General features: G+C 37.6%; 1 pseudogene; it reads right to left on the bottom strand.

Annotated features, from left to right (window-relative positions):
• Positions 1-35,913: 35,913 nt before the first annotated feature.
• LOC103304632 (PRELI domain-containing protein 1, mitochondrial-like) lies at positions 35,914-40,248 on the bottom strand (annotated as a pseudogene).
• Positions 40,249-72,089: the final 31,841 nt, after the last annotated feature.

Genomic DNA, 72,089 nt, shown 5'->3' with positions numbered 1-72,089 from the left:
TCTCCTCTCTCTCTCCCTCCCTCCCTCCCTCCCTCAAGTCAATTTAAAAAAACATATTAAAGCATAAATACAAATAAGAAGGTTAACTAATAATTTTGCTTCCCTTTCATTGAGAGTCTCTTTAAAAGGTTTAGCTAATAATTTCGCTTCCCTGTTTAAAACCCTCAAAATCCTTCCCATTGCTTTAAAGACATAATTGTAAATATTTCACAAAGTGTAAGAGGGAGGCCCTGCCATAGTCTGTACCTACATGACCCCTTATTCCTCATTTTCACCAGTTTCTTCCCTCACTCCCTAAATTCCATCCATATTAACCTTCATCTCATTTTTATTCAAATGAGTGAAGTTCTTCCACAATAAAAGCCCTTATACATGATGCTTATGAGAACTTATGGAGAATTTATATTTATATTAACTGGTCTTATGATCAGGGAACCTAGAAGTAAATAAATCTAGAGAGACCCTTTTCAAAAGGTTCTTAAAGGAGATACTTAACTGAGAATAGTAACACAGGAACACAAAAGAATCACTGCACTCATGAAAGTTTTGGCCCCAGTCTAATCTGAACTCTGGTTAGCTGAACTAGAATATGTGGACTGGACTAGTGGACTAACTGGCCTCCCTATTCTCTAAGGTTAAACCCACATCTTGATTTATCATACATCAACCAGTGGTGTGGAAGACAGAAAGCAATCAGCAAGAGCAAATCAGCCTGCTATTTCCTGTAGGCAGACATCTCAGACAAATTTGTACCCATCTCAGTGGGTAGAAAAGGAAGAGAACACACCAGCCAGGAGACCCTGAGCAGTAGCAGTCTGGCACAGTGTGTGTCACAGTCTGTTCTCTGTGAGTTTGTCTCTGTTTTGCTTGGCGGTTCAGTTTGTTCATTAAATTCCACATATGAGTGAAATCAATGATAGCTGTCTTTGTCTGACTAGCATGATGTTCTCCAGTTCCATTCATGCTGTTGCAACGGGTGAATTTTTCTTTCTTTTTACAGCAGAGTAGTATCCCATTGTGTAAATGTGCCACAGCTTTCCCCCCCCCCCCCATTCTTCATTTTTGTTCTCTTAGCAAGAAAGAGGGCAAAAGAGAGGAAATATTAGTTCCTCCCCTTTAAATGAACCTGGAGGTCTCACAGGTCTGCTTATAACTGGTTGGCCAGAATTTGGTCACATGGCCACATGTAGCTGTTAGGTAGGATCTCAGACATAGTCTCTGATTCTGTGCCCAGCTAAAATTTGGGGTTATATTATCAAGAATCAAAGGGAAAATGGATATTAGGGTAGTCAATTCGTATTCCTTACCTCACAAGGTGATCTTAAAATCTTTGAGAACATTTGCCTCTATATGAGCACAGTCCTTTTGAGATCAATTCAGAAGGGTGGGTTCAGCAGACATTTTATATATAAATCAAGTATACTTGTGAATTTTTACTGTTTTTTTTTTTTCAGTCTTTGCAAGGTTAGGAATTTGTGCTACCTTTTCTTTTTAGACGTATACTATTCTGCCCCAAATGCCAGACTTAGCTCGAAGCCCTTGAGTTGTAAGGGGTTTCAGGATCTATGACCAAACTCTTTGTAACTGGCATCAAGTCAAGTTAGTTTGACTGTGACTTTGTGCCAGTTCTAATAACTGGGCTTCTGTCTATTCCTAGACATGGTTCCCACTCTATATCCAGTTTAGCCAATTAATGCATGTGTGTGTGTATATGTTCATGTGTGTTTCTGTGCATATGTTTCTTTCTGTTTTTATGTTTCTCCCTTACTCATATCTTAGATTCTATGTTAGATGGGGAAGAAGGGTGTATAACCTTAGGGTTTGGTGTGCTTCTGATGAGATTGCTGAAGAGAATCAAAAAAATTTTTGTGCCAGTTTTGACTTCTAAAAATTATTTGAAGGCCTGCATAACACAATATTGCATTCTCCATTTCTCATAAGTGACCTCTGGGTAAAATTTCTCTCTTTAAATGTTGACATAAAATTATTACTCTTGTGTTCAATAAAGGAAGTTTAAATGTGTAAATCTAAGAAATGTGCTATGTACCGCGTGACAGTATTTTGAAGAGGATCATAATTTCATTCAATTATCAAACCTGCAAGCGGGGCTAGAGAACAATATACACTTATATTTGTATGAAGAAATGCCTCATTTGTTCATTACTGATTTCTTTGATTAATATTGAAATGCCTAGACTGTGCAATAATGAGGTTGACTACCTTCTACTTATTGCAGTAATTTGTAATAATTTACAAGGCTGCTGAGTAATAATTTTATTATTCTTGTGAGGAGATGAATCTATTAGGAAACAGCTATTGCCTGTTTATCCCTTACTGCACCATGTAAAGAGAATTATAATACCAATCACTGTTTTTCATGAAACAATGGTCTTTAATTGGTGATACTAGAGTATAATAAAAGCTAGCAGAGAACTGCTTAAAGGTATATTTCTCCCAGATACTCATAAAGGGACCATTGTCTTCCTACAGTCTAAATAGCACATAGCCCTGCATTTTGTATTCTCTACAGTTTTAACATTTCTATCCCTTCCCTTTGTTTTGGCCGACTGCTTTTTAATATCATCTTTTGAAAAACATCTATCAAACTGTCACATATTTTATATTGCTTATCATATGTAAGAAATTCATAAATTTGGCCACCATTTGAGTTTTACATTAAGGTATTATTTCTTTTATTCAAAAAGCAGATGAGTACTTTTAGCTCAGAAATGAAAAGAGCTGAAGACAGAACAACACGCCTACCCTTTGTCCAGCAAGATAAAAGCTGGACAAACTGCAAATTAATGATTTATCTTACATCCATCAGAGAACTGAGTAACAAGGCCAGACCTCAAATGACTCATGTGATTCCATTTATATGACATTCTGGGAAAAGCAAAGCTATAGAGATGGAAAAAGCGTTGGATAGTTCTCAGGGGTTGAGGGTTGGAGAAGGGGTTAACTACAAAGGGTTTGCAGAGGGGAACATTTAGGATGATAGAAGTAGGGTGACCAACTACTCATCTTAGTTTGCCCAAGACTGTTTCAATGTTTAAACTAAAAGGCCTGTGTGCTAGGGACCCCTCTTCCTTCCAGACACACCAGGATTTTTGGTGACTCTAGTGGGAAGTACTCTGTATGCTACTGGCTTGGTAGATACCTACTCTACTCTGTCTTTGTCACAACAGAACTAGATATTGCAACAGGTGAATTTTACTGTATAAAAAAATTTTTTTAAACTCAACTAACATGCCATGGATCTCAAAATATAATGCAGGCTCTGACAAACAAATCTAACTGTATTAGAAATGAAGAGAACTTGATAAGAAAATGTATCTGTCCATATAGTAAAAATAAAGGCAGATACATAGAGTTTTAAGGAGCACATGAAAGGAAACTGAAAACATTTGCAAGGGTAGAATGGGAAATTGGATTGCATTATTTTAATCATAGCAGTGTCATGTATAATGCACAACCTGAACAACTGTGCTCTGAGGCCTTGCATCATTCGGCTTGACATTAAACAACTTTAGAACTTAGCTTCCTCATTCACAAAATGAAGAAATCACAACAATTACCCCTTTTGCTACTATTTATTGAAGCTATGAGCTCTAAAATTGGTCACATCTACCATTGTGACTTTGATGAGCTTACTCAACCTATTTGTGCTTTGGTTTCCTCTTAGAATAAACATTTGAAGGGCACCTATCTCCAGTGCTGGGATAAAGGTCATGTCTATAAAGACGAGCACAATGTCTAGCATACAGAAAAATAGCATCATGTCTGAAACATTCTAGGTGGATTGCTAGCGATTTCATTTGGCATTTCTAGTTTTGGGACTTGTGTAATACAGAAGAATATAAATTCTAAAATGCCATCAAAACCGGTTTGGCTCAGTGGATAGAACGTCAGCCTGCGGACTGAAAGGTCCCGGGTTCGATTCCGGTCAAGGGCATGTACCTTGGTTGCGGGCACATTCCCAGTGGGGGGTGTGCAGGAGGCAGCTGATTGATGTTTCTCTCTCATTGATGTTTCTGTCTCTCTATCTCTCTCCCTTCCTCTCTGTAAAAACTCAATAAAATATATTTTAAAAAATTCTAAAATGCCAAAATAGACTATTTTTCTGTTTTTTTAAAAAACGAGAGTCATAATTATTATAAATTTAGCTTTATCACCTACATACAACAATGGAGGTGTCAAGAACACAGAAGAGTGTTACAAGCAAGAAATAGTTACATAACAGAAAAACAGGTATCAAAAAACTGCACAATTTTTCTGTCTGACCTTGGGTTAGTTGCTTTTTACCATGGAGTTTAGACACTCTTGCTGTATTACACACTCTGCAGAATTAAGAGCCAGAATACTTCTTTCTAATGTATTGCTACAAATCTATAGAAAGATACCACAGATAGTTGACCAATTCCCGACCTGTTAAGACCATAAGTGGGGACTTCTGGTTTCCTATTCCAAAGTAAGGAGCTTGGAAGTTTCCACTCCATTCTAACAACAAGTAAAAAGTTGAACAGACTGAAAAATCAACAACTTTTGTTAGATTCATAAGAGAGGGGAGGACACAGGGTAAGTCACTACCCCCCAAATTGGAGAGACAGTCCAGCAAAAAATGATCATTGCAGGTTAGCAGAGCAGAGACTCATAGGCAGAAACGTTTGGGAGAGCCAGTGTTAGGGTAGGAAAACCTGAGCCATAATTGATGACTTGCTGGAGGCTCCATGTGTACAACTCTCAGAGTTCAGAACACCAGGGACACTCAGTCATAATGAGCTATATACAATATTGTCAGATTCACCTCCAGGAATTCCATCAGGTTCCTACAGTAAATGTCAGAAAGAAATCCCCACATGTTCCAGGCAGGGGGAGAGAAAAAGGAATTGTTTTGAAATATACCAGACCACTCCATTGTTTTTAATAAAACTCGCTTTCAGGAGAAACTAGTGAATCAGAGCCTTGCTGATCTGGGAAAGGAAATACTCAACTCCAACCCACTCCAGTTATCTTGTCCCTTTTAAGGGGAGAGGGGAAAAAAAAACTGAGAAAGTCCAGATGTGCAGTCTCTCTAAAAGACTGAGACCTGCTCATAGGACTGTAGGATGCTTCCCCTCTCCCCACCTTACCACCACATTACACAGGACTATTTAGAGGAGCTCCTATTATTTGGTGCATCTTGTCTGATATCAAGAAAAAATATCAAAACACAATTTGAAGAGATGGAGCAAGCATCAGAGCCAGACATGGCATGGGTGTTGGAATTAGCAGACCAATGATGTAAAGCAACTATGATGAATATGTTAAGGGCTCTATTGGATAAAGTAGACAATATGCAAGAACAGATGGCCAATGTAAACAAAAAAATGGAAATCTTCATAGAGAACCAAAAATTAATGCTAGAGATAGAAAAAGCACAGTAACAGAAATAAAGAATGCCTTAATGGCCTTAATAGTAAGCTGGACATAGCTGAGGAAAGAATATCCATGTGGATATATTAATAGAATCCTTGAAAACCAAAAAGCACAGCGAACAAACACTGAGATAAACATAATATCCAAGGACTATGGGACAACTACAAAAGGTATAATATATGCAAGTGGAATACCAGAAGGAGAAAAAGAAAAGGAAGGAAAAAATTAAATATTTGAAACAACAATTACTAATTTTTTTCCAAATTAATGTTAAACATCAAATTACATCGAAGAAGCTCAAAGAACATCAAGTGGGGTAAATGCCAAAAACAAAATCCCCCCTGTATCTTGGCATATTATTTTCAAACTATGAAAAAATCAAAGATAAAGAGGAACAACAATAATTACATCTGACTTCTTTTCAGAAAGCATGCAAGGTACAAGAGAGTGGAGTGAAATATTTGAAGTATTGAGAGAAATGACCCTCCAACCTAGAATTCTATACTCTGCAAAATTATCCTTCAAAAGTGATGAATAAATAAAGACTTTTTCAAACAAAAAGGAAGAAAGTTGTTGCCAAGAGATTTGCCCATTTAAGTGGAGAAATTAAAATTAGTTTTTGTTTTCAAAATGTTAGCGCCCAGAAACCTTCGCCACACTGTAAGAGCAGGGTCTACATTAGGCCGCCTGGAACAACTCCCAGAACCCTGTCTCAGAGCTATTCTGGCAGCTGCTAAGCCCATTCACACCCCATAATCAGTGCCTTTCCCTGGGGCAGCTCCATTCTGACCTGACTTATGTGGGTTCATGTTATGGGTGAAATATAAATCATATGTCTGCACCTTCTAAGGGAAGCTAGGAAATGTGGCTTTTGCTAGATTTTACTTGGAGAAGGCAAGAAAATAATAGAAGAAAATATCAAAATGTATACAGAGTGATTAAATTAATACGAGCTTTCAGAAATGACCATTAACCACTATAATTTCCTAATTTAGTTTTTTGATCCAGAGTTCCTCTTCCCAAATTATTTTTAAGGATTTCTGTCCTGTGGGGTGTGTGTGTGTGTGTGTGTGTGTGTGTGTGTGTGTGTAACTTTACATCATATTTGTTTAACTTAAATTTGCTACCTTGAACTCTTAGCTTTAAGTTTTATGGGATCATGTTAAAATCAGTTTTGTCACTCATCATAAGAGCATGTCAAACTAGTTTTATTTATTGATATCTTGAATATGTGTCCTCTTTAATTCTATAGCAGAATCGCTCTTGGTTTGTGATAAGGTTTGAAAATGTTACCAAGAATATTTTGATATATTCTTTACTTTAATAATCACTACTTTGTACACCATAAATATATTTTACTATATTTTGACAATTATACCTAAGTAAAGTTGAAAAAAAAAAGGATATCACCATTAGGAGAAGCTAGGTAAAGGGTATATAGAAACCCTCTATATTTATCTTTGCAACTTTTCTGTAAATCTAAATTTATTCCAAAATCAAAATTTATTAAACATATTAAAGGAAAAAAAGAATCACTACTTTGTTGAACAGTTATCCAAACTTCCATGGCTTCCTCGTATCTGTCGCATACTTAAGCATGTCATGAAATGTCAAATGAACTTTGTTAGAGTCCCCAGCTTTACTAGCTCGCTGTTCATGTCTTCATACCCACCTGCAACATTCTGGCAATATGCACTGCTCCTAAATGTTTTTATTCCTACCCACACTTTATTTTCTAGTTGTTAAGAGTGTTTTAATGAATGCAGAAAAAGTGATAAAGGGGAAGAGTATAGATTTTACCATTTCAAAAAATGTCCAATATTCTAGAAATGACTTCCATTGACTGATAGATTCATTCATTCATCTATTCAAAAACATTTAACTGGGTACCGTGGGAAATATTATTTCTTAGGGAAAACAAGCCCCTCCTCCATGGGGTGAAGCTTTCAGTCTGTACCTTCTCTGAATCTTGGAACAGAGGAGTACAGGAAACTGAGGAGTATATGAGACTCAGGTTGTGACTATCAGAATCATTTTAGAGATTAATATGTGGACAGCTACTGTATGCTTAGAACTGCCTGCAGAATGAAGCTGCTGTGTGACAAGCAGAGCCAAGAGTTCCAGGGGAAAAGAGAGCCTTGAAGGTATCCTCTCATCCCCTGGATCCTGCTATACATAAACCAGCGCCAGCCTTGGGCTTCTCAGTTTAATGATCTGATAAATTCCAGTTTTGTTTAATCTAGTTTGTGTTCCACTTTCGTTGCTCACAGCAGAAAGGACACTGAGAGGACACTAAAAATATTTTATCATTGGTCTGACTTTTAGGTGTATTTGTGTGTTTTTCTCTTTTATCTTCAAAATTATACAAAGGAAACAAAAAGAGGCTATGCCAGGGGCTATTTTAATCTCTGTTATATGGGGAGGAATTCATATTAAGGAATGACGTGATGGGTGAGATTGACAAGAGTATGTTCAAAGTAGTAGAGTAAGATTAAGAAAAAAATGACGAAATGCAAAAACGCCAAACCACGTCCTCTGCCTACCGCAGCACCACCTTCCTCGCACTCAGTGCCTTTGGCCTGAGCCCTGCTTCGGTGTCAGGGCCTCAGTCAGTGCCTGCTCCTGCTCATGGATCTGCTCCCAAATAAGTTTCAATTTCCCTCTGTGCAGTGCGAGGGGGTCACTGACAGATTTATTTCTGGTCTTTTTTTTTCTAGAATTTTTTAAATGTCGAGTTTTTATGTTGCTTGTTAGGCAGTATCTAGTCCTCAAGGTTAAACGATGAGGTTATGCTAATTTCAGTAAAAGTTGGCTATATACTTTGTCATCTTCACTTGACCTCCACTTTCATTTACTTTCCCTCTTCCATTGACTTTAGATCTGTAGACATTGCTAGCTAGTAATTTACCTTGTTATACTCAGGGGAAGGAAGGGGGAGGGGGATTTAATCTTTGACGTAATAACTAAAAAATAGCTACTTGGTCCAGAACATGTCTTGATAGCATTGCTCTCTTCGTTAATTGGCTCTAAGTCATACATTTTTGACCTTTTAGTAAATGGCACTGTTTCATTCTGATTCATCAGCCCGACTGCTCTTTAGCTTTAAAAAAACACACACAGAAGTTCCTGATTTTACTAAACTTAGCTGTATTATTTATGCAGAATTTAACACCCTTTTCTCTATCTACAGTTCTTGCCCATGTCTAAAATATCCTAATGTTCAGTAGAAGTTTCATTAAAAGACTAACTCACAGGGTAATGGTATTGATGAGTTGACCTATCCTACCTATATAATAAAAGCCTAATAAGCAAATAGACCAAACCGTGGAATGACCGGTCGCTATGACGTGCACTAACCACCAGGGGGCAGATGCTCAACACCGGAGCTGCCCCCTGGTGGTCAGTGTGCTCCCACAGGGGGAGCACCGCTCAGCCATGAGCTGGGCTCACTGCTGGTGAGTGTAGCTGCGGTGGTGGGAGCCTCTCCCACCTCTGGCAGCGCTAAGGAGCTGCAAGCTGAGCAGTAAGGAGTAGCAAGCAGGTGGGCAGTAAGGAGCGAGGGGTCCCCGACAGTGAGAGGGATGTCCGCCAAGGGGTCCTGGACTGCGAGAGGCTGCAGGCTGGGCTGAGGGACGCCCCCCCCCCCCAATGTACAAATTTCATGCTCAGGACCTCTAGTTTGAAGATAAAGATTAATTCACTGCCTTCAATTTCTAAAACTCAATGGGATCATCACTATATTTTATTCCTCAAATAACTAGCACAGACTCTGGCACATAACAAGAGCCAAATAAAAATTTATAAATAGATTTGTATACTAGTACATGAATAAATAAATGAATGGACAACATTTATACATTTGAAAAACAGTATATGGGTAATTTTCTGTAAACTATGCAATTTTGTTCTCTTAGGCTTAAAGAAATTGTTTATGTTGGTAGACAAGGATGAAAAAAAACAAGTATTTTCTACAACCAATAGAATTTTTCTATTTTGGGTTTATTTCTCCTTTACAAGGGGTGTGTTCAAAGCTTTTTCTCCAATACTTTACATAATAAGCCTCACATGACTTATTGTCATACCTACCAATTTGCTGTGTTTCTATTGATTCCACTTACAGTGGTTGAAATACTACTTAGAAATCATTTCCTACAACCGTAAGAGAAAAAAAGGTCAAAGGTTCTCCAACTTAATTATTAAAATAACAATAAGGCATTATGTGAAGATGCACTATTATTTCACAGAATAGAAAGATAAAGACATTCAAAAGAAAAATGTGAGAATAAACTAATAAGGGATCTTCATAGAATTTATCTTCCTAATGTTCTTAAATTAATCTGGTTCATTCTCATTTCATATTTTAATCTACATTGATTAAGAATGAGAACTAAATCATAATAGGACATATTAAGTGGTAAACCACTAAAAGATTCTCACAAATATGAGGAACAAAAATGTTTTTGCATTTAAATACTTTGAAAAAATAGCATCAGTTCAAGAAAAATAAGATTAAATAGTTCAGAAAGTGATTACATTTATTATTATATTTAAGCCTGCTTTTTCATTTGATTTCATTTCTTCAGAATGAGACTGCCCACTTCCATCAGGAAGTTCACAGCTTACTCACAGCTAAATAAAGAGCTGTTTATTTTATTATCATGCAGCTCTTCTCCTTCAGGTCCACATCACACTTTTAGGTATAAACCTTCAGGTGCAAACATTTCCTAGGGAGGCTGCAAAAGTAGAACTTGTATACTGGACACAGAGTGATGTATTAAATCTTAATCTGGCCACTTGGGCGTGTTAACTTAATATCACTACACTCCAGTTTTTCCTATCTGATTTATTTTTAGTGTTTTCTCTTTGTTGCCATTCCAAATTTTTACTACAATATATCTAGTTATGAGATTATTTTGATTTATCCTTCTATTTGAATATTGCTTTTTTTCCCCATTCTCTCAATTCTTTCTTTTGAAGCATTTTTGCTTTGTGTGGGATTGTTTATCATCTCTTTCATTCATCTTCTATATTATCTCTCTCATTCCCTCTCTGTACAACATTATCTCCCTACTTATCTCTTTATCTATAGCTAATTGACTCTATTTTCTTCATCTGTTTTTAATTTAGATTTTTTTCAAATATCTTTCTTTTTCTCAGTATCTTGTTTTCTTAATATTTTGCCTTTTTTTCCATAAAATTTCAAATATTTCTTTTATGACTACAAATATGTTTAAAATATTTCCTTTATACTCGTTTTCTTTAGATTATTATATCCTTTCCTTAATTTCTTGGGATGTTTTTTTCTAATCAAAGCAGATAATTTCCATAAGCATTATGCAATTTTGTAATTGTGAGTTCATCTTGAGACGGGCTGTTTTCCTGTGGGAATCCACCTGGTTAGGTTGTGGCGTATCTCTTCAGAGCAGTTTGCTTTTGCTTTGTCCACAATCCCAGGTGTATCACCATCTCGGGACTAATCTTTATTAATTTCTGGGCTTCAATTTTATTGAACCAGATTTTGTACTTAAATGAAAATTAAAACGAAAATAGTGCCTTTCTTGTCTTCTCCCTCTGAGATGGAGGATGCTTTCCTGCCACTCTTATTGAAAGGACCACTACTTGAGGGCCCTATCTTAATGTGGGCTTTTCAATCCTCACTCCTTGCCTCAGGCAGCCCAAGGTCTACGCTCTCTCCCCACATTGGTACTCAAGCTTACATCCCTAGATTATGAAGGTTGACCTATCTGCATCCCCACCCCACTGTGCTTCAACATTGACTTACTGCTGCAATTTTGAGGTCCATCTTCATGTCAGCATTTAGGGGTATTGCTTTCTTTCCCACAAGTGTAACTTTGTATATAACAGAATGCTTGTTATTTGTTTTTTGTTTTGTTTTTTTTGTTTTTTTTTTACAGAATTTCTAGGTGTTTTAGAAAGAGCACTTTCTTTTTTTTTATTGTTTAAAGTATTACATATGAGAAAGAGCACTTTCAAGGTATCACCTCAGACATATTGTTGCATCTGAAGGTCTTACCCCATACTTTACAATTAATTTTTACTTCCTCCTTAAAATGCACATTAACATTATTTGTAGTGGCATAATTATGCCATTTAACCTTGTTCAGGACTAATAAATGTAAATGGAATTCTACTGAGTGAAGCTTCTTTCACTTCCTAATAAAAAAGAAGATGAACTTTCCATTTCTTCCTGCCTGGAATTTTGGGCAATGCCTGGAGGTGGAGCAGCCACCTGGTAGCCAGAACAATAAATGCCACATTCTAACCACGGTAAAGCAGGAAGACAGGGAGGCCTGGTTCCTACGCCACGTGCCCCAGATCTGACCTCCGACACTGGTATTCCTTGTTGCATGGCAAAAGGAAACCATTGTTCATTCTCTGGAAAATGCAATTTGCAAAATGCAATTCAGATCAGAACTGTACATGGTAGCTTCAAATAAATGTATAATTTTTTAAAAAATATGCAGCTTCAAAACTTTTGTAGCTAAATTGCAAAGCAGAAACGTGAGACTGGTGACTGCACTTAGCAGCATTAAACAATTTGTACATTAGGACTTGGAACCCCCTATGCCTCTAGCACATGAAAAAATACTCTTCCCTCTGAAAAATCTGTGCTCTTTTTTATGTCCTCATGCTTTTTTCACCTGTTGTCATCCCAGCTAACCTGTTCACTGCGCCCTCTCCCAATCATATCATTTTACAATGATTGCTTATTGATGTGCCTTCCATACAAGGCAACTAGTTCCTTCAAAATAGAAGATATGCCTTAGTTATTTTGTCCCCCAGCATATAAAACAATTTATTCTTTAAATGAGCAAGTATTGTAGTGGATTACTGATAGCCTACTAAGTGTCAGGCACTCTTCTTGGTACTGGTGACATAGCAATAAGCAAAACAGACACTAATCTGACTCCTGTGGAGTTGGTCATTTATGCTCCATCAATTTTAGTTATGTAACAAAATATGCACACTGAAACCTTTTCCATATTGGTCAATACACAGAAACACAGTGGCATGATATTGCAAAGGAACCTATGCTTTTTCCTCCTGCTTTTGTTCATGCTGTTCTCTTTGCAGAGTGCTCTCCCCTTTCACAGATGGCTAACTCTTATTCAGCATCACTTCCACCAAAATCCTGTCCCTCACGATCCCAAAGCCAGGCCCTTAGATGCCCCTCCTCTGTGCGTTCTTAGCCCCAGTGCTCACCTCTATGACAACATGTCAGAAAATATTTCAAATGCTTGCATTTCCAAAGGCATCCTATTTTATTGGCTTAACAATAGTATATGATGGTTCTAAGTAAAGAGAAAACAAAAAACAGAACAAACAAATAAAAAATAAGAACTTTGTCTTTTCCTTCCAAAAGTGTCACTCTTTGACTTACAAAAATATTGTATTTTTCCTCCTTTTTGTTTTTAATTTAACCTTGTGAAACTAGCAAAAAAATAAGAAATTCTATATTCCATTAATACAAATAGTTTAAACATATTTAGAATAAAACCCATGTTTAAAATTAAATTAGTAAAATTTAAATTATTATTTTCCGAGTCATATTTGTTTTTTTGTGTAACAAACTAAACATGCTAATAAAATTAGCAGGCTGGATTGTTTATATTCCTGTAGTGTTATACGTTATAGAAACACCCAAAACAAGTCAGTTTCCATAAGAAACTCTATTTTAGAAAACAACATAATACTTTCTTATCATACAACTACAAATGCCTACAATACTACAGAAAATAGGACACCAGAAGGAAAACGGGCACTCTAAGATTGCATCATATTATCTTCTGACAAATTTATCAGTCCTTGAAATTAACAAGTAACTCAATTTTTAAGTTAAATCAGTTTTGAATAAAAGAAAAACTTAAACGTTCTCATTCATATATATATATATATGATATATGATATAATATATGCAATACTATTAGATCTCACTTATATTTCTTTTGTTCATTTACCTCAAAAAATACTCTTGATATTTTTTGTTCATTTACCTCAAGAAATACTCTGAATATTTAGGCCCCATGACTCCTCCCTCATCCCCGATGATAGTAGCTGTGAAAACTTGTACAAGCCTGATGCCTCTGTCCTAAATTTTGCCTTGCTTATTCCTCTGTGATTTAAAAAAAATTCTACTATATTTTGAACACTCATATTTTTTGACATTTGCAGTAGCAGTTGATTCAGTGTGATATACATGAAGTCTGGATGCTTCTTCATTTTGCTCTTCTAGAGACCTTAGCATTCCACAAATTGTGGGTGACCAGGTAGTGAGCTGGAAAATGGGATGGAGCGATTCTAAGAGACTAGCTCATGGTTTCCAAAGATGCGAACTTCTCCCCACATAGATTGGGAGCACCACAAGGGTAGAAAATGTGTGCACTGTTACATATCCTATATAATAAAAGCCTAATATGCAAATCGACTAAATGGTGGAACGACTGGTTGCTATGATGTGCACTGATCACCAGGGGGCTGATGCTCAACACAGGAGCTTCCCCCAGCCCACAGGCCCCAGGTCAGCCAAGGTGGGTGCCAGCAGGCCCCCCCCCCCCGAATTGCCCCACTGGTCGCCCCACAGATCGGCCCTGATTGCTGGCCAGGCCTAGGGACCCTACACGTGCATGAATTTCGTGCACCGGGCCTCTAGTCTCTATATGTATATCTATCTATATTCATCTCTATCTAGATCTAAATCATAATGTATTCTTATACCCAGCTTCTGAGAACATATGTGCCTACAAACATATATGAAATATGCAACCAGAAACATGTCCCATTTTAAATAGCACAGCTGATGCAAAGTGTGCTTCTCAGCATTCATGTACTTGTTTTTGTCACCTAGACAAGTTCCCACTATGTGTGGGGTCTCCTTAGAAAGCCAGGGGAATGTAAATAAACTTGATAGCAAAATTCTGTCTGCATTCTTTCCCCTAACGTTGGCTTTCCTAGTTGAGGTCCTCTCAGGGCTGCTTTGTAGTTTTTATTTTCAGGGAGGTGACAAGTTGCATGGTACCTAATGTCCACTCACTGCATCCTGAAAAAGAAGCAACCACCATACCCTAGCTTTTCAGTCCATGAAGAGTTAGGAATTGATGTTACTTTCCATCACAGCAGTGGGTGTCAACTCATGTGATATCCCAGTTGTGTCACCAACGTTCAATCAGTGAGTTCAGTTATATTTACGACAACTGCCAAAATGAACATTGTGCCATCCATCCACTTCATAAGCCAAGCGTGGGGTGGGTGGAGATGTTTATAACCGGCTGCAGGGGAGAGTCAGAGCGGCCGGTGCCAAGAACGGTCAGGGACTTACTGGAGCCATGGCTGAGTGTATCGACTCTCTCTGCACCAAAAGCAGAGGTCCCAAGAGGGCTCTTCTAGAGAAACGGACCCATCCCGAAGGGACACGAAGTGAGCAATGTAGTTGTGGATTTCTAGAAATTCTGTGAGACATTGTGATGTTGGTAGTAACTGAGCAGAGGTTATGGCCCACATCTTTGATACTGTTTTGAATCATTTACTTTTTTCAAGCTTCTGCCAACATTTCTAAGATTTAAAAGACAGTCATAAACTCCAAAAGGTTGAGAACCACGGCATCCATAAATAAAGCCATTTGGAAAGAAGCCTAATATTTTTGTCTGCATAACAGAGAACAGAAACCCAAGTTTGGCCCCATGACTCCTCCCTCATCCCCGATGATAGTAGCTGTGAAAACTTTAGTTATACTAATAAAGAGTTTAACAGTTTTGGTTTGTCTTTGCTGCATAAATGCCTTAAAACAATAGTAAATTTATTTTGCTCCTGAATCTGTGATTTGGGCTGGCCTTGGTGGGAGCAGTTTATCTCTCCACTCTGTTATCCAACTTCAGTCACCCAAAGGTTGGGGGCTGGAGGCATCTGAAGGCTCATTAACTCACGTATGGTTCTTGATGTGGCTGTAGAATAGGATCTTAGCTGGGAATGTCAGTCACAACACCCATACATAGCCCCTCCTGTAATCTGGGTTTCTTTAAGGCATGATATAAGTTCCAAGGGCAAGTCCCTAGAAAACAAGATGGAAACTGTGTCACCTTCTAAGACCCAGCAATAGAAGTCATGCCGTGTCATTTCTGCCACACTCTACTTGTCAAAGTAGTCACATGGGCTCACCCAATTTCCATAGAAAGGGAGTGGGCTTCACTTCTCGGTAAGGGATTGCTTTAGTTCTTCAAAAGTAGGTCAGACCAGAAATGCTGCTATGGCTATTTTAGGAAAATACAAAATGCTATAGTCTGCCCTTTGGTCATAATGATTCACATCTCTCTCACATGCAAAATACATGTTACTGAATTTTCTATTTGCTCTACTTTTGCTTTTCCCTTAAAATTCCACTTTTGTCCTATTATTTTGAAGTTATGTTTCCAAAGACTTATACTCTTTATGACTTTTAATGAATATCCTAGATATTTTTACCTATATACAAACCTAACAGATTTTTAAAGCAATCAATAGCTTTAGGTTTGTCCTAAGCAATGCAAGAATCTTACCACACTATAATTCTGACTATCCCCTCCCAGCTTGTCTTAGTCTTAGTCAGCACAGGCAGCTGTAAAAAAATACCATGGACTGGGTGGCTTCAACAACAAGCATTTATTTCTCACAGTGCTGGAAGCTGAAAGTCCATGGTCAAGGTCCAGTAAATTTGGTGCCTGGTAAGAGCCTACTTCCTGGTTTTCAGATGGCTGTGTCCTCATGTGGAAGAGAGAGAAAGAGGGCTCTGGTGTCTTCTTATAAGGGCACTAATCTTATCATTGGGCTCTAGCCTCATGACCTCATCTAAACTTAATCACCTCCAAAAGGTTTTAGTTCCAAATACCATCATAATGGGGACTAGGGTTTCAATATGTGAATTTGAGGATACAAACATTCGGTCCTTAGCAATGAGCTTTTACTACCTAATGTTTTAGATCAGGCCTATTTTCCCAACAAATATTATGCATTATATTTTTTTAAGACAGTAGAAAAAATGCAGTTGTAACATTAGTCAATGTTTTTACCAATTTTTTCTCACTAATTTTTTCATTGGAATATAATTCACATAGGATAAAATTTACCATTTAAAAATGTACAATTCAGTGGTTTTTAGTATAGTATATCTATGATATTGTGTAACCATCACCAATATCTTAAAACATTTTTATGACCCCCAAAACAAAGCCCATACTAGTTGGAAATTACTCCCCATTTCCCACTTCCTCAGCTGCTAATGTCCTCTAATCTACTTTCTGTTTATTGAATTTGCCTATTCTGAACTTTTAATATAAATATAATCACATAATACATGGTCTTTTATGTTTGGCTTCTTTCATTTTGCATAATGTTTTCAAATTTTCTCCACATTGTAGTATCTCATTTATTTTTAGAGCTAAAAAATATTTCATTGTATGGGTATATCTCATTTAGTTTATCCACCCATCACTTGATGGATATTTTGCTTACTAGAGGCCCAGTGCACGAAAATTCATGCACTCGGGAGAGGGGCGTCCCTCAGCCCAGCCTGTGCCTTCTCATAGTCTGGGAGCCCTTGGGGGATGTCCACTTGCCAGATTAGGCTGCTCCCCTGTGGCCGCCTCTGCAGAAGTGGGGGTGCCGGGACTGCCATGGCTGGCCTGGCAGCACAGGCTCACTGGCCCCACCCCCCATCCACTGGTCGTTCTGCGTCTGGACTAATTACTATATTAGCTCTTTATTATATAGGATTGCTTCCACTTTCTAGCCATTATGAATAATGTTGTAAATGTCAAATGTTTCCACAGTGGCTTCACCATGTTGCATTTCTAGCAACAATCTATGAATGTTCCAATTTCTCTACATCCTGAACAATACTTGTTATTTTCTGTTTTTCTTTTTCTTTTAGATTATAGAAGTCCTAGTGGGTGTGAGATATTATCTCATTTTGATTTCAATTTGCATGTACCTGATGACTAATGATATTGAATATCTTTTCATGTGCTTATTGGCCATTCATATATCTGGAGACAGGTCTGTTCAAATGCTTTGCCTATTTAAAATGGGTTGTCTTTTTATTATTGGGATATAAGATTTCTTAAATATTTTGGATACTGACTCTAATCAATTATATGATGTGCAGATATTTTCCCCATTCTGTGGGTTGTCTTTTCAGTTTCTTAATAGTATCTTTTGAACCACAAAAGTTCTTAATTTTGATGACGTCCAACTCATCTATTTTTCTTTGGTTGCTTGTATTTTGGGTGCCATATTTAAGAAATTATTGCCTAATGCCAAGTATAAAGATTTACGTATTTGTTTTCTTCTAATGATTTTATATTTTTATTTCTTACATTTAAATATTTGATGGCTTTAAATTAATTTTTTATTATGGTGTGACTTATTTTTTTTTGTACATAACCACCTAGTTGTCCCAGAAACATTTGTTGAAGATTATTCTTCCCTCATTCAATAGTGTTGACATTCTTGTGAAAATTAATTGACTGTATATAGGGTGTCCCCCCAAAAAATGTATAAAAACACTTTGAATAATTATAAAGGCAGTGTTTATTAAAATACATTTCATTTTCAAATTGAGCTACCAGCTGTTAATGTGTATATACATTTTTTGGCACACTCTGTATATTTTAGTTTATTTCTAGACTGTTCAATTCCATTGATCTATATGTCTATCCTTGTTCCAGTATACATTGTTATGGTGACTGTCGCTTTGTAGTAGGTATTGAAATGTGGAACTGTGAATCCTGTAACCTTGTTCTTTTTCCCAAAATTGTTTTCTCTATTCTGGTTTTCCTTAATTTCCATATAAATTGTAGGATCAAATTGTCATTTCTATCTATAAGGAAGTTGAAATTTTGAGAGGATTGCATTTAATCTGTAAGTCAAGTTGGGGGAATAATGCCATCTTAAAACTATTAAGTGTTCCAATCCATGAACATAGGATCTCTTTCAATTGTTAAATTTCTTTCAGCAATGTTTTGTAGTTTCACTGTGCCAGTTGTCATCACGTGTTGCATCTTGGCTATTCCATCTGGTATTCTTTTCCTTTTGTTTACAGAATATCCTTTAGAATTTACTTTCCTGAGGATCTGCTGTGAAACTCTATCAGTTTTTGCTTATTGGAAAATGTATTGATATTTGCTCTCATTATTCAAAGACTTTTTTGCTTGTTATTGAATTCTAAGGTGACAGTTATTTTCTCTTAGCATACTGAATATAGTATTTCATAACATTTCCCTTCCACTGCTGCTGCCACTGTCAATCTAATTGTCATTCTTTCTTAATTAGTTTGAGCCTTTTCTCTTTCCCATGCAATTGAGAATCAACTTTTTAAGTTAAAAAATGCCTTTGGGGAATATTGTTTGAAAGTTTTATAGTTTTCTACATCTTGCCTTTACTCATACTTTGTTAGACTTAACTTCAAATACTTATATTTTAATACTGTTATAAAATTATATAGATATGTATCTATATCATTTAAAGTGAAATAGATAGCTATATATCTATATCTATATCTATTTTCAGGTTTCATTTTCTAAATTTTTTTGCTATACTTGGAAGTACAATTAACTTTTTAATATCTATCTTATATTCAGCCACTTGCTGTACTCTATTGTAATTTCTAATTATTTATCTGTATCCTTGAGAGGAGTTTCTATATTGTTACCCACATCATCTAAAAATAATATTTTTTTTCCTTCAATCCAGTCTGTATTCACTCAGTTTTGTCATTTTCTTATTGTTTCTTAGGAATTTCAGTATAATGTTAAATAGAATTGATAAAATTAGACATTTTGTCTTGTATCTGACTTAAAGAACTGCTTTTCACATCTCTTCTTTAAGTTGATATTTTTGTAAAATTTATGTAATCTTTATTTTGTGTATGAATGAGATGTGGCAGAGAAAGGATAAACAAATTATTTTATTTCACTGGCTCATGCTGAAGTTGAAAATGGGATATGACATTTTGAAGTGGTGCCTTCTTTAATTGCATTACACTTAGCATCATAATGTTTAACCTCATCAGCATTTTGTCTGTAAAAAGCTAAACATTTTTCTGCTTCATAATAAATATTTTAGGCCTGGGGTGAATTTAATGGTTGTTAAGATTATTAGGTAACTCAAAATGTAAATATTTTAAGACCATCATCAGCAAAACAAACAAACAGAAAACCCCAGAGGTGATATTTATCTTCCCGTCAGAGAATTAAAAGGGTGCTCTTTCTTAAAAGATAATTTTTGGAAATTTTCTAGCTTTATTATCACTTTAGCAAGATCTTAAGTAAAAGCCATTTGGATTTTTAAAAGAGTAACTTAAAAAAGTCATTGGATCAGAATCAACAATGGTATTCATAGAAAAAAAATAACCTTAATCTGTTTAATTGAATTAATTTTATGATAAATAGCCACTTAGGAATATGTAATCAGCATTTGAATATTTTCCTCATACAAACCTTACTTAAGAATAAAATACCATAACAAAGCTGAGAGGTTTAATTTATTACAGTGACACAATTTGGTGAAGTTTTAAATTAATCTTTTTCTACTTTCAAGTACAAAGCACATAACAGTTTTTTCATCAGATGTATCGTACATTTCCACTAACTCATTTTTCATCTGCATGCAATCAGACTATAAGAAAGCATGCTAAAACTTTAAGCTAATTCTTCATAGACTCCCATACTTTCTGAAACCCAGAGTCTTAGACAGCAACCCAAATTGCTGATAGCCTCCTGGCTTTGGCTAAATGCTATTTGGATAGCTGTGAAGAACTTCAATTAATGCTATTCTTTTTTTTTTTTTTTCATTGATTTCAGAAAGGAAGGGAGAATGGGAAAGAGATGGAAACATCAATGATGAGAGAGAATCATCGGCTGCCTCCCACACACCCCACACCTGGGATAGAGCCCGAAACCTGGGCATGTGCCCCGACCAACCGGGAATCAAACCATGACCTTATGGCTCAACCACTGAGCCATGCCAGCCGGGCCAATTAATGCTATTCTTGGATACGCTGAGATAGCACTCTTAATTTTTGAACCAACTTCCTATACTTCGTTGTTGCAATTGCTGCATTCACACAGTAGCAGACCTGATTACATCTATGAAAAGCAAATGATATATTTGCCAAATGAAAGATCACACCTTCAAGTGAAGAACTGAAAGAATGAAGTCATGTTCTCAGCCATGGGAAGTTGTTTCTAAGAGACAGCATGGAGGGTAATTGGTCAAGTTTATTCTGAAAAAGTAATTTAGTTTATTTAGAGTTTCATTTTTTCATATGCTTTCAGACCATTGGATCTAGTAATAAATGCTGTTTATTCTTTCAAACTATTTAGGTAGGTGAATATTGTTACTCAATGCCGGCTTTAATCTGGCACATGCCACTAATAACCAAAATCCTTATTCCAAATGACACAGTGTGACAAGCATAAAGTCAAAGGATAAGTAAATAGGTAGATGATTGATAGATAATAAACTGCAACTACTTATAAAGAAGATATTTGGGTGAGAATTTGTGAACCATGAAACAATCTAGGTGCTGTAAAAAAAAGATTGACACCACATAAAAAGTTAAAACACAAAAAGAAAATATGTAAGACATTTATAGTAATTAGTAAAGGGTTAATAATTCTGATATCCAAGGAGTTTCTATATATCAGTAAGAAAATAAAACCCAAAAGAACTAATAACAGGGGAATTAATAGACAAATTTTAGGGGAAATAAAATTTCAATAAGCATATGTAAAGAGTCTCAGTATCATCAAAGAGATGCAAAATAATATACTGAGACATCACATTTCACTGATCAGTTTGCCAAAAATATACATGATTGAAGTATCTGGTACTAGTGATGGAAAATGTCCTCACCCCATGGAAATGTAAACAGTTTGGGTTTTCTCTGACTAAAGCACATTTAAAAGCAAACTAACATAAGAGGCTCTTTGCATTTTATGTTTTTTCCTTTACTAATCTTAATGGGCACACATTCGTGCACACTTCACGTTTAAGTAAAATATAAATTAAAAAAAGCCACAGAATTTCCCTGAAGCAAATCAAACTTCCTAAAAATATTTATTATTTTGAAAAGATATTTTTGAAAGTGTATTTTGTTGTCAAAATAGCTTTGAGATTTTATGTGAAATGAACTTCTATGAAAAGTGAACTCAAATTAGTGTGTTTTCCCCCTAAATATTCTACTTGCTACCATTATTGTGATGCTTAAAGATTAACCTATGAGGAGTATCAAGGAGATCCTTTGGCCATTTGTTTATAGACAAGCAGAGATCCTTGAGGGTATATTTAAACCTCTACCCTCATTTGCTAGGGGCGATCAGTGTCTGAGCAGTGTTCTGGGAACCCTTTGCATTTTACCCTGCTCTGGGGCCATTAAGTGAATCCTGTCCTGGCATATGAGAGGATAAAAAAAAATCAAGAAAACAAATGGGAAGAGGCATGACAATAACCACCACAGTAAAAATTAATACTGATATTTTATATTTTGTTCACATTCCTTTTTTAAACAATTATACAGAAAATAGGACTAAGTCCCTAAAATATAACAAGTACTTCAGAAATTGCTTTAATACCTATATAATTTTGTATCCTTTTTATTATATTTTATTATAGGATAATAATTTTAAAGTGGCATCTTTTGGTATTTATAAGTTATTACAAATTCTTTCCTTGACTTTTTTAAAAAGCTGAAGCTCTGTGACTACTTTTTTGGTTAACTTTCACTTCTTCATTGCATCTTTTAACATAAAATATTTCTACCATTTAATATGAAATATTTCCAAATTAATTATTTGCTTTCTGTTCCAATAGCTTTAAAACTTTATGTATTATAAATAGCATCCTATTATTTAAATAAGACCCCAAAATGTAAAAATAATAAATTAATATAGTGATGCATGTTAAAAAATTAAAATTTTAAATTAAGAGGCAAGAGAATGATTGACCATAATTTTGTCATTAAGATTATTTAACTTGGAGGAATGAGAAAGGAGAGGTACACCAAATTCTCAAAGGTTGGTTTGTTGCTATTTCTTAAGTGGGATGGCTGGTACTTGGGTGTTTTTATTATCATTATTATTTAAATTGTGTGTTTATATATTAAGCTGTCATTTAACATATGATGTATTACTCAATAGTTTTTTATGAGCTGACAGAGCTCTGATGAAATAAATGAAAATAAAATTATCATAGAAATGAATCATGCTCAAAAGCAATAAAAGGGAAATTAGACATCATTGAAAATATAGACTTCTAGACTGCTTGAAATATTCTAGCAAAATGGAATAGAAAGAAACAAAATGTTTACAAAGTTAAGACAGAAAAGGAGCTATGGTCAAAGCATAATCCTCATCTGCTGTTATTAAATAAAATAGAATGGAAGACTGATGTATAGAGGAAAATTTTCCTGACTTAGAGGAAGAGAGAATAAAAGATATAATGATACAGAATAATGAACACCAGTATATGGCCTACTAAAATTATTGTACTTTAAGGATAAAGAAATAATTGTATGGGCATTTGAACAAACAATTAGGTTGCCCTCATACTTCTTCATTGCATATTCACAGATGAAATAATAATTAAACATGTAAAGTTCTATTGAAAGACTGTTTTACCCAACAAATTACCATTCAAAAATCAAATCGAGATACATATTTTCAAACATTAAATAATTAAGAACTTGTAATATCTATGAATCTAATTCTTGAAAAATACTTGTTGAGAATAAATGGCAATCAAAAGATGACTGGCAAAGCTATGATAAAGGAATGGGTTACTAGCATTGAATCAATTTTATATGAAATAAAGGCTAACAATTGTGAAACTATGATTAAAGAATGGAATATAAATGTTAAAATGTTTTTATTATACTAATGACAATAACAATATAATTATGAATCTGCAGGGAATAGAGAAGTGGATAATTGGTTATCTTAGTCTTTCTTAGTGGAATAATGTTTATATCTATAAGGACAGGGAAATGAAGACAATTTAAAGTTGGCCAGTTAGGTTAGCTAGCTAGGAAATAAATTAGTCACATTTTATACCTTATAAAAATTACTTTTTTAAGTATTATTTTTTTCAGTCTGAATAAAATTATATTTACATAGTTACTACATACTTGTTTTCCAAATATTTTTATTAAAATACTAGGGGCCCAGTGCACAAATTTGTGCACCTTGAAAGAAACTGTGGGCCGTGAGGCTATGGTGGGCACAGGAGTGGGTTTTGGCCCATACTCTGCAACCCTGCCCAGCCCCTCCCACTACGGCCCCCTGTCCCATCTGCGGACAGCCCCACTCTCACCGTCACCGCTCCTATGTGCTGACTGCGCTGGCCCTGCTCGCACCCACTGATGGCCAGAATGATTGGAGCCAGCACCAGCAGTGGGTGCGAGTGGCGGCTGCTGCCTCGATTGCCCCTCTGGAGCAGGGGGAGGTGGAGAAGCCCTCAGGGGCGATTGGGGCCAGCAGCCGCTTGCACCCGCAGATGGCGCTGAGCAATCTGGGCCAGTGCTGGGCACCAGTAGCGTGTGCGAGCGGGGCCAATGCTGGCAGCAGGTGCGAGTGCTGGGCGGGACTGTGGCATGCAGAAACAAAAAATTTTCAGTAACCACCAGAGGCTTGCCCCAATGACAGCGACCAGCACCCCGCCTTGGTCTGGTGCCCCCACTCACCTGCTCCACCATCTCACCGTGGCCGACGCCTGCCATGTTCCGCGCCCACCCCCTGGTGGTCAGCACACATCATAGCGACCAGTTGATCTGTTGTTCAGTTGTTACGCTGTTCAGTCTATTTGCATATTGGCCTTTTATTATATAGGATATATAACCTGCAGAAAAAGTCCAAATCATAGGTATATGAGTTTATGAATTTTAACAATGAAATTATCAGTGGGACCACCACCAGGTGAAAAAATAGAACAATACTAGAATCCAAGAAGTCTCTTTTGAGTGCCCTTCCAACCACATCCTCTGTCTCCTAATGTAACAACTACCCTGACATGCAGCATCACAGAGTTCTGAAAGTTTATATAAAGATAAAATATTGTTTGTGGCTCAATTCTTTTGCCCAAGGATTTGCTGCTGTTCTCAGTCTTTTAGTTTGGCTCCACTCAGAAGTTTCCTGATAACTCATGAAGTTTCTCAACTCTTCATGTTTATTGGCTCTTTGTGTATCTTCTTTTGTGAAGGGCTATTTGTGTCTTTTTTCATTATCTCTTTGTTTTATTGACTTTTAGAAATTCTTTATTTTTTCAAGATACAAGTCTTTTGTGGGTTTTACATTTATCAAATATCTTTTCCTACTCTGTCTTGCCTTGTCACTTTAATAATGTTCTCTTCTTTTTTTCTTTTTAATTCATTTGTATTTGTCACAACCTTTTAAAAAAGAATGTGACTCGAGCACTACATTTTCATTCACAGAACTTGCTCGGAGTTATTTTTGAATGAGTTTAAAACATGCCTAGGTGAGCTTATGATTTTTCTATTCTAAACAATAGTTTCCTTTGGAAAACAAGCCCTCTGGATAGTTACTCCCATCAAGTTGGTTCAGCTTTGCATACTAATTTCTAGAGGTTGCACATGAGGTTGATAACTCCTCAGATGGAAGGTTTAAAAAGTGGATCCTAGGAGATGAAAGTTGTTTTAACCATGTTATACTTCAGAACACTTCGGTGACAAAAGAGTTGGACTACTAAGGAATCCACTTGATAGCTAAACACTTTAGAACACAAAGTTAGCAAAAATTAGGTTACACACATCTTACAAACATAACCTCGATCTATTAAAATAAGCCTACATGAAACAAGAAAAACTAGCTCTGCATTTGATTGTCTCTAAATTTATGTCAGTACAGTTTAACAAGCTTTTCTTCTACCGTCAGTAATTTGTGTGCCTTGTTGAAGAATACTTGGATTATTTCGTGTTTGGAAAGATATTCTCCTATGTTGTCTTCTAAATGCTTTATTCTTTTCCTTTTTATGTCAGTTCTAATATCTAATTTGAATGAAGATTTTTGAAGGAAGTATTAAAGTAGGAGTTTGAAGAGTGTGAGAGGTGATAAATTTAATAATTTTTGAGGTATAATTGACATAAAAATAAGTTTAATGTGCACAATTTAATGAGTTGGGATCTGTCAATATACCCATGATACTATCAATACAATCAAGGTAATAAACCTATCTTCCAAAAGTTTTCTTGTGTCCTGTGTATGTGTGTGTTAAGAGCACATAACATGAGATTTACCATCTTAATAAATTTTCAGGTGTACCATATTGTGTTAACCATAGGTATTTTGTTTTACAATAGGCCTTTAAGACTTATTAATGTTCCATAACTGATACTTTACATCTATTGAAGAGCAACTTCTCATTTCTGCTCATTCTAGCCCTAGCAACCACCATTCTATTTTCTCCATCTATGAGTTTAACTATTTTAGATACCTCATATAAGGTGTCATACAAAGTTTGTCCTTCTGAGAATGGCTTATTTCACTCAGCATAATTTCATCCAGGCTCATCCATGTTGTCACAATGGTAGTATTTCCTTCAGTTTTTAAGACTGTATATATTCCATTTTATTTATATGACAGTTTGTTTATTCTTCTGTCTATGAACTTGTGGTTTGCTTCCAAATCTTGGTTATTGTGAATAATGCTGAAATGAAGATGGATGTGCAGTTATCTCTTCAAAATCCTGACTTCAATTCTCTGGGATATGTGCTCAGAAGTAAATTTGCTATATCATATGGTAGTTCTAGTTTACTTTTTTGGGAACCAACATACTGGTTTCTATAGTGGCTAACCCATTTACATTTGTACAGACAGTATACAAACGTTGTCATTTTTTTTCACATCCGTGATTACACTTTTATTTTTACTTATCCACATACTATTTCCACTGCTTTTTATCTTTTCTTATATTTCTACAATTCAATGTGGGGTCATTTTCCTTCTGCCTTAAAATATTTCTATATTATTTCCTAAAGTAAGTCTGTTGGCAACACATTCTGTCAGCTTTCCTTTGTCTAAAAAAAAAAAAATCTTTATTTTTCTTTCATTTATAATGCTAATTTTACTGGGTAAGTGTAGGTTGTAGTTTTTTCTTTCAGCATTTGAAGATATAATTCAATTGTTCTCTGACCTCATTTTTTGTTGTTTATAAATCAGTTATTGAAGGCATGATGTCTTTTAAATAATTTTTAAATTGATTTTTAGAGAGAGAGGGAGAGAAACATTGACATGAGAGCAAAACATCAATTGGCTTCCTCCTGAATGCCTCCCACCAAGAATTGAGCCTGCAATCTGGTCATGTGCCCTGACTGGGAATCAAACAGGCAACCTTTTGGTGAACGGGATGACACCCAACCAATGAGTCATACTAGCCAGGGCAAAAGCAAGATGTTTTTAATCTCTTATTGCTTTTAAGATTTGTCTTTGTCTTTGTCTTTCAACAGTGTAACTGTGTACCCAGTTGTAATTTTCTTATTTTTTATCACGATTAGGATACATTTTAATTCTTTAATATGTAACTTGATGCCTTTTATCAGTTATCAAAAGGTTCATCAATTAATTTATCTGTTCAAAAACTACTTGCTTTATTTTTTCAGTACTCTCTTTTTGTGAAGTCTAATTATATGTACATTAGGACTTTTCGCTGAATTATATAGGTCCAATAAATACTTATTTTATATAGAGGATATCCCCCAAAATGTATATACACACTTTGAATAATTATAAAAGCAGTGTTTATTAAAATACATTTCATTTTCAAATTAGAGCTATCACCTGTTACAGTGTGTATACATGTTTTTGGGACACACTGTATTTTGCCCTTTTTCTATTCTGTAATCTCTGGATGTTATTTTATTCTATTTTTCCATTCTACTTAATCTCTCTCTAACTGTATCCAATATGCTACTCAACACAGCAGCTAAATTTTTAAGTTCAGTTTTTGTATTCTGAGTTCTAAAACTTCTATTTGTTTTTTTTTTAAATGTTTTTCTTCCTCTTTTAAAATCTCCTAATTTCTCAATATGTTAATCACAGTTATGACCCCTACTAAAGGCCTGGTGCCTGCGGGGATCAGGCAGAAACCAGCTTTCTGACATCCAGGCTGAGGGACCCCACCGGTGCACCATCGGGGCTGGGAGGGACCACAGGAGGGCTCCAGGGTGTGTCCGGCCTGTCTAGCCCAGTCCCAATCAGCCGGACCCCAGCAGCCAGCTAAGCTAACCTACCGGTCAGAGTGTCTGCCCCCTTGTGGTCAGTGTGCGTCATAGCGACTGGTCGAATGGTTGAACAAACAGTTGGACACTTAGCATATTAGGCTTTTATTTTAAGTGCAAAGTTGGGTATCCTGTGGATGTCTCTCTGCCTCTTCATTTGATGTTATTTCCTGATATATCTGGTAGTATTTGATTTAATGCTACTCATTGTATATGAACAATTGTAAAAATAACTTTAGGCTCTGGCTGATATTATCTTCTTCCTGCCTTTACTTTGGCAGGGGGCAGTTATATAAGAGCAGATCACCTTCATACAGTCCTTGATTGAATTACCTTTATGGTATGCTTTAGACTTTGCCGAAGTTAAATTTAACTGTGTGATTCACTCCTATCTGAAGTGTCCAGCTTTTCAGGGATTTTAATGAGAAAGCCCCTTGTCTTGGTAGACCCTAACTTCAATTTTTGTGGGTCAAACTGTTAATACATTAAAATCAGTGCTCAGGCTTTCCCCTTCTCTCTGGGATCTTTACACTTTAAGCGCTTGCTGTCTTGTTAGCTTTTTGATGCTAACACTTATTTTTTTCAACAATTATTATTGATTTTAGTGGGAGGATTAGTCAGCAGGAAGCTAGTCTGCTTTTATTTGAAATGTAAACAGTTCTAATTATATTGTAAAGACCATGTTTCTTATTTAAGAAGATGTGGGGAAACTTACTCTGAGAACAATTAGCAGTTTGGAGAGGGCCCTCATATCGTTAATGGCAAAGCCTGTACATTTTCATCCAAGTTGTCGAAGAAAGCACTTGGGCAGACAGCGAAAGAAAGCAGTGGACAGGGCTCTTGACATTACTCTTGCTCTGGTTTTGATTGTATCTTGGTTCTGTGTTCCATAATTGTTTCAAATGCCAGTCTAGTTTTAATGAGTCATAGAAACACAAACTATTGGGTAGACTTCTTCTTGAATATTTTCCTTTATTAAATCCTCTACTTCCATTTTGCCATTAAATTCTATCATTTATTCTTTACAGGGTTTTAAAAGTTTATTTCCTACTCTTTTTATTTCCATTTTCACCATCTCTATCATGTTAAGTATGGAGAACACTTTACACCCTGTATTTGTAATGGAGGTAATTTAACTTTTCCAGCTTTGTCTCTACTATAATGAAGTTAATTAGAAGAATTGTTACTGCACAGATATTTTCAAGAATCCCACTAACCCACCTAAGATCGGAGTGGCATGCACTATGGATACAAAAATAAACATGATATAGTCCCTGTCCTCAAGTTTAGTATGTGGAAAATAAATGTACTTACAATAATGTAAAATATACAAAAATTAAAGTTTAAAAATAATTAGGTTAAGGAGCAAGATGAACAATTATTACTATTTTGCAAAAGGCAGAATTAGGAAATAACTTACAGGATTTGTAGAAGTGACACATTGTGTCATCAATAACAAATAGTGATTTTTAGCTGAACAAAGGTGCATAGATCACAGCATCAAGGTTTGGGGAACCATAAATGCAATGGTATAAAAATGAGAACCAGCATGATGTGAGCCTTAGTTTTCTTCGCTGTGCAACAATACCATCGTGCATGCCTCTCTGGGTGGCATTGTGGCCTTTAAACATCCCTTGTTAAACTATTATCGGGTGTATTACTATTGCTCTGACTTTACTCTTGTTATTCCTTTTCCTAGAATGCCCTTTTATTTACTTCCCTTGATACAATCTATGTCATTATTCAAGGTCAACTGCAATTTACCTCTTCTGATGACCTTTGAATATGTATGTTTGATAGTCTAAAAATTGATAACAAAGTGTAGATTTGACTGCAGAAGGTAGAAAAGTTGCTTGGCATTCTTATCACGCCTCGCTGTTCAGAATTACTTCCCGTGGTCCATTCCATGCTTGACAGAAACATGGCCTGTTACAGTGAAGCAAGGCACCAATTAAAAGCAGACTGTTTCTGTGTCCTAACTGTACTTCTTTCTAAAATTCCTGTGTCTTACTCATATTTTTGAGAGGCATCCAAAACTTGTTGTTTTAGATTCCAGGAGAAAAAAAGTTTGCAGCAAATGAGAAACAAATGGTTTATAACATACTATGAAAAAATGTATATATTTTGATGAGAACATTTAAAAATAGCAATGAATAATTATAAAAGGACATAGTCCATTTAAAGGAAAAAAAAAAACTTTTTGGCTACTAATTATCATGTTTTCTTTGTTTTCAGAATAGTGCTAAAATGTTCTACATACATACATCGTTTCATGTAAGGCTTCCAATAGCATTGTGGGCCAGCATGGTATAGGGGATAACAACTTTGATTGTAGATTAACAATAATGCTCTTTCTACATGGAGTTGTTGAATTAATACGTAAAGTGCTCTCAGAACAATGTTTGACATTCAGTGATTGTTAGCTAGAATTATCATAGAAGAAGCAGGCTTACAAAGGTTAAGTTACTGGCTAAAAGTATATCACTACTAGCAGGTGCAACTGCGGAGTTAAAACCAAATCTGTCTGACCCTAAGTCCCATGATCTTATTATCCTAGACTATACTGAACTATAATCATTTTAAGAAGTTAATTATAGAAAAAGAAGTGCAAATTGAAACAATGATATTTCGTATTTAAATTAGCAAAACTTCAAACAAAATGTGGAAACAAATCTCAAAGTAAAAGTGAAATAAATTAGCAATCTTATATACTGGTGGCAGGAATTTAATTGGTTACACCTAAATTAAAAACAACTCTAGTCCTAGCCAGTTGCCTAGTGGTTAGAGAATCAGCTCACGAACTAAAGAGTCTCAGGTTCGATTCTGGTCAAAAGCATGTATCTCAGTTGCAGGCTGGATCCCAGATTCAATGTGTCCCCTCTCACATTGATGTCTCTCTCTCTCTCTCTCTCTCTCTCTTCTCTCTCTCTCTCTCTCTCTCTCTCTCTCTCTCTATCTCCCCTCTTCCCTTCCACTCTCTCTAAAAAAAAAAAAAATCAATGGAAAAGTATTCTCAGGTGAGGATTAACAAGAAAATGCCATCATATAGAAATATAAATAAAATAATGTTATTTTTAAATAGAGTATTTTGATACATTTTATAAAAGAATTACCTAAGAAATACATTTTTCATACAGAAATAAAGTCTAATGGGAAATAAAAACATAGTAAAAATAGTGTTTATATATGGGTGAAATAAATGAATGACATTTTAATTTTCTATTCGAACATTTACTTACCATATGCCATGAGCATTACATATAGACCAGAAAAAGAATAAGTATGATTTAAAAATAAACTAAAGGCCTAATTCTAGTTTATGGGTTATTGGAAGAATACAAATAAAAAATGTGAAAAGGTTCAAAATGTTAAGTATTTGTAAGATCATGAAAACAATATTGCTAGATAATCACCAATCTACACTAATAAAAGAGAAATATACAAATTAACCATCACTCTGCTACACCCACAAGCCATGCCCACCAACCAATCAGGAGTGAGTATGCAAATTAATCCGGCCACAGAGCTGCAGCAAGCAGGAGGCTTGAGTTTTCCTGGCAATGGAGGAAGCCAAGTTTCCCTGCTGCCCTGGCCAGCCCTGGCCTCCGCTCAAGGCTACAAAGTTTCAATTATAGAAGATAAATAAATCCCAATAAAAATGGTGGTGGCCACAGAGGTGGAGCTGAGCAGGAGGCTTGGATTGCCCCCAGCGATGAAGGAAGCCAAGCTTCCCGCCCTGGCCGGCCCTGGCCTCCACTCAAGGCTACAAAGTTTCAATTATAGAAGATAAATAAATCCTAGATACTTGCTTCCAGCCAGCCGTGGCCTCCACTCAAGGAGGCACTGAAAAATAAAGAAAAAGAAAAAAAGGAGGGGCTGGGACCTTGAGTCACCAGGGGGTGATCAGGCCAGGATGGGACAGCAGGGGACGTTGGGGGTAAGCAGACCAGCAGGGGGGCCAGTTGAGGGTGAGCAGGCCGTAAGTGGGGGTCAGTTGGAGGTGATCAGGACATTGGGGGAGGGAAGTTTGGAGTGAGCAGGCCAGCAGGGAGCAGTTGGGGGTGAGCAGGCCAGTGGGGAGGAAAGGTAGGGATGAGCAGGCCAGCAGAGGAGGAAGTTAGGGGTGATCTGGCTGGCGGAAGGGCATTTGGGGGCAAGCAGGCTGGCAATGGGGGGCACTTGGGGGTGCGCAGGGTGGCAGGTAGAGTGGTTAGGGGCAATCAGGCAGGCAGGCAGGCAGGTGAGCAGTTGGAGCCAGCAGTCCCGGATTGTGAGAGGGATGTTCGACTGCCGGTTTAGGCCCGATCCCTGTAAACCAGCAGTAGAACATCCTTCGAGGGGTCTCAGACTGGAGAGGGTGCAGGCCAGGCTGAGGAACACCTCCCCTCCTGTGCATGAATTTTGTGCACCGGGCCACTAGTTGATATAATAATACTATACATTTGCTGTCCTAAGATGACTTTTTTCAGTAATAAAAATACTGCACTGTGACTTGTAATGAGCCCATTGTATTTCAAGTTATTTCATGATTCTGTGAATTGCCAGTGGATACTACCAGACAAAGGAAGAAAAACACTCAGCCCAGTCCATGTCTCACAGTCTTGACCATTTATTTCCATATCCTGTGGTGATAAGTGATGATCAATATGAACAAACTTGTCCTTTATAATCATTGCAAGCGAATCATACCTGATAAAATGTTCTATAATATAGCTCATAGTTTAGCTTTTTAACTTCAGCAACAATGCTACCCTGGAGAACAGGAGATGTGAAGTGTTCATGTCTTCCCAAATGTCAGTTATCAGCATGTACATATTGCATTTCCCGAATGACTGGGTTTGGTAAATCAGCAGAAAACATCATTTTGTTACTATGAAAAAGTAAATAATAAACCAAAACCTGACCTTTGCCTTCCCTGCACAGTAAGCCTGGCTGAGGGGCTCCTTAATGACAGCACTTAAACATACTTGGATATCCTATCTAATAAAGAGAGAATATGCTAATTGACCATCACGCCCTCACAAAATGGCAGCACCCACAGTCAATAAGGAGGGAATATTCTAATTGACTGCCACACCCTCAAAGATGGAGGCACCCACAGCCACAAGATGGCGGCGCCTAGTCCCTTCAGCTCTGCTGGGGCGGCAGGCCCGGCTGTACTGCATACCAGCCTCCAGGGTCTCCCAGTACCCTCAGCCTCCCAGCCTCCCAGGGCTGGCCCAAGGCACAGGCAAGCCTCAGATGGAGGCTGCCCAGCTGATGCCCGAGGCACAGGCAAGCCTCTGATGGCAGCTTCCCAGCCACCCAGGGCCACCCGAGGCTCAGGTAACCAGGGCGGGCCGAGGATTGTGCTGCTGGCAGTGGCAGCAGCAGAGGTGTGATGGGGGCGTCGCCTTCCCCTGATTGCTGGGTTGCCTCCTGCCCCTGAGGGCTCCTGGAATGTGAGAGGGGTCAGGCTGGGCTAGGGACCCCCCCTCCAGTGCATGAATTTTCATGCAGCAGGCCTCTAGTTGCTAATAATTACAAATAGCTGTCCTAGAACTATCATCCCCTTTTATTTCTCCTCCCTTTAAGTGTCCAGCTTCTTGAACAATTCCTGTCTCTTTCATTTCCTTTTCTTTCATAAAAAAAGACAATGTAAGCTAGCTCCCCCTCTCCTCAACACTATGGAGAGACTATTTTCAACATTACGAACAATCATCATATCGCTATATCACCTGGCCACCTTGGGTCATTATTTAACTTGATTTCTTTTCTGATTTTATTCAGAAATAATGGGCATACATTACCGTATGAGTTAAGGTATACAACATGATGGTTTTATTTACATATAATGTGAAATGATCATCACAATAGGTGTAGTTAATATCCATCATCTCTTATAGATACAATAAAACTTTTTCTTCTTATGATGAGAACTGTTAAGATCTACTCTCTTTTTTAAAAATCCACACCAGGGATTGAGCTGGCAACCCAGGCATGTGTCCTGATGGGGAATCAAACCAGCAACCTCCTGGTTCCTAGACTGATGTTCAATTGTTGAGCCACAACAGCTGGGCAGGTTCTACTCTCTTAACAACTTTCCTATATACCATACAGTATTTTTAACTGTAGTCATTTGACACTGATGAAGATTTCTTTTAAAAAAAATATTTTCCTGGTCTTGTCAATCTCTATGAACAGAAGAGGCACATTCTCAGGGTTTCACATTTCAAAATTATATAGCCTTCATCCTTAGCCAAAATTTGCAATATTCTATTTTGACATCTCCATTTTGAAATTTTACTGGGAACTCAAACTAAAATATATAAATCTAATGCCAAAATAGGCTGGGCTTTTGAATGTGAGTTCTACTTTATCAATTTACCAGCTGTCACATTGGACATGTTATCTAAATAAACACTTCGAAGTTCAGTTTCCTTATTTGGGTTATCAGAAAAATTAAGATGATGTGTGCAAAGCTCCAGCCACATGGTAGGTGTTCAACTGATGTGTTTTCCCTAGTTATTCTATTCTCAATATATGACCTGATTGTTCAAGTGCGTCAGGATTTACTCTCCTTCTATCTCACACTCCACATTCAATCACCTAGTTTGTCAATGGTACTATTTAAATATATCTCAAATACATCTGCTTCTTTGGGAATCCACTGACATTTTTTGAGTTAAGGCCTTCAACATCTCCTGACTTTTTTTTCTGATCTGCCATTACCATAAAAACCCACTGGTTTTCCTGTGTTCAGTCTCATTCATTCAAATGCACAAATCCCAAAGTCAAGAGATACCGTTTAATGACATTAACCTAATCAAATCTGTTTATCTATTAACTATTCCTTTCAGTATAAATCCCAGTCTAAGTCACCAGATAAAGTTTAATGACATTAACCTAATCAAATCTGTTTATCTGTTAACCATCACTTTCAATATAAATCCCAGGCTCTTTCATTGAACAGAGAAAGTCTTAAAAAATCACCTCCCCACCTTATCTATCTTCACCTCTTTTTTTTCTTTAAAATACTCTAGAATATATTTCCTGCAAACTAGATATTCTTTTACATAGTCAAACTGCAGCCATTTGAATCAGGAAATGAACAGTAATACAGATGCTGTCATCTAATAAGCAGACCCCACAAGTTTTTCCAGTTGTCCAAATAATGGCCTTTATAGTAAAAGTATCCAATTTGATCACATGTTGCATTTATTTATTCTGTTTCTTTGGATTCCCCCAGTAAATTTGTAGACTTAATTTGGGTCTATTTTATGTTTCTTCTTTTTTTCTATTTTTTAAATTGTTGACACTATTGCAGATTTTCCCATTTTCCTCTTTTTTGCGCCTCTCTACTCATGCCTCCCCCGCCTTTCTCTCTGACAATCACCACACTGTTGTCAGTGTCCTTGGGTTGTGTATATATGTTTTTTGGCTAATCCCTTCACCTTCTTTCTTCCATTTTCCCCGATCTCCCTTCCCTCTGACAGCTGTCCGACTGTTCTTTGTATCCATGTCTCTGTTTCAATTTTGTTCATCAGTTTATTTTGTTCATTAGATTCCACATGAGTGAGATCATGTGATACTTATCTTTCTCTGAATGGCTTATTTCGCTTAGCATAATACTCTTTAGGTCCCTTTGCTGTCTGAAAAGGTAAGAAATTCTTCTTCTTTTTTCTTACAGCTGCATAGTATTCCATGGTGTAAATGTACCACAGCTTTTTTATCCACTCATCTACTGATGGACACTTAGGCTGTTTCCAGATCTTAGCTATTGTAAATTGCAGTCACCTCATTTCTTGCATGTGCGCCCATCATAGTTTCATCTCAGAAAGGTGACTTATTCACCACTGTATGTCTGAGGACTCGCATCGTGCCTGCCTCTCAAGAAGAGCTCAAAATGCCTTTGGAATCATACACTTAATACTTTTAAAGGTGGAAATCAAGAATAAGTGATAAAAGCCTTCTGCTTACCTATATATAAAACGATATTTTTTTTTACTGTTTCCTATTTTCAAAAATTTTCTCTAGCATTGCTAATAGATGCTCTATTTTAAAATTAGGTCTAATGACATCTCTCCCAATAATGTGCTTCGGGCCCTGAGGATGCTGTCAGTAAAGTCCTCCAATGAAGACCCCTTTCCTAATATGGGTACCACTCTATTGTGCTTTTGCTTTCCTTATTCAATATTTGTCTCTTATTAATGCCTTTAAATGTTATTTTTAGCACCGGGTCATACCAAAGCATTCCTTTTCTTTTTGCTGCTGTTTGCAAGGTGAAGAGAAATGACCTTGGGAGCACTTCCCTGGTGCCTGACAGCAGTCACTTCTCCCCGGAATGCTGCTGAACATTTTTGTACCAGATCATGGTAGTACTTTATCACTCCAAAAAACTGACGGAGGTTTTTAGATCCTTAAAAAAAAAATCTGTTAAGCTTCTGGAAATTGCTTGAAGCTTTTATACATTATTATTTGCCTAAATTTTGCTGCCCTCCCCAAGAAGTATTTGATTATAATTTACTGATGTTACCCTAAAAGGAGATTTTATTCTCTGTTTTTACAAGAAAAAAAAAAAGCAAAACTGGTAATCCAAGTTCCTATAGAGTGAATAAAGTACAAAAAGAAAAAATACAAATTGACTTTGGAAAAGAAAAAAAAAAAAAGATGATGCTTTGTCTTTAAGGAGTTTCCAGGATACTGGGAAAGATAGACACATGTAGATAGAAATTATCAGAGTATATTCACATATGTGCTGTATTAAAGATGGGAATGGTTTGGAGGTTCAGAGCATGAGCATGATCCTAGACATATCCTACCTTACAAGAAATTATAGAGGATTAAATGAGACAGCACATGTGCCTGCTGCATAGGGAGTGTTTAATGCATGGAAACTATTATAATTTACAAAGGCCTAAGATAATACAGAGGATGAATATCTACCCATGCCTGGAAAGATCAACTGAGGCATAAGAGGAGGCCACAAGGTATATCCTTGTGCTATTTGGAAGTCAGAAGGTTACGAACAGCGTTTTGTAGTTCACATTTTGCAGATCTACTAACTCACCTCGTAGGCATAAAGCAGTAGCTGAACCTATAAGTGTTCCTCCTTTCCCTGGAACATCCTTTAGCTTTCTGACTCCTGCACTGTGTGTCTGTGACGAGCTTTGAAATGAAGGGTATGGTTTCTGCAAGATATCCTCATTACCAAGGCCAGAGGAAACAAGACATGGATTCAGTCCATTCATGGGTTTCTGGCTCAGGCTTTTGGATTGCATCCTGCTTTGGTCTTCCCCATGTGCATTTGTACTTACTCTGTCCTGTCAACCTCACATCTAGCATCAATTAGAAGACATTAGTCTTACAAGCTTTCCCAGTTATGTAAGCCAATCCCCGGAAACAAATTCATACACACGCACACTCATTTGCTGGTTCTGCTTCTCTTATTGAACCCTGACAAATATATTTTCTGTTCAACTGATGTGATTGTTTTTCTCTGTGGGCCACTGCTCTGTGGTCTTATTTATATTCTATTGCATACATACAGCATGCCCCTAAAACATAAAAATGTCCCCATCAGTGTCTCTGAGTAGAAAAGTAAATATGTGACTACTATGACATACACACACACACACACACACACACACACGCACACACGCACACACACGCACACGCATACACAGACTAGAGGCCCGGTGCATGAAATTTGTGCACGGCAGGTGTGTGTCCCTCAGCCCAGCCTGCACCCTCTCCAATCTGGGACCCTTGAGGGATATCCGACTGCCTGTTTAGGCCCAATCCCACAGGCCTGGTTCCCCCGAACTGCCCTCCCCTGCAGGCCTTGTCCCCCCCAACTGTCCTCCCCTGCTGGCCTGATCACCCCCAACTGCCCTCTCCTGCTGGCCTGGGTCCCCCCCAACTGTCCTCCCCTGCTGGCCTGATCACCCCCAACTGCCCTCCTCTACAGGCCTGGTTGCCCCCAACTGCCCTCCCCTGCTGGACATCTTGTGGTGGCCATCTTGTGTCCACATGGGGCAGCCATCTTTGACCACATGTGGGTGGCCATCTTGTGTGTTGGAGTGATGGTCAATTTGCATATTACTCTTTTATCTTTTTTAAAAATATATTTTATTGATTTTTTACAGAGAGGAAGGGAGAGGGATAGAGAGTTAGAAACATCAATGAGAGAGAATCATCCATCAGCTGCCTCCTGCATACCCCCCACTGGGGATGTGCCCGCAACCAAGGTACATGCCCTTGACCGGAATCGAACCTGGGACCCTTGAGTCCACAGGCCGATGCTCTATCCACTGAGCCAAACCGGTTTTGGCATCTTTTATTTGATAGGATATATATGTACTAGTTGCCTGGTGCATGAAATCTGTGCACGGGGTGGGGGGGGTCCCTCAGCCCAGCCTGCACCCTCTCCAATCAGGGACCCCTTGGGGGATGTCCAATTGCCGGTTGTCGGACATCCCTCTTGCAATCTGGGATCGCTGGCTCCTAACTGCTCACCTGCCTGCCTGCCTAATCGCCCCTAACTGCCTCTGCCTGCCTGCCTGATTGCCCCTAACCCCTCTGCCTGCCTGTCTGATCACCCCTAACTGCCCTCCCCTGCTGGACTAATCTCGCCCCCAACTGCTCTCCCCTGACAGCCTGATCTCGCCCCCAACTGCCTATGCCTGCCTGATCACCCCTAACTGCCCTCCCCTGCCGACCTGATCTTGCCCCCAACTGCCCTCCCCTGCCGACCTGATCTCGCCCAGTCTCTGTCTCTCTTTGTTTTTCTCAGGAGTCCTCCAGGCCTCCCTGCTTCCCTGTCTCCCTCTTCCTTTTTCCCAGCTGGGAGAGGGTGAAACCAGTGGGGGCCGCTCAACCCTCTGCCCGCCCTCCCTTCCATCCAGGCCTCTTCAGGCCCAGTCTGTTTTGTTTCCTCATTCTGAGAGAGGCTCTGAGAGCGAGCTGGGAGGGAGGAAAAGAAAGGGAGAAAAGGCTGTGAGCTGGTGGGCGCTGTGTGTGTCTGTGCGTGTGTGCAGTTGTGAGTGAGTGTAAGTGCCAGCCCCGCCTCCCCCATCCCCGTCTCTGCTGCCACAAGTCCCCACCCACCAGGGCCTGCTGCGTGCACAGCCTGGGTTGTAGGTTGAGCCTCTGGTTGTTTTGGATGTGATGGACCCAGGGTTTTTATATATTGGGAGATTATATATATATATATATATATATATATATATATATATAATGTATTACATTTATTTCAGAATTTTGTATTATTAATCTATAAAATAAATGAAAATATAAAGATATACAAGTATTTAAAAATAGAGATGAATGACCAGTAGAAATAATTTCTTCAAAAACAAGATTACAGTATTTGTATTTCTATCATAACAAATTATATAACATTGATGGGGCAAGATTTTTATTCTAGAGCACAGCCCGCTTGTCTTCAAACTGTTCTGGGGGGAGGAGGAGCTGATTGAACTCAGCAGATATTTACTGAGTGCCTATTATGTGCTAGATATTGTTCCAGGACTTGGGATGCAGCACAGAACAAAACAAAGGTCCCTGCTGGTGGAGCGTACCGTCTCGTGCCCTTTGCCTGCACCCTGGGACTCCCGGCAAGTCACAGCACCTCTCTGCCTCTCAGTCCTCAGTTACTTGATGCGGGAAGAAGCAGGCTCGGCCCAGACGTGGGTAACGTGCCTGGTGCACTGTAGATGCCAGACAGACAGCAGCCCAACCCACCACCCAGACAGTAGATAGGGCTGGAAGCTGACTTTTAATAATAAAGTACAGGGGGGAGGTTGGAGGGGGTGCAGCCGGGGGTGCACCAGGGCCTGGGCTGGCTATACAACTGCTGCTGCTGCTGCTGGCTTGCTGGTTGGCTTGCTGGCTGCCCTGCTGGCAAGGTCCTCCCTCGGCCTTCACGGTAGCTGCCAGCGCCATCTCCTTTGACTTCTCCTTGGCTGTCTCAACAAGGGGTTTGGAAGGGGCCTCACCTTGCAGCTTAGCCAAAATGTATTCCAAACCTTTCATTATCTTGGTCACATTGCTTTGGAGCCAGGCGATTCCAAATTCCTGGACAGCTTTGGAGATGCCAAGCAAGCTAGAAGTGCCCCATGCTTCCCCATGGATTTCCGTGTAGTCGCTGTTATAAAAATTCACACAGTAAACACATCGTCCCTCCCCCACCATCAGCCAGGCGTGGTTGATGTTCCAGGTGAAGGTGGTCATGGTCTGGTTCTGTGGGTCCACAATAGAACCCTTCAGGATGTACACCGAGTAAGCAACAGTGGCAGCAATCAGTCGCTCCGCCAGCAGGCATCCTGTTGGTCTTGGTCAGGAGATTGGGGGCAGGAGCTTCTAATCAGGGGTACTTTCCTGGTGGGCTATGTCTTCTGTCAGACATGTTTGCCATAGGGATTCGGCGCAGCTGCCAGAAGGCAGGGAGCACCTGGTCCCAGGCACTCCGGAGCACGCTCTGGCCCAAGAGATATTTCACCAACATCGCGGCCAGAGCTGGATCAGCACCCGCAGAGCATCAGGGTGCAGAGCACCGGGGCAGGGGGAGGCCCCGCGGGCCTCCAGCGCCTGCTAGGCATGCAGCTCATCACGGCATCCTCACCGCTGCCGCCACCATGAAGAGTTCTGTCTTCTAATCATTGTTATTAACTTTACAGGTCTTTGCAAATTGACGGAAAGGATCAAAATACGATAAAATGGGAAGAACTGTTAATAATACTTACATCAAGATCTTTCTTTATTGCTTTTATTAGGAGGGACTTTGACATTTAAAAAGATCACAGTTTGAGACAAAGAAAACTCAGTAAGAAAATTACAAGTTAATAATTATCTTTTAGAAATATGTACTTTATGTGAAGAAAGTATTCTCATCATTTTCTTTTTATCCCCCTTATGATTTTCTGTACTACACTGGTGTCCATGGTAACCTCCATACCTCACCAGGAGATCACTTCTAAGGTTCTGCACTGCCAATCACTGCCCTCTTTATGACATCACAGGAATAGAATGGAACAGAATGGAATGGCACAGAATAGAACAGAATGGAATGGGATGGAATAGAATAAATAGAACAGAATAGAATAGACAATCAGAGTATACCATGTGTGGTAGGAGTTAACATTTAGAAAAAGTTTTAAAATTAAATTAAAATATATTTCAGTATTTTTATTGTCTGCTACAATTCTAACAAAATAATATCAAATTTTCTCTTGATTCTGTGAGATTTTAATTTTGTTAGATGAGATTATAGTCTGATAGCCTACTGAATATTCATATGTTAAGGCTTTTATCTATTTTTCTAAAGAATTCAGATTTCTTTATCATCATCAGACTCCCTGCGTTTATTTCCTAGGGTTGCTATAACAAATGACTACACACCAGGTGGCTTGAAACAACAGAAATTTATTTTCTCAGAGTTCTGACAGCTACAGTATAAAACCTAGGTGTGGGCAGGGCCCTGTTTTCTTTTCCCACTTCTCATGGTTGCCAGCAAGCCTTGGTGTTCCTGGACTTGTATCCGTGTAACCCCAGTCTCTGTTGTCATAGGTTTATCTGATCTCTGTGTCTTCACATGGCATTTCTTCACTTTTATGTGTCTCTTCCCGCTTGTTCCAAGCTGACTGTCTTTACTGAGATGGTTGACTTGTCTATGAGTCGCATGCCTAATCTCTTCACCAAAAAGTTAACCAGCATACCCTTGGCTCTGTTTCCAGAGCAAGTTATCTGAATAGACTAAGAATTTTCCCAATCTTCAAATTTTCATTCCTTTTGGCTTAGCAGTTCCTTCTTCAACCTATCTCTTTCTCATAGCATTTTACTGTAAGTAGTAAGGGTAATATGTAGGCAATATTGCCAATAGCTGATCAAAAGAAGAATTATATTTTGCAACAGTAATAGTTTACTTGACACCTCTATAAAAAAATTCACTCTTGGTGAAACTTAATTATGTGGTTTGAAGACATATTACAAATATTAGCATTCAACTACCTGATTTATTTGTTGTCGTCTATAAAGCTTATTTTAAAATATTTTACTTCAAACAGCTGAATAAATAGGCTTCAGGCAATTTCATAACATTTTTTAGCTGTGTAAAGAAGCATGTTGTTTGTTAAAAATAAATCAATGTAATATATATTTTCTACTTTATTCTTAACCAATAGATATCACAGACTTATTTGTTCAGATTATTAAGTGCCTTTGAACTCTCTAAGCAAGGCTTTGACAATCTGTCTAAATCATTTTTTATCGCATTGCTTGCAGGAAACCACTCTATTGTGACTAGAATATGAAGGGTCTGTAGTACATTAATTCAAAAGAGATAAAAGCAATTCATTCATAACGACAAAATCTTTGAAAAGGTAGTTAAATACTTTCATGCTACATTGTACTACTTAAATTGCTCTAAATGTTTATCATTTAGTAATCTCAACAAACAGTGATGACAAAGCTAAGCCAATGTTTCTCAAAAACTGGATGGCATACCACTAGTAGGACAAAATATTATTGGAGGCAATTCAGAGACCAACAATGTCTAATAGTAACACATTTATGTTAACATATGTGGTAGCTAGTCTATAAAAGGATTCTCAGTGAGCCATTTGTTTCTGTTTTCAAGCCATGGTTTAGTAGACTGCCACATTGAATCTGGATTACCTGATTTAACCAATGGGTTATGGCAGAAGTGATGTTGTGCCATTTCCATAACTAATATTTAAGGAGACCTTTAATGGTTTGTTATTTAGAAAAATCTGGGCCAATTAAGGAATCTGGTTTTGCTAGGAGTCTATGTGTCAAGACCATGTGGAAAATACAAGTGATGGAGAAGAAGCTCTGGAACCACAGAGAGAGAGAGGCTCACCATCCCAGTGTCACCACTGAGCCCAGACTTCCATCTATCTCTGCTGAGGCACCAGTCACATGAATTAAACCATCTTGGAGATTACAACCTCAGCACTGTAGCCACAAAAGAGATGCTGAATACAACTAGCAGAAAAACCATTCAGCACGAGTCTATTATTGAATATGAGAAATAGTAAAATTGATTTTTTAAAGACACTGAGTTTGGGGGTGGTTTATTACAGTGTAATAGGTAACCCAAACAAAAATTGGTATCAAAAGTGGGTACTTCCATAGCAAAAAAATGTGGTATTGGAAGGACCTGAAGGTATCATTAATGAAGTCTGAAAAGCTAGTATAGAAATCATGATGGAGGCTGGAAGCAAGGGAACCAAAGTTATCTACACTAATAAAAGAGAAAGATGCAAATTGACTGTTCCTTCGTGATGCATACCAGCCAATCAGGATTGTGTATGCAAATTAACCCAACAAAGATAGCAGGTTAATTTGCATACACAGGCACTGAGTGGCCGGGGCCGGGGCGGGACACTTGTGTCAGCACCATGGTGACAATACAGGCATTCCACACCGCCCCAGCAGCTCTGGGCCTCTGGGCAGCGTGGGAAGGCGGACAGGCAGCTCCGGGCCAGAGGAAGGCAGAAAGGCGGCTCCAGGTTGAGCAAAGGCAGTGCCGACAGCCAGAGGAAGGAAGGCCCATTCTTGTACAAATCTTCATGCATCGGGCCTCTAGTATAATAATAAAAATTAACAAAACCACTGAGATAATATGGATAGAAAAGGCATGTAAGAAACTTAGATTTAGTGTGGATATTTCAGATAAAAAGTTGAAAATGCCAATAGATTTATTTTGCCCCTTGATAAAATGTAAGAAGCCTGAGATAAGCTATGATTAGAGATTTCTAAGTGAATTGACAACTTCATCCCAAACATTAACATAGACAAAATATGATATATTGGGCTAAGCACTGACACTAAAGATGCATTTGATCTTAGACTAAGAAAATGTGTTTTGGACATTTAAGCTGTTAGAAGCAAATTACATTCTGTGTTGAATACTAAGGAATTGTTTTTGTTCCATTGGTTATACACAATTATTTAGAAAAATATTTTTAAATATGTCCAAATTGTCATTTATATTAAGGGTAGACCTCCAAATTCTTGACTGTCTTTGAAGAGATGGGGAATATTCACAAATAACTGCTATTTCAGATGGAAGCATGTTGACTTTCACTCAGAAAATCTTTCATATTTTGTGAGGTAATTAGGGCTTCAAGTTCCTCTGGAAGAAATAGTTCATCAGTAAGATTTATGTGCAGGAATTTACAAATTAATTTCATTTTCTACATATATATGCTCATTTGAAAAATCTGTGTGTGTATTAATCAGAGTGGGCTAGATTAAGCTGTGGCAATAAACAATCCCACATATTCTTTGACTTACAAAACATGAGGAAGTGTGCTCAGTTTGGCTGGAGCTCTGCTCCACAACAGTGGCCTTCATTTTAGAACCTGTTGTGACACATTGCCACCATTGAAACATTGGGCATTACCACGGCTGGGGCAAGGAAATATAAGGAACTGTGCACTGGCTCTTTTTTTCACATTTTTAAATTTTATTTTTCAATTACAGTTGACATACAATATTATATTAGTTTCAGATGTATAACACGTTGATTGCACATTTATATACTTTATGAAGTGATAGGTAATATAGTTAACTAGAGGCCCAATGCACAAAATTTTTGCAAGAGTAGGCCTTCAGAGCTGCGGCCGCTGCCTGGATCCCTCCCTCGCAGCCGTAGCCTCCTTGATCCCGCAGCTGCAGCCCCAGCTTCATCAGGAAGGACATCCAGTCTAATTAGCATATTATACTTTTATTATCTCTCTATATAAAAGCCTAAGCAACCATCGCAACTGAACGGACAATCAAACAGGCAGTGTAGGGTGACTAGGTCCACAGAGGGGTCAGTGAGGGGCGACCAAATGACCAAGCAGAAGGCTATGTGGGGCAACCAGGCCTGCAGGGGGGGCAGTTGGGTGTGACCAGGCCAACATGGGGGCCAGTAATGGGTGACCAGGCTGGGGGGGGCAGTTAGGGGCAACTAGGCTGGTGGGGGGTGCAGTTGGTGGTGATGAGGCTGGAAGGGGGGGCAGTAAGGGGTGACCAGGCCAGTGGGGGGGCAGTTTGGGGTGACCAGGCCAGCAGGGGGGGCAGTTAGGGGTGATCAGGCAGGCTGGTAGGTGAGCAGTTAGGAGCCAGTGGTTCCGGATTGTGAGAGGGATGTCCGACTGCCCGTTAAGGCCTAAACCGGCAGTCGGGCATCCCCCAAGGGGTCCGGATTGGAGAGGGTGCAGGTTGGGCTGAGGGACCCCTTCTTGTACACGAATTTCATGCACTAGGCCTCTAGTTATAGATAATTTTGTAATAACTATGTATGGTGCACTGGCTCTTAGAAGCTTCCACTATCAAGTGACCCCATCATTTCAGTCACCAAAGCAAGTCACATGGTTAATTTCAAGGGGGCAGTGAAGTGCAAGCCAAGAACAGTGTGAGCTCCCTAATGAAGTTTCCTTACAAGTTAAGTTTGGGTAAATATTAAGCCTAAAGGAATCTAAGCATCACATAATTAGAAGTATGCATATATTCTTGATCCAATTGATGTCCTCTTCTTATCTGAACTGCTAACTGCTTGTGCAGTTTTTGAACAGTTTTCTCTCAACCACTTGGATTATTATAAAAAGGCACTTAAAATATTTCCAAAAAGTTATTACTAAACATTTTTTCCCAGTCAGAAGGCACTGGTGAGTTGAAAATAAATCCTTCTCTTGTCATATATGGACAAAGCACTAATATAACTAGATCCATTCATTCTGTTGCTTACGTCAGATGGCAATTTTAAATAAGTTAGTCTAACAAAGGTCACGTATCTTTTTAGTAATTAATCCTCAGTACCCGACTATATTGGAGGAATAAGTAATTGTTTACTTTGTGTGTTTTTTATCATGTGGAAATTTTGCTTCTTTAAAAACTTTAAAAAGCAAAACTCAGCAACATCATCTTCACTTTATGCTAAGCCAAAATTTGCCCTTATCAATGACTAATCAAAAACATTATCCTTTTTCTCATTTAGTAATGTAATTGTAGGTATGCAATTTTGCACATTGAGTAGATTTAGCATTATATCTATATTCTTTAACATCAAAACTTGATTTTAATCATATTTACATTTATAATTATTCTATTTATGGCAAGTGAGATAATTTTAAATGCATAACAGTGATACAAAATTATTTTAAATACATACATTTTAATAAAAAGTAACAAAATGTAGAGTAGCACATATATAGGCGGAGCACACATATAGCTAAAAATTGTTTAAAGGTAACGGGAATACGGATGTTTAGAAAGCAGTAAAGTAATGAATAGATTACAAATGATTATTTGAATTAAAATAGAAAAATAATCAGCCTAAGTTTGTTCTGAGTTCAAAGTTATGATACTTTCATTGGGACTTTGAATCATGAATAAATTTTGGAAATGCTAAAGATTTTAAAGAATTGCTTCTAACTAAAAGAAACTTATTTTCTAAGTCTCCATGTTAATAATGAGTGAGTGTTTAAAAATCAGAAAAAGTTATGCATTGTGAAAAAATAATTTACATAAAGTATTTGAATATATACATACTAATGCTGTTTTTTTGCTATAAAATATTTATAATTATATAAATAAGTAAAGCATTTCAGACCCATAGTGAATATTTAAATTGTTATCATTTTTTCCTCTCTAAAATGCTGTTTTGAGATATGCAAGAAGAGTAAGCACTTCTTACCAAATAATTGACTGCCATGAAAGTTTGCTCTTAGCCACAGCTGACTTTAAGGTAGGGTGAGCAACTGCTTGTGTGAAGCCATTTTGGAGATGTTAAAAAGCCTTCTCGCTCCCATGACACTATAGCAAAAACTTCGCTTTTTTTTTTTTTTCCTATATGGTATGACTCCTTATTAAAACCTAAATAATCCAAAGGGCATAGTATTCTTATTTCCTATCATTATTTGTAATTTAGTATGAATCAAGTCCCTTGAAAATAAACTTTGTTTAGGAAGGAGTAAGGTCTAATATTTTAACTGAATATTTGAGAGGAAAGTGTGAAGAATGTGAGAATGGGAAAGAACACAGATAAAAAAAACAAATGTCAAATATTTCACAAATTCGCCTGGATGGTGTGACTCAGTGGTTGAGTGTCGAACCATGAACCAGGTGGTCATGGTTGATTCCCGGTCAAAGCATATGCCCTGGTTGCCTTTGTTGATCCCCAGTGGGGGGTGTGCAGGAGGCAGCTGATCAATGATTCTCTCTCATCATTGATGTTTCTATCCCTCTCTCGCTCTCCCTTCCTCTCTCTGAAATCAATAAAAACATATGTTTTAAAAATTCAGGGCTATACCTAACAGTTAATCTAAAATGAGTTACTAGTGACTGTTAGGTCTAATCAAATAATTGAATCCAAATAATAGAATTGATACCTTCTCCCCTGGGAACTGACCTTTAGACCACTTCACAACCCACATTCCCTTTCCCTTGGACTACATTCCACTTTCAAAGACTACATTCCACTTGCTAAGACCATTATCTTTCCTCTCCGGACCTGTCTAGAGAATTCTCTGCCCAGTAAAAGTCCGCCTAGAGTCCTTTAAAATCTCCGACTCCCTGTCCCTGGGTGCTGGCTCTCTTTTGAGGCTCAGCCCATCTGGTATCCAGATGACCTAATAAATTCATAATTCTTTACCCCTTTCAGCCTCATACATACCTCCTTTGGCGACCCTAACAATGACATCCCACCAACCCCTTATGAATCCTGAAGATTCACATTCAGAGCCTAGATACTAATGGAGCTAGTTCAAGGGATTTCCAAAGTTGTATTTACAGCATTATAGTCATGTGACCATGAAAACTTCCCATTTGCCTGTGTCAAGAAGGGTGGCCTGTGGTGAAATTGCTTTTGCCAGTGAGCATGCGAGATGCTGCACCTCGGCCTCCTGTGTTAAATCTATGATCCCAAACACTTCTCGGGGAGTACATTTGGAATGGGGTACCCATGATCGTAGATATGTGGTAGCCCATCTATCTCTATGAACAGTTAGGAAAATCTTAGTTAATGCAAAAATCCTAAGGACCACTTATTCAATGGAAGAGAAGTATTTGCTGAGTTGAAGTCAAGTTTCCTAAGCTTGCCATGATAACCACTGGTCTATGGAATCAGACAGAGGAAGGGCTCGGCTAAGAGGACAAGTAAGCTACCTAGTAGGCATAAAAAAGTTTTTCAAATTAAAAGATGACAACTACAAAGAGGATAGGACACTTGGATATTCTAGGATGAAATAACTTCAAATGGCAACGACGAATATGAAATACAGTCCATAATTTGTGTGCATACAATCAAAAAATATATGGGAGTGATAATTACTGTTTAGAATCAGCTGGGGACTTCTTCCTTTGTGCTTTCTCATACAGTCAGATAATGGCTGCAGTCATATGAAGGTTGACTTGAGAGGGCACCCAAGTTCGCCACTCACATGGCTGACAGTAGGTGCTGGCCATTGGCTGGGAGCTATACTGGGTTGTTGAGGAAGCACAGATTTGGTCTTTTCAGTATGGTAGTCTCAAAATGAGTCAGATTTCTTACATTGTGCCTCAGTGCTCAATATGAATATCCATTAAAAAAGAGAAAACATACAACATTTTTTTATGACGTAGCATCTGAAGTCACATAACATCACTCTCACTCCTTTCTATGCAAATAAGTCACAAGTTACATATCAGGTAGAGTTGAGATACAAAAAGCCAGTTTCTTTAGCTAATTTCTATTGGAAGCCTTACAAAATAAAGGTTATTGTTATCTCTTGATTACTCTATTGAATTGTTATTACTTTTTAATTTCCACGAGATGGAAACCAGCTCTTTTCTGGGAAAGAGGTTTATTGTTGTGGGCTATCCTTTTGATAGAATGTACAGTCATAAAAATGATTTCAGTAACAAGAAACATATTCATTTTACTTTTTAGTCATAAAACAAGTCAAAGGGTAAAATGACATTGTTGTATTCACCCAGAAAAATAGAGCTCAGTTAAATTTTGCCTAACTGCTTGGCAGATGAGCTGAATTTGATAAGCTGCTGGCTGAGAGGGAAGACATGCAGTATAGAAACTTTATCAGTGAAATTTTTCATTATCACAGAGCAAAGGAACATGGCACTATTTATAAGTAAAAATAGTTTTCTCATCATTACACAGAGGAAATCTATCCTTAAAAAAGTCAAACTTTAGGCAAATATACATAGTCATAGAGTATCATTTATGTTTTTGAAATATTAGAAACATCTTAATTGTCCAAAGTTAGGGAAGATTCTGATGAATGTAGCAAATAACAAGTATATTTTTGAGGAAGTTTATATTATATGGGAATTAAATAGAAAAATGCTTGTAAAAGTACTTATTGAAAACTCAGAATATAAAATAGTATATGTCAAATTATTTCAAATAGTTAAATAGAAAAATTTAAAAACCTCAAATTTTATAAACCATTAATAACTTATAGAAAAATTTAAAACTTTTGTTTTACTTGTGCATTGTATACATTTCCCTTTTATAATAAGAACCTAAAGCAGAGATTTTTTACTTTAGAATGTTAAAAAATAAAATATATTTCATACCTGAATGCACACCCACTCAGATGGTAAATGATTTACAATTCTCTTCCTTCATATACTTGTCTTACTACATCATAATCTGGCATATTTTCTGATGATGCCAAAGTTATATCAAATACAACTTTTTGTTGCTTTTTCTAATATATCCAGAGAGAATTCTTTGCTCTTAAAATTGTGTTCACATAGGATACTTTTAAAAATTGTGATATAATTTATAATAATAAAATTCACCCTATTAAAGTATATAATCCAGTATACTTTATTACATACTTCAGTAGTTTTTACTATATTCACAAAGTGGTAAAACCATCACCATTTTAATTCCAGAATACTTTTGTCACCTCAAAAAAAAATTCCTGTGTCTATTAGCAGTCATATTTTATTCTTCGCTTTCCCGGACCCTAGAAATTATCAGCTTTCTCTTTCTGCCTATTGTAGACAATTCATATAAGTGAGATCATATAATTTGTGGTCTTTTGTGTCTGGCGTCTTTTACTTAATATAATGTTATAAATATCTATCCATGTTAGCATCTATTATTACTTCATTCCTTTTTGTGCATTGTTCCATTATATGGATATACCAAATGTTGTTTATCCTTTCATCAGTCAGTGGGCATTTGTGTTATTTCAACTTCTCTGGCTATTCTGAATAATGTTGCTATGTACATGTATGTACAAGTTTTTATGTGAACAGATGTTTTCCATTTTCTTGGGTATATAACTAGAATTGTTTTTGCTGGGTCATATACTAACTCTATGTTTAACTTTTTGAAGAACTGCCAGTTTTCCAAAGTAGCTGTACTATTGTATAGTCCCACCAGTCATGTAATGGTTCCGATTTCTCTACATCTTTGTCAACACTACTCATTTTTTGTCTTTTTAATTACAGCCATCCTAATAGGTGTGAAATGGTACCTCATTGTGGTTTTGATTTGCATTTCTTAATAACTAATCATGTTGAGCAACTTTTCATGTGCTTATTGGCCATTTGTCTACCTTCTTTGGAGGACTGTCTATTCAAATTCTTTGCCCATTTTTAGTTTTTTGGGTTTTTTTTTGTCTTTCTGTTGTTGAGTTACGAGTTCTTTATTCATGCTGAATACTAGATGCCTGTTAGATATATTATTTACAAGTATTTTCTATGATCTGTGGGTTGTTTTTGTACTTTCTTGAGAGTGTCCTATGAAACACAAAAGCTTTTAGTTTTGAGCAAGTCCAATTTATCTATATTTTTCTTTGGTTGCTTTGCTTTTGGAGTCATAGCTAAGAAGCCATTGCCTAATCCAACTATACAAAGATTCACACGTATGCTTGCCTCTAGGAATTTTATAGTTTTAGCTCTTACATATAGGTTCATTATTCATTTTGCAGTGATCTTATAGATGGTGCACGGAGGACTTTATACAGAACTTTTTATTATACTCGATCCTCTGTATCACTTTTTACTGAATTTATTCTTTACTTTCTTCCTTTATATTTTGATCTCCTATAATACGGCACACAGGAACTGGTAGTAATAAGTCTGAAAAAAGGATTATTTTTTAAAAATGGAATTGAACTCAACAGGTTAAATGGTAGCATTAATGTATTACCCCAAATCTGTTAACTTTACATGAGTTTCCATGATGGTGGAACAAGTGCCAGAAAACTAGGAAGCATGGAATAGGAAGCTTCTCTGTGTCTTTATTTTTTTATTTATTGAGTTGAGAGAGAGAGAGAGACATCGATTTGCTGTTCCACTTATTTTTGCATTCATTCATTGATTCTTGTATGTGCCCTGACCAGACATTGAACCCACAATCTTGGCTTATTGGGATGACGCTCTAACCATCTGAGCTACTCAGCCAGGGCCCCTTTGTATCTTTAGATGTGCAATCAGAAGAAAGATTTTGAAAGTGCTGAGGGTATGATGTCAAAGAAGGAATCTTGTCAGCTGTATTTACCAAATATTATCTTCACATTCAAGGTGTTAATTAAATTATATATAAATTTATATATATATGCTAGAGGCCCAATGCATGAAATTCATGCAAGGGGCTCAGCCCTCGCAGCCCTGGCTTCGTCCAGAAGGATGTCCGAAGGTCGTTCATCTGTCTGGTCTAATTAGCATATTATGCTTTTATTATTATAGATATGAATTACATATATAAAAATTTTATAATAAAAATTCCCATTATTTCATATAATTTCATTTGTTAAGTATCAGAAAAAGCAAATAAACTATAGCTTGCCATTCACTCCTATCAGTAGAAAGGGAACTCACTTGTAATGTACTCACCCCAGGTGAGCTTCTGGAATATAAAGAGGGCTGGTGAAGTGGGAACTACAATGGAGACAGATATGACCTTCCTCATGTAAAAGAAGAGACCTTCCAGTAGGAAGACAACAGGGAAAAATGAGAGTAATTGTTTCTAGACAGGGATCCTAGTAACAACCTAGACTAGAGGAAAGAGAATTCATCTCCTAAGGCAGAACTCAGAGTAGTAGGTAAGTGCTTAGAGTCAATCAGTGCTTTCAATGGTAGCCTTGGATAGGAGGGTCAGGAGTTGTAAAAAAAAAAGGCCTCAGACTGAGCACGTATGAGAAAGAACCTAAGTAGAAATGTATACAAATAAATTTGTAGAAAATGAAACACATTGCAATTAAGTATTGAGAGACATAGAAATTTTTGTGGGTTTCTTTTGTGTGTGTTTGTTTTAATGTTTGCTCTGATGGGGCATATTAAGCTGTTTATAGATTAAAAAGAAGAAATTATAGCTATCTGTGCTTTTAAGTTAATAAAAAAATTTCATGAAATAAAAACAACTAATAAAATTGTTTTCAATGCAAAATAAATCATGCACCAATGTTGGAAACAACACTTACTTTAATGATTTCATCAATTCCATGTGGTGATCCTAGCAGACAATTTGGCTATTCAAGCTTAAGTAAACTTAGCTAAATACTTCCATGTAGGCACTGTGTGCCCCAGGGGATTACAAAACAAATAGAAAACAGCATATCCAAATTAAGGACTTTAAGGCTCTGAGATAATTTCCATTTCTAAAATTATTAACAAGAACACACTCAGTGGCAGTGAGTGTTGTAGAAAATCTTTTGTTGCTGTTTGTAGTAATAGCTCACATGTTCACGAAGGAAGAGAGGGGAGGGTAAAATAGAATCACTCTATCAATGTTCTCTTTTTCTGCTAATAAAATGAAATTTAGTATATATCTTATTCAAAGGGTGTGCAATATTTTTTTTCAGTGAAATATATATGTAATAGCATATGAAGTGCCAACTATATGCCATGTACAATTTTATCATGCTATGACTGTCACCTGTAGCAGTGGGAACTGGAGCTGAGAGCTTGGTTAAAATCAGTTTAGGTTCTTGTGTTCATTAACATGCATTTTGAAGAAAATGTGTATGTGGAGCCTGAACTAGCTAGAAAACCTCAGACTGAATCAAAGTTTTTGAAAGGTACAGAATCACAGAGACCATTTAATGTGAAAGAATGTGTAAAGATGAAGAAATTTGCCTATAATTTAGTCAAATTAGACTAAATTTAGAACTAAGTACAGAACTTCCTCATACTTCAACTCCCCCTTATAATAAATGTGCACAAATGATCGAGTAGATCTCTAATATCCCAATCACCCATCCCCTTTGTTCAATCCTCCAATATGACAACCCTTATCTTCCCAATCTGGACCAGAACCATGGTTTCCTAACTGATATTCCAACTTCCAGATTTGATCACCTCCAAGATTTGAAACACTCTTCTTCATGTAGTAAATTCTCAATATATGTTCATGGAATTAAAAGTTGTCTTGGCAATCACAAGAGAAACAAAGGGCCTTACAGATAGATGAAATGCAGGGAATTATGAAAGGGGGCAGTGTTTCCTGAGAATGGTGGTAAGTTTTGTGAAACTGGAGAATATGGTCATATGTAATGGACACTGGTGGTATTTGTTGGGGTTAGATTGTAAAAGAACATATATGATCAATGTAGGAGCTCTTAAAAATAATCTAGGAAATGAGAGCCTGACCTTCGCAGTGGCAGATTAGAAGACAAGCACATCTGAAAACAAAAATCATGCCCAACCCTAACCGGTTTGGCTCAGTGGATAGAGCGTCGGCCTGTGGACTGAAAGGTCCCAGGTTCGATTCCGGTCAAGGGCATGTACCTTGGTTGCGGGCACATCCCCAGTAGGGGGTGTGCAGGAGGCAGCTGATCGATGTTTCTCTCTCATCGGTGTTTCAAACTCTCTATCCCTCTCCCTTCCTCTCTGTAGAAATCAATAAAATATATTTTAAAAAAATCATGCCCATATTATATGTATGAAGTAAAGGAGGGAAAATAGTAGAAGATTCCTCTGTGGTTTCAACTCAAGAAACTAGGTAGATAATGACATCATTATTTGATGATAAAGTATACAGAAGGTTGACCCAAAATTAGGACACGTTCTTTTTTCAAAAAGGGGATTTCAGACAGTGGAAGGATATACTAGTACTGTGGTCGGCAAACTGCGGCTTGTGAGCCACATGCAGCTCTTTGGCCCCTTGAGTATGGCTCTTCCACAAAATACCACGGCCTGGGCAAGTCTATTTTGAGGAAGTGGCATTAGAAGAAGTTTAAGTTTAAAAAAATTTGGCTCTCAAAAGAAATTTCAATCGTTGTACTGTTGATATTTGGCTCTGTTGACTAATGAGTTTGCCGACCACTGTACTGGTAGAACATGGCTATTATTCACATACAGTTGGAGGTTGAATGTTTGGACCTTACCATCACTGAGGTGATTTCCATTTAGGATTGGACAACTTTCACACAATGATGAGAGTAAATTCTTTTTATATCAGAAGGAATTTTGAAAAGGAGGACCATATGGCCACCTCTACCCTGAAATCACTCTTCTTTGCCTTGTTGAAAAACGTCAAAATAAACAAGGAAAATATCATCTCAACAGCAGCCAAAAATAACATATTGCCTTTCTCTGTACATCCTCAGAGCACCTGGAAAACAGTGAGAATTTTACTGTTGGGCCAAGGTCTGTGCTTAATAATAGAAATAAAGAGATTAACATGCTTTTGTGACTACATCTGGGAATCACTTGGAACAGAGTCCTAGTTACTAAATAGTTATCTAAAGGTTATATCACCAAGCAGGATGATGAAAATCCAAGTACCAAACAATTGCCTTTATTTAAGTTCAAGGCCAATCTGATAAGTTAATTCTGAATAATATTATGTAGACAAGGATACAACTGTTTCTTCATATTGTCACTTGTCCAGGAAGTTTCCTCACTGAAATCGTTTAAAAACAATGCTTTTGGGTGAGTTTTGACTTTCTTTCAAGTGTCCTAAATCAAAGGCAATACAGCATTTGAGCCATCACAAAAGAGTCGATCTCAATGCAAGACAAAAAGTAAAAAAACGATTAACATGTGACATAATTATATGTTAAAAAGACTTCTTTCTCTAGAGGGCTGCAGTAGGTCTTGAACATAGCTTTGTTTTATATACCACACATTTAATCTTTCATAAGCATTCACTGACCACTCTATTAGGCATGAAAACACAACAGGAACAAGTCCTCTATCTTTGGGACTAAATGCTCCTGTGCTTTCAGCAATTTCTTGCGTAATAGCATTTCAGTTCCTGCAACACTCTGTTTCTCCTACTCTGAAGATATTCCAGCTTCTTGCCAACAACTTGAAATATAACTAGCAGAATGAATTTTAATCCTTCAGTAATCGACTGAAATGAGATGTAAAAACTAGAAGACTCAATTTCCCAGATTGGAGAGTTATATGTCTGTTAATGAAACTATATCTTACATTATATTTTTAGGTAGGCCTGCCTACTTTTGATTCACATTGAGCTTATATTAAGCTTTAAAAAAAAACCCACATAAATTGCCATTATATTTTTCTAAGCTACTTGATCAGGTGATCTTAAGAGGGTAAGGGGGATAAATGGTGATGGGAAAAAATAAAATAAAATAAAATAAAGGAAGAAAGATACAAAAAAATTAATGGGAAAAGTTCTAACAAGAGGTCATAACATTTATTCCTATTACGTTTCATGTTGTGCTAGCTCATTTTCTGAGCATGCCAGGATCTTTGTGAGTAGTTATTTGGTCCTCTGATGTCATCCTTTTCTAGGAATATTGTGGCATTGGCAGATTTAATCAGTTTAGCTTCTTTATTCAATCCAGTGACAACATTATAAAAAGGACACTGGAGAGCCCTGTTTTGTACTGCTATTGATTTTTTAAATTGTTATCCTCAGTAACTGACACCATGCATTAATCAACATTCTTGAAATAAAAATGTTCAAATAGATATGATTTCTACTAATTGGGCTGTAATCCAGTGACCACTTTTCAATCTGTGCATGGGATATGAGGGTGTATTACATGCATCACTGAAAATCAAGATAACTTTCCAGTATTTGTAAGCTTCTCCAGGTTTAGTCAGTAATCCTATCTCATTAAAAGTTAGCCTATGAGGATTTTTCCTTATGCATGTTTATTGGTTTGTATTGATGGCTAGTTTCTTTGTTTAAAGAGAGTTATTAAATTATCTTTTCCAAAGTACTTTGTAACATTTTGCTGGAAATGACATAAAATTTGGCAATATTTAATACCAGAGCTTTTTCTTTGTCTTCTTTTGAAAAACATTATGGTAACATTGGTACATCTAAGGTCAAAAGTCACCAAACACTTCTTTTTCATCAACAATTCTTCTTCACTTGTATTTGCAAGTTCATTCAATATATTTTCCTTCTACACATTTTATGTACCTAAGGCTGTTTTACCATATCTCTCATTTATCGAGTTTCATCTCTCTTAATAAAGTTTTAAAACTTTTCTATATTGCAAGACTTTCTCTTTGATTAAAAAATATCATCCTACCTAATAAAATAGTAATATGCAAATTGACCACACCTTCGCTACACCCAAGCCACGCCCACCAGCCAAAGCCATGCCCACCAGCCAATCAGGGCGAGTATGCAAATTACCCAACAAAGATGGCGGTTAATTTGCATACACTGAGGGAGGGAGGAGTGAAGACTGAAGACAACTTAGAAGGAAGAGGGAGGAAAAGTGGAAAGGAAGGTGGCTGCCAGAGGGAAAGCCCGGGCAGGGCGGAGTGGGGTGGAGCGGGGCAGAGCAGGGCGGGTGGCAGCGGCCCGCGGGTGCAGGTGCGGTGGCCGCAACGGCAGCGGCAGCGGTAGTGCACTCGGCTGCAGCGGCTGCTTGCAGGATTCTTCCTGCAAATGGGCTACTAGTTAATAATAAAAAGGACATGGAAAACAAGTCAGGTAGTTTAGTAGCATTATGTCATCTGCCTAAATATTGTGCTTAGGCCATCTTTGCTCTAATTTCAAATTTGTTTCATAAGTCGTATGTTTTTCCTTACACTAAAATCATAAGAATGGAGGCTGGACCATGTTTTCATAGACATTCTTCATTCTATGTTTGTCTTTTCAACATTTGAAATTGTGATTTTCAAAATCTGAGTTCAACAGAAACACCCCATTGAAAGTCATTTTGTTTCTTTAGAAGCTTCGCTCTTTCTGTCAATTAGGAATAATTTGTGAATGTATTACTTTTAGAACGAATCAATTTTGAATATCCCATTTAAGAGTGTCTATTACATCATATCTATTTCCTCTGTGTAATTTGGAAGTGAGGGAGTCATGCATCATTATAACAATATCTTTTTTATTCTAATGTCTTCCTATGTCATTTTTACTTAATACATTCCAATTTTTATTGTTTCCCTTATTTTTAACAAAGTAATGCATGGGCATGGTAACAATTAAGTAGTATTAAATAATTTATAGTACTTAATATTACTTCTTACCATTTCCAATCCTGATACTGAAAAGCAAGCATATTTAGTAGTTCTTATAATGATTCTTCTGGTGGTTATACCTTTAATTCAATAATACACAGATATTTCTTGATTTATCAAACAATTTTATTTATTTTCTTGTGAATGATTAAGAATTTAGCTCATTTCAAATACCCCTGACTAGCCACCTCACAATGTTTCTAATTGTATTAGTTATTTTATTATTTTAGTTCAGTCATTACATGATTTTTTGACTTTAAATAAAATTATCTATACAACTTGATCCATCAACTTCAGTCTCTGCTTCAGTTGAAGATACTAGCTCTCCAATTTTTCCTTACCTTCCTCACATTGACCTTCTAAATTCTGTCATATATGGCTTTATCTTTACAATGGCAGTACTAATAACATTTTATATTCTCTTGTAACCCTATTTAAATATTGTATAAGTTGATTCTGGAAACTCAGTAAATTGTACTTACATTGTTACTGCTGTGTAACTATTGCCCTAGGAAGAACACACTGGTCCAGCGTTCCCAGGGCCACCTGAGAAAATAGTTGCTTAAATCCCAATCAAACAAATGTGTTTTTTGTATACTTCTTCAATGGCCTGAAATCATGCCTATTTTATTTTGTTAACCATGGCTTTTTAGTATAATTCTTTATTTTTCTTGAATTTCTCCTCTGTCCTACACTGCCCTGGGTCAGAGAAGAAATACGCAGTCCTCAACATAAGAATGTCCAGTTCCCAATTATTTCATCTATTATTTGGAATTTATCTCATTCTTCTGAAAGTCTACTTCTTAAAGTCCACTGACTGACATCTGATTTGATCCAGTATTTCTAGGCTTACAACAGACAAGTCACTCCAGTATGTTTAATTTCATTCTTAACTCAGTTATAGTTTCCTTCTTGATTTTTACCTTTAGTTTGCTATTGTTTTTATTATTAACTAGAGGCCCGTTGCATGAAATTTGTGCACGGAGAGGGGGGGTGTCCCTCAGCCCAGCCTGTACCCTCTCCAATCTGGGACCCCTCGAGGGATGTCCGACTGGGATCGGGCCTAAATGGGCAGTCGGACATCCCTCTCACAATCCAGGACTGCTGGCTCCCAACTGCTCGCCTGCCTGCCTTCCTGATTGCCCCTAACCGCTTCTGCCTGCCAGCCTGATCAACCCCTAACCACTTCGCTGTCAGCCTGATTGATGCCTAACTGCTCCCCTGCCAGCCTATTTGCCCCCAACTTCCCTCCTCTGCTGACCTGGTCACCCCTAACTGCCCTCCCCTGCAGGGTTGATCACCTCCAACTTCCCTCCCTTGCAGGCCTGGGTCCCTCTCAACTGCCCTCCCTTGCAGGCCTGGTGCCTCCCAACTGCCCTCCCCTGCTGGCCATCTTGTGGTGGCCATCTTGTGTCCACATGGGGGCAGGATCTTTGACCACATGGGGGCATCCATATTGTGTGTTGGAGTGATAGTCAATCTGCATATTACTCTTTTATTAGATAGGATAGAGGTCTGGTGCAGGGGTGGGGGCCAGCTGGTTTCCCTGAAGGGTGTCCTGGATCAGGATGGGGGTTCCCTTGGGGCGTGGGGCAGCCTGAGCAAGGGGCCTGTGGTGGTTTGCAGGCCAGCCACACCCCCTGTCGACCCAAGAGGAGGCCCTGGTATCTGGAATTTATTTGCCTTCTACAATTGAAACTTTGTAGCCTTACGTGGAGGCCTGGGCCTGGCCAGGGTGTGCGGAAAGCTTCACTTTCTCTGTTGCCGGGGGCAACCCTGGCCTGCTCTTTCCAGCTCCGTGGCTGCCGCCATTTCTGTTAAGATTTGTTTACCTTCTATAATTGAAACTTTGTAGCTTGAGTGGAGGCTTAGGCCTAGCAAGGGGCAGGCGGAAAGCTTGGCTTCCTCTGTTGCCTGGGAAACCTTGCTCTCTGTGGCTGTAGCCATCTTGGTTGGGTTTATTTGCATACTCGCCCTGATTGGCTGGTGGGCGTGGCTGGTGGGCGTGGCTTAGGCATAGCGAAGGTGCAGTCAATTTTCGTATTATCCTTTTATTAGGTAGGATTTGAGAGAGAGAGAGAGAGAGAGAGAGAGAGAGAGAGAGAGAGAGAGAGACAGAGAGAGAGAGAGAGAGACATTGATTCACTGTTCCACTTATTCATGCATTCATTGGTTGATTCATGTATGTACCCCGACCAGGGGTCAAACCTGCACCCTTGGTGTATCAGGATGATGCTCCACACCAACTGAGCTACCCAGCCAGGGCAGAAATTTCTTTAGAATGGGCACACCAAAGGTGAACTTTCATTATTGCTGCAAGCATTGCATTGTCTTTTTTTTGTACCTACAATCAAGTGACAGTTTGAACAGGTATGGACTTATAGGCTGCTTATAAATCTACTGGCAGTGGGATTCTATTATTTTGTAGGTTTAATGTTTCTCTCTCTCTCTTGCAGATTGATTTTAAAATGTAAAATGATGCTCTATTATACTTTCTAAAAGGGTATTTTTACCTTTAATTTCCCAGCCTTCAGCTCCCCTCCACTGGAAAAAAAGAAAAAAATATTCTGTCAAAATGACTTAAACTCATTGTTACGATGACCAAATTCACTCAGTTTTCCTTGAGCTAAGGCAGCCCAGGTTGGGTTTTTAACCAGAAATGGGTTTCCCTCTGGATGGTGGTTCAGTCCTACCAGGATCATGTCAGAAGTGAAAAGGTCCTCTTCATTGTACTCTCCTAACTCTATTTTCTATTCCCTGCATCTTTTTGTTACTGATTTAAAAAGCAAACATTGAATGTTTTGCAGGACTGTATTTGAATGAAAACAAGCCCTAAAGAATGCTCCTGTTTAAAAATGCGATTTCTGACTTCTTTTGTTACTGCCTTCAGTGATATCTGAATTATTTATACTGTTCTTCATTCTGGACTAAAACATGTCAGCGGCTCCCCATTGTTAGCTAACCAATGCTACATGCGTCTTGCTCAATGACACCGAGCATGGGGCTCTCCTTACACTGTGCTGAGTTTGTGTGCATAACAGAGACAGCACTGTGGCACCTCTAAAATTTGACCCCCTTGTTTCCCAGAGGTCATGACAAGAGTTGAGCACTGCACTTCTAAGCAAATCCAAAGGTGTTATATTGTGAAATAAAACTCCTACCAGAAATCTCTTTCTGAATGCCTCTGTGGTATTGGAATGCTAACATAGTACAGCACCAAAGTCTAAATTCTCTGTGGTAGTTTTTATAACCTCCTCATTATTCTGAACTTGGATGCTATCAATCAGTAAAAAAGGAAAGAAAGAAAAGGAATTGCCTAAAATGTCAGGAGGCTTTATTTCCATTTAAGACTTGCAAAGGGCCTAAATTTATGCTACTAGTTCCAGATTTAATTGGAGCAGGTGCCTAATATTCCACAACCAAATAGTCAAGGGGTCAAGAAAGCATCATGCAAGGGAAGGGGTACTCTTTAAAAATATAATGCACTTTTCCTTAGCAGGTGTGGCCCAGTTGTTTGGGAGTTGTCCCATGTACCCAACGGTTGCCCGTATGTAAGCCTTGATGACTTGGCTAGTGAATTTTACCATACACTTACCGAGGAAATAATAACAATTCTATGCAAACTCTCAGAAAATGAAAACTCATTTTACAAGGCTGGCATTACTCTGATATTATAACCAGAAAAGACACTCAAAAATATTACAGATCTACATGCCTCATGAATATAAATGAAAAACAATTAACAATATTTTAGCAAATTGAATCCAGCAATATTTTAAAAGGATAATAAATCATGAGCAAGTGAAGTTTATCACTGGAAATCAGAGTTGGTTTAACATTGCAAAATCAATCAATGTGATTCACCATTAATAGATTAAAAAATGTGATCACCTCAATAGATTCAGAAAAAGCATCTGACAAAATAACAACCGTTACTGATAAAAGTTCTGAGTAAGCTAGCAATTGAAGACATCTTCCCCAACCTGCTAAAAAACATCCATGAAAGCACTATACGTAACATCATAATCAATGACAAAAGAATTAATATTTTCTTGCTAATTTCAGGAACACATAAAGAATGTCTACTTTCACTACTTCTATTCAATATTGTACTGGAGTTTCTAGACATGAGGGAAAAGGAAGGAAGGAAGGAAGGAAGGAAGGAAGGAAGGAAGGAAGGAAGGAAGGAAGGAAAGAAAGGAGGGAGGGAGGAAGGAAAAAAGGAAGGAGAAAAGGAACCAAAATTGTAGAAATAAAACTACATTTATTCACAGATAACATCCTTGTATATTTAGAAAATCCGATGGAATGAAAAAAGTACTAAAACCAATAAGTGAGTTTAGTGGCTCTGCAGAATAGAAAATTAATCTACAAATATTAATTGTATTTCCATATACTTTCAGCAAACAATTATAAGTTAAAATCAAAAGTGTTTCATTTATAATTGCCTTAAAATCTAAAAGTCTTCAGATAAAATGTATAACAGTTGTTTGTGTGCTGAAAGCTACAAACATTGTTGAGAGAAATAAAGACCTAAATAAATGGAGAAATATGTGGTATTTATGTTAGAACTAGTAGCCCTGAGCACGAATCGGTGCACCAGTAGCTCTCCAGTAGCTTGCTGCCCTGCCCCTCCTGTAGCTCTCCGCTGCCCACTTATAGCTCGCTGCCCCACCCTCCTGCTGATCCGTGATCCGGTCGTTACAGTCAGTTGTTACGCTACATCTTTATTATATAGGATAGCATTTCTCCCCAAGCTGATCTTTAGATTCAAAGGGATCCCAATTGAAATCCCAACAGTCTTTTTTAAAAAAATAGAAATTGATACCCTGATTCTAAAATTAATAAAGAAATGCAAGGCATCAAAAAGTAGCTAATTATCTTTTAAAAGGGTGAACAAAATTGAATTCAATAATTTATACAATCTGACTTTATGATTTATTATAAAGCCATAGTAATCAAGATAGTGTGGCTTTGGCATAAAGATATTGGCATAAAGATCTATATCAAGGAATACGAAGTCCAAAAAAGACTCACACATCTGGTCAATTCATTTTTTAAAAGGTTGCAAAGGTAATTTGGTAGAGAGAGGATTGATTATCTTTTCAACAAATGGCACTGAAACAACAGCATATGTGTATGAAAAAAATAAAATTTGATTCTCCTCAGTATTTATCCTGAGAAATTAAAACTTAGGTGCATACAAAAACTTGCACATAAATGTTCATAAAAGCTAATTTTTAACAGCCAAACACGGAGAAAAATCCATCAGCATGTGAATGGATAAACCAGTTGGGATATATACATGCTAGGGAAAACTATCAACCACTATCAATTACACAACAACGTGGATGACTCTCAGATACTATGTTGAGTGAAATAAACCAGAGGGAACAAAATAATACTATATAATTCCATTTCTACAAAATAAAAAAATATGGTAATAAGAGGCAAAATGTAGATTGCATGGAAAGAGCAGGTTTTTGGTAAAGGGTGGTAGGAAGATAAAGAGAAAATTTTGGAGGGAATAAATATGTTATCTTGATTGTTATAATGACATCATGATTATTTCATACACATACTACACACACCACACAAACAACTTGATAAAAATTTATTAAGTGCTATTTAACATGTGCAGGTTATTGCATATCAGTTATATTTTAACAAAGCTGTTTAATACAACTGCATAGTTCTTGACCATTGTATAAAAATAAAATTTCATTTTTCTGCCTAACTCAAGGTAATTATTGGGTATATTAATCATGTTTTAGGGTCATAGTATATGGACCATGTCAGTATCTCTAAAGTTAATTAGGCCCATTTACCCACACAAATAGCCCTGGTTTTTAATGGTTTGTAAAATTTTGTTTCAACTTTTTATAGTTTATTTGTTGTTGGTGATTTCAAAATTGCTAACTTTTGAATTATTGCTTGGAATATGTTATAGAAATGGAACACATAATTTAGTTGTTAAAAGTCAACCAAAGATTATAAGATCCTAGATGCCCGTTGCATGAAGATTCATGCAATAGGCCTTCCTTTCCCTGGCTGCCTGCACCGGTCTTCCTCCGGCACCTGGGACCCAGGCCTTCACTCTGGCCAGAGCCTTCAGTCTTCGCTCCAGCTGGAGCGCCGCTCCTGTAGCTCCCTCCACCCCCCACCCTCCCCGTCATAGCAGGCGTTCCGCCCCACCCAGCTGCCCCGCCCAGCCATTCCGCACCTGCATGTGTGCTGCCCAGAGGCCTGGAGCGGTTGGGGGGCGGGGCTGCTGACATCTTTGTTGGGTTAATTTGCATACTCACTCCTGATTGGCTGGTGGGTGTCACAAAGTAATGGATGATTTGCATATTTTTCTTTTATTAGTATAGATATTGTAAAAATACAGTCTTTGAGGCCAATGAACTTGGGTTCAAATTCTGACTCTGCCACTTACTGGCTATGGATCCCAGGAAAATTTTATAACTCAAGTGTCAGTTTCCCCATCATGGAATAGGACAGCTTTCGGGTAATTTGTAAGCTTGGTTGGGAGAAAAAAAAATTCTGTGTATGTAAGGTCTAGTACACAGTAGACACTCCCAAAATTTTTCTTTCCTTTCTTCATTGTATTAGATGAATTAACATTAGCTCTGTAGCTGATAAACCTCAGAGGCTAAATGCATTAGAAATTTCTTTCTCATAGAATATCCAATTGGTAACTGGGGTTTTTTTGGTGGGTCTCTGCTGTTTTCAATACAAGCCACACTCTATGTGTCAATATCCAGCCAGGCTTTCAGAGAGAGAGGTAGTGGAAAATATGGTAATAGATTGCTACAGACCAGGCTTGGATGTAGCACATGTCATTTCTACAACTGTATTTATTTCACCACAACTCAGTCATATGGGCATAGCAGTGACGTAGTCTAGGAAAGGCAGATTAGCTCTGTGCCCAGGAAAAAGTCAGAATCAAGTTTTGGTGAACAACCTGTATATTTTTACCATGTTCCCTGGGTAACTAGGAATGAAGTTCTGAGAAACAAATAAATGTTAGGATATAGCCTTGGCAATATCCAGTGTAGGGCTCTATTTCAGATAGTTCCAGTTGCTGGTATGTTAATTTTTATGTGATATATTATCACTTGAAATACTAATTCTTGCAAAACTATAATAATAAAAATCATTCTGGACATCATCAGCAACCATTTCTTTTTCTTTTCCTTTTTATTTATTTATTTTTTACTTATCAACAATTACTTGATTTTAATACATTTATTGGGGGCAACATTCTATCTAATAAAAGAGTAATATGCAAATTGACTATCACTCCAACACACAAATGGCTGCCCCTATGTGATCAAAGATGGCTGCCCCCATGTGGACACAAGATGGCCACCAAAAGATGGCCAGCAGGGGAGGGCAGTTGGGATGGACCAGGCCTGCAAGGAAGGACAGTTGTGGGCGATCAGGCTGGCAGGGGAGTGGTTATGGGGTGATCAGGCTGGCAGGCAGAAGCAGTTAGGAGCAATCGGGAAGGCAGGCAGGCGAGCAGTTTTGAGCCAGCAGTTGTCCTGGATTGTGAGAGGGATGTCCCAGATTGGAGAGGGTGCAGGCTAGGCTGAGGGACACACACCGCCCCCCTCCCCTCCCCTGTGCACGAATTTCATGCACCAGGCCTCTAGTTGGTTAATAAAATTATATACCTATCATTTCTTTGGAATGCCAACTTTTAAACAAACATTGCACTGTGCATATTATTAATTCCTGCTTTAGAATATAGAATTCTTAAAGACAAAGACACATTTTGGTGTTTTATTTTTTTTCCTTCAAGTCTCCTGATATTGAGTAGAGTAAGAACAGTCTGTGACATTTTTTGAAAGAAAGAATATTAGAAACTGAATCCTAACTACTAGAAAATATAACTGTGTCATTCTAGCTTCCTAGACATGAATGTATACTCACCTTTAAAAGAAAAATGTATCTTAAAATATCTTAGAATGGACATATCAATATTAATAATGCATGTCTGAGAGCTATGCTTCTGAGGATTCAATAAAATTATATCTAATGACAAATTTGTATCTAAAGAAATTGATTCTTAGAGAATATGGCTTATTCATGAAATTCTTTGTGTGTAACTTATTCAGCTATTCACCAATCACTAGAAATTCACTGCTGATGTTCCCTAAATTACACATTCTCTCACTAACAAAAGAAGATGATTTTCTTTTAAACCTTTTGAAACAATAAAAACAAAGTAAAATTCTATACAAGCATATGTCTCCATTGCTGGTTTAGTGCTGGTGTCTGCTAATTTCAGGCTATTCCAGTTTTATGAATTATTTTAATCTAGATTATCTTTAATAAGCATCATGTTTAAATTGGTATTTTCCTCCAGACATATCAAGAACATATCAATCTTCCTATGAAAAACTGAAATATGAACTGGAGTTGAAACAGTCAAATTAAATGTAATGCAAAAAAATTATTAAGATTAATAACATAATTATTCTTTCAGTTGGCTGGATATATTGCATATAAAATTAAAGGTCAAATTCTAATTATATTATTTGTTTTTAAACAGTTTTACTTAATGTAGTCTGTCAAGAACATTTATGTCTCTGAAGAAATTAGAATACTACATAATTGTAAGCATTTTCTTGAAAGGGTAAAAATGTCTTGCTCAATTAAAATACTAAAAGGAAGACTCCTTTATTCAGCTTTATTGAGGTATAATTGACAAATTAAATTGTAAGATATTTAGCCCTAGATGGTTTGGCTCAGTAGATAGAGCAGCAACCCACAGACTGAAAGGTCCTGGGTTTGATTCTGGTCAAGGGCACATACCTCAGTTCCAGGCTTGATCCCCAGCCCTGGTCTGGGCACGTGCAGGAGGCAACCAATTGATGTGTCTCTCTCATATCGATGCTTCTCTCTGTCTGTCTCTCCCCCTCCCTTCCACTATCCCTAAAAGTCAATGGGAAAATATCCTTGGGTGAGGATTAACAAAAAAATAAATAAATAAAATATAAAACTTTTAAGATATTTAAAGTGTGAAATATGATAATTTATATATATACATACTAATATATATACATATATACATACATATATACATTTATACATACTCATCACCTCACATATTTATCTTTTTTTTTTCTTTTCCTTTTGATGAGAACATGTAAGTTCTATTCTCTTAGCAAATGTCAATTATACAATACAGTGTTGTCAACTATAGTTACCATGTTTTACATTATCCTCAGTTCTTATTCATCTTATCTAAAAGTTGGTATTCTTTTATTGATATAGGCATTCTGTGGGTCCAGGAACCCCAGGGTTTGTGACCCACTGCCCGTTCTTGGCTTCACACAGGAAATAATTCAAGTGCCAGATAGGATAGAGTTTAAAGTGAAAGTGAACTTATTAGTGAAGCAGTGAGACAGGGAATGGACTACTCCACAGACAGAGCAGCCCCCCTCTAGTGGAATTTGCTTCATTTATTGAGGTTCATTTAATGGGGATATGGTATTCAATAAGGGGAAGAGATATTTAGGACCTTCCTGAGGAAAGGATGGAGATTTCCAGGAGGAGCTCCGTGGGCCATTTTGTGTCAGTTTCTGACCATGGTGGTTCAGATTTTATCTTGTAGTATGTTAATGTATTACAATGAGAACATAATCAGGCTAGGGGTTATCATTAGGTGCAATTATTTGCCATGTTGGAACCAGTGAGTCTGCCAGTTTTAAGCCATAAATCCAATCTGTTGGATGTGGTCTTCCCTCTTCTTGACAACTACTGACGTGTTTATTGTAACATATGAAATCTCATTACTAACTTCTCCCTATTTCCCCCTTTCACCAGCCCCCAGCAACAACTTTAATGCCCTCAAGGTTCAACCACATTGTTACATATGGCCGGGCTTCCTTTTGTAAGGCTGAATCGACACTCCCATCACACCTCTGCTGCTGCCACTGCTGGCAGCACAAGCTTCAGCCAGCCCTGGTTACCTGAGCCTTGGGCAGCCCTGGGTGGCTGGGCAGCCGCCATTCAAGGCTTGCCTGCACCTCAGGCCAGCCCTGGGCAGCTGGGCAGCCAACATCCGAGGTTTGCTTGCACCTCGGACTGGCCCAGGGTGGCTGGGCAGCCACCATCTGAGGCTTACCTGCGCCTTGGGCCAACCCTGGGCAGCTGGGGAGCTGAAGGAACTAGGGTCTCCTGGAGGCAGGCGTGCGGAGCTGAGGGGACTGGGTGCCACCATCTTGTGGCTGTGGGAGGAGCTGACTTTAGGAGTCTTCCAAGTCACCTCCTAAGTTGGCTCTTTCTATGATATTCATTCTCTATTTTTAATTTCTTGAGGAACCTCCGTACTGTTTTCCATAGTGGTTGTACTAATTTACTTTGCCACCAAAAGGGGTCTCTTTTATCCACATCCCCACCAGCATTTATTTCTTGTCTTTTTTATAATAGATATCATAACAAGTCTTTTTCCCATTTTTAAATTGGGTTGTTTTTTGGCTATTGAATTGTATGAGTTCCTTGTATATTTTAGATATTAGCTTCTTATCAAATACGTGGTTTGCAAATATCTCCTTCCATTCCAAAGATTGTCTTTTCATTTGTTGATGGTTCCTTTGCTGTGGAAGCTTTTCAGTTTGATATAGTCCCACTTGTTTATTTTTGCTTTTGTTGCCTTTATGTTTGGTGTCATGTCCAAAAAGTCATTTCGAGACCATTGTCAAGGAGCTTGCCTTCTATGTTTTATGTTCAAAAGTCTAATGGTCTTAGGTCTTACATTCAAGTCTTTAACCCATTTTCAGTTGATTTTTGTGTATGGGGTAAGATAGGGGTCCAGTTTCATTGTTTTGCATGTGGCTGTTCAGTTTTCCCAGTACTACTTATGGATGAGACTGTCCTTCCCCATTGAGTATTCTTGGCTCCTTTGTTGTAAATTAATTGACTCTATTTTCATGAGTTTATTTCTGGACTCTCAGTTATTGTCCTCATTGGTCTATGTGTCAGCTTTTATGCTGTACCATACATTTTTTATTACTATAGCTTTTACTCTAGTGCAAAATCAGGAAGCGTGATGCTTTCAGGTTCCTTCTTATTTTTCAATATTGTTTTGGCTATTCAAGGTCTTTTGTGGTCCTGCACAAATTTTAGGATTCTTTGGTTCTATTTCTGGGGAAAATGCCATTGGGATTTTGATAAAGATTGCATTGAATCTGTAGATTGCTTTGGGTAGTATAGATATTTTAACAATATTAATTATTCTAATCCATGAGCACAAAATATCTTTCCTATTTTTTTGTGTTTCTTTTTCAATTTCTTTCATCAATGTCTTATAGATTTTAGTATACAGATCTTTCACCTCCTTGGTTAAACTTATTCCTACTTTATTATCGTTGATGCTATTGTAAATGGGATTGTTTTAAAGGGAATTCTTAAATGTGATACTTCTATACAAAAAGTATGCAGTATATCTTTTCTCAAAATATATACAATAATATGCTAATTAATGTTTTTTTAGTTATCAAGATATTCTGAATCTTCCTCCTTTTACTATTATGCTAATGTATAGTTGGTCTGGCGCATGCACTGGAGTATATATGGATGAATGCATATATATGTACTATTCTTTCTTACATTTATCATTTTTAGATTCATTCATATTTATTTTTAGCTATAAATTATTATTTCCAACCAATCAAAAATAATTTTAATAACATTTTTAATCAAGTATGTTAAAAGTCATCCCACTCAAATAAATTATTTTGATAATTTAATGAAGAAAGAATCAGATTGTACAGGGCTTTCTATCTCATACATCTACTTTGATTTTATCTTGAAGACAAGGAGATGTACTGAAAAATGTTAAGCAGTCAAGTGAAATAGCTTATTGTTCTATGAAGTTAATAAAACTTGGTGACTAGATGTAGTGGATATAGTGGGAGGAAGAGTCTCTGAATGACTTGTACATTTCTGGCTTTAGTATCTGAATATATGTGCATGGATCAGTAGTGGGAAACTGTGGAAAGGTGTAATGCTGGACCAAAGATGGCCCATTTGGTTTGTATGTACTGAGTTTGTGATTTCTATACGTTTCCTGCAGGTGGAGATGTTATATGAGTAGAAATTCACGTTGAACAGTCTTATCTTCTAAAATGTTCTCATTCTTTGGTTTCCATGGAACTGCTGTCTTCGTGGCATTTGCTCCTGGGTTTCCTCCCACCTCTAATGCTGGGCTCTTCATCCTTTACCAGGGGGGATTGCAGAGACTTCCCAGAGCCCTGACCAAGGGTGCTTTCTCTTCAGAGATCTCACTCTCACCAATGTTCTCAGCTACTGTCTTGGGGGCATGATAATTACAGATGTGGTAGGAAAGCTTAGGGACAGGTAAGTAGAAGGAATACCAGGAGACAGTAAAGTAATCAAAGTTTATAGTGAAAAATTTGATATCGGTTATTCACAGCATACAATTCTAATTAGATATCAAGGAAATATGAACTTCAAAGGATCATTTTGTTGGGGAAATTAGACCATCTTTATCAGAACAAAGCCAGGTTGCACGCACAAGCCTCACACCATATTGCAATGGGTGGAAAGTAAATAGAGGTATATAGAGGTGACAGGCAGAGGAGACAGTGTGTTATAGATTAATGTGCAAACAAAATGACCCGGTATAAAAGAAGGGCTGACGCAGAAGCTAAATCAATCGCATTCCAGCATTTATCTCTTTAATACAAAATGTTAAATAAAACATAAAGCAAAAATATTACTTGAAAAGCATTTGAGAATAACAAGACTATTTCATTTCACTGGATTGGCTATTAAAAAGAAAAACTAGACATGATGTATTCATATGTCTCCTCAATATTTTTTTTGTATTCAGTTAGCATGAAAAGAAAGCTTTTCATTTATTAAAACTGATAAGCAATGGGCTTTAATATCTGGCTACAGATTATATTATATTATACATAGTGTTCTTCTAAATTATATTAAGATATATACTGACATTACAAAATATTCTCTAAGCAGTTCATGTTAATTCAGTCTTACAAATATGTATTTATTTTCAATTGAGAGGTGATTACTATGGTAGATATTGAGGATCCAAATATGGATAGCTACAGTCTCAAAAACACAACCCAGATACCCTGAAAATTTTAATATAATGTGGTAAGTACTAAGGTAGCAGTAGGTGCAGTGAGCACTGGCAACACTTAATACAACTGAATGATTCAGGCATGAGGTAACTGAAGCAAGCCTAGAAGGAGAAATAAATATTAGCCAGTTAAAGCAGAGAGAGGGCATTCAAAGACAGAGACAATAATAGGAAAAAGTTATAGATATATTCCAGAGCACGCAACATGAATGGCATTATAAGCAGCAGTCTGATGTACTGAAGCATAATGTATATAATAATAGGAACAAAGACCGAAGAAAGAGATAAAAGCACGTTTCTGAGAGCCTTGTATGTTATTATAAGGAGCTTAACTGTAGGTAAAGCACTGGATTAACATGCTCAGAGTGTATTTTTAGACAACCATTCTTGCTGAAATGAAGAGGAGTAAGACTAGGGGCAAGGAAAGAAGTTAGGAGGATAATAAACCAAGGGTGAGATGACAAAGCCAGATGGGGACACAAAACAGACATGGAAATATAGGAATGATTCAAGATCAATTCACATGGTAAGAGAAATCAACAATTTTTTATTGATGGATTAGACGTCATTGGTGAGTACAGAAGTCTAGGATAACTTGCAGGATTCTGGGATTGGTGACTTGGTGGATGGTAGTGCCATCAGTTCATAAGGTGTAACAGGAAAAGGAATAAATTTGAATGGAGGGAACGGGCAGAAGGTGATGAATTTAATTTGCAGCTGTTAAGTCTGTGGGACAAGTGAAAGTTTCAAATGGATTTGTTTAGCAGTTTTTTTGGATACACAAATATCTAAACTAGCTGAGAGATCAAAGCTAAAGATATAGATCTGGGATCGCCATTTAAATGTTACTTAAGACCATGGCAATGAATGAGAATGCTTTGTTACTGGAGAAGAAACTTGTATGTCTTTCACATGTACCATTCACATTGCCCTCTGAGTTCTTCTTTCACAACTATACTTCATTTTAATGGGATTTTACCTGTTTGTCCATGTTGTGGTCCAAGAAGAAAGCAACCATTTTGATATGACCAGAGACATGGATAGGAACCCCATCTATCCATGTTTTCCAATTTCCTGTTCTTACCAATACATTGCTGACTTAGCCTGCTTTGCGTTATCTTCTCCAGCAGTAAATAGACCTTTGTGTTTCTTCCATAGTAAGAGCTCTCATGACACCTGCTACCAATAGTGTGCTCCCAAGGATTAGCTAAGCTGTCTATGTCAGTTTCCTATGGCTGCTGTTGCTAATTACTAGACACTTGGTGGCTTAAAGCAACATGAATTTATCATCTTGCAGTTCTGGAGATCGGAAGTCTGAAATCAGTTTAACTGAGTTAAAATCAAGATGTTAGCAGGCTGGCATTTTTTCCCTGAAGGCTCTAGGGGAAATTCTTTTTCCTTTTCCAGCTTCTAGAGACTATCTGCATTCCTTTGCTCATGGTCACCTTCCTCCATCTTCAAAAGTGCATCACTCCAACCTTTGCTTCCATCATCCCATCTTTTTTTTCCCCCCTGCCTTCGACTTTCTTGTTTCCCTCTTATGAGAGCCCTAGAGTCTACATTCGGCCCATGGGGTAATTCAGGATAAACGTTTCATCTCAAGATTCTTAATTACATCTGCAAATTTTCATGAAAGAGAACAGTCACTGGTTTGAGGGATTAGGACCTGGACATCTTTCCTAGGCTATTGTTCAGCAACTATACTGTCTATGACTAGAAATGAACACAGTTGCTAGCCCTGGCTTGCAGTATGGCTTATAGGCACACTGCTTATATAACTAAAGTAACTGGCCACATATATGATATTTAAATAGCATTCCTTAACTGCAAATAAGTAAATGC

The sequence above is a fragment of the Eptesicus fuscus genome, chromosome 12, assembly GCF_027574615.1.
Source record: "Eptesicus fuscus isolate TK198812 chromosome 12, DD_ASM_mEF_20220401, whole genome shotgun sequence".
In the NCBI taxonomy this organism is placed as follows: Eukaryota; Metazoa; Chordata; class Mammalia; order Chiroptera; family Vespertilionidae; genus Eptesicus; species Eptesicus fuscus.
The sequence above is the reverse complement of the archived record's forward strand: the minus strand, read 5'-3'. Positions and strand labels throughout refer to the sequence as shown.